Source organism: Myxocyprinus asiaticus, chromosome 38 (assembly GCF_019703515.2).
Source record: "Myxocyprinus asiaticus isolate MX2 ecotype Aquarium Trade chromosome 38, UBuf_Myxa_2, whole genome shotgun sequence".
Classification (NCBI taxonomy): domain Eukaryota; kingdom Metazoa; phylum Chordata; class Actinopteri; order Cypriniformes; family Catostomidae; genus Myxocyprinus; species Myxocyprinus asiaticus.
In genome coordinates this window covers 26078645-26150561 of record NC_059381.1, presented here as the reverse complement: position 1 = coordinate 26150561, position 71917 = coordinate 26078645, and the positions used below count along the sequence as shown (strand labels likewise).

The 71917-nt window shown below is 38.3% G+C and overlaps 4 protein-coding genes, 1 non-coding gene and 1 pseudogene across 6 annotated transcripts in view; 3 read left to right on the top strand and 3 right to left on the bottom strand.

Moving 5' to 3' along the window:
- Positions 1-5496, bottom strand: part of LOC127429229 (choline-phosphate cytidylyltransferase B-like) — a 6287-nt gene extending 791 nt beyond the window's left edge. The window contains exons 1-7 of the mRNA XM_051678118.1: positions 5326-5496; positions 3304-3403; positions 3058-3174; positions 2554-2705; positions 2368-2446; positions 1534-1676; positions 1-179 (exon numbers count right to left, since the gene is read on the bottom strand). The exon at positions 1-179 is cut by the window's left edge and continues 10 nt beyond it. Coding sequence (XP_051534078.1) covers positions 1-179; positions 1534-1676; positions 2368-2446; positions 2554-2705; positions 3058-3174; positions 3304-3403; positions 5326-5427 — 872 coding nt within the window. The 5' untranslated portion in view covers positions 5428-5496. The remainder of the gene's footprint in view (positions 180-1533; positions 1677-2367; positions 2447-2553; positions 2706-3057; positions 3175-3303; positions 3404-5325) is intronic.
- A 35158-nt stretch (positions 5497-40654) lies between these two features.
- Positions 40655-45579, bottom strand: arxb (aristaless related homeobox b). The gene is made up of 5 exons (XM_051677587.1): positions 45411-45579; positions 44771-45272; positions 44201-44246; positions 41882-42177; positions 40655-41395 (listed from the first exon to the last, which is right to left on the bottom strand). Exons 1-5 carry the CDS (start codon positions 45565-45567, stop codon positions 41149-41151), a joined length of 1248 nt encoding a protein of 415 aa, XP_051533547.1. The 5' UTR covers positions 45568-45579; the 3' UTR covers positions 40655-41148.
- A 1387-nt stretch (positions 45580-46966) lies between these two features.
- On the top strand, positions 46967-52625 carry LOC127428587 (sperm-associated antigen 16 protein-like; annotated as a pseudogene).
- A 1206-nt stretch (positions 52626-53831) lies between these two features.
- LOC127428748 (coiled-coil domain-containing protein 82-like) lies at positions 53832-65066 on the top strand. Its single transcript, XM_051677333.1, has 7 exons — positions 53832-54711; positions 61921-62170; positions 62273-62365; positions 62525-62649; positions 62836-63006; positions 63106-63318; positions 64486-65066. Exons 1-7 carry the CDS (start codon positions 54169-54171, stop codon positions 64549-64551), a joined length of 1461 nt encoding a protein of 486 aa, XP_051533293.1. The 5' UTR covers positions 53832-54168; the 3' UTR covers positions 64552-65066.
- Positions 65067-65120: 54 nt separating this feature from the next.
- On the bottom strand, positions 65121-69684 carry LOC127428749 (proteasome maturation protein-like). Of its 2 annotated transcripts, none has more exons than XM_051677335.1 (6): positions 69558-69684; positions 68979-69079; positions 68836-68896; positions 66136-66237; positions 65414-65501; positions 65121-65236 (listed from the first exon to the last, which is right to left on the bottom strand). In XM_051677335.1, exons 1-6 carry the CDS (start codon positions 69558-69560, stop codon positions 65169-65171), a joined length of 423 nt encoding a protein of 140 aa, XP_051533295.1. In that variant the 5' UTR covers positions 69561-69684; the 3' UTR covers positions 65121-65168. The 2 variants fall into 2 exon arrangements, with proteins under 2 accessions (XP_051533295.1, XP_051533294.1); XM_051677334.1 differs by having other exon boundaries at positions 65414-65507; positions 69558-69679.
- Positions 69685-69814: 130 nt separating this feature from the next.
- trnac-gca (transfer RNA cysteine (anticodon GCA)) lies at positions 69815-69886 on the top strand. Its single transcript has one exon. It is a non-coding gene; the product is annotated as a tRNA-Cys (tRNA).
- The last annotated feature ends 2031 nt before the right edge of the window (positions 69887-71917 follow it).

Genomic DNA, 71917 nt, shown 5'->3' with positions numbered 1-71917 from the left:
TCTGGACCAAACAGCTCAAGGAAGTTTCCGATGAACTCGCGAGATTTCTCCTCCCATTTGAGTATGAGGTCATGGCTCTTTTCCTCAACACGGTGCACTAAATGTTTGGACTTCTCCTCCACCGTCCTCACGGTCTCCTTCATTTTATCCACTTGCTGCTGCAGACGGTACTTCTTCTCCTATTAATGCAAAGGAGTTGGGAAAGGTCCATACAATGCAAGTGAATGGGTGCCAAGATTTTGAAGCTCCAAGTCAGTATAAAAGTAATCCATAAGACTCCATTGGTTAAATCAATGTCTTCAAAAGTGATATGATAGGTGTGGCTGAGAAACAGATAAATCAAGGGTCTTCTACAGGGGGTCCGTGGTGGTACCGCAGGGGGTCCGCAAATTATTGTTTGATCCACCATTGGTGGCATTTATAATAATCACTCACTCTTACATGAATGACAGCGAGAGACAGGAGTATGAATTATCGACATGTTATCGACAAGTCCTTCGCAGCTGCATGCCAAATCTTAAAGTATGACTAAACAGCGCTAGTCAGCAGAAGCACGCAGCCAGGACAAACCCTTCACACGACCACCACTTATCACGAGCCGCTCAATGAGCGACACACATCAGGTTTAGCAGCGCTGAAGTGGAGAGTCGCGTGAGTAAACGCAGGTGGATCTCATGAAAAATCGTACATAATTGACGAGTTGGCTATTTCGTATGGTCTTGCATGATGCTGTTTGCATAAACTCGTAAGACTTCATCACGTGCAATTTCCCAGTTGTCTAATGCGGAAGTGCGAGTTCTGCGCACGAGGCGTTAAGGACGCCTTGTGGGAGACCAGCTAAGACCACCCTGACCAGCTAAGTTCAGTATGACCAGCCTGACCAGCTAAGACCTGCTGAGGCCAGCCTGACCAGCTAAAAAAAGGGTTCAAAACCCCTTTAAAACCAGCCTGACCAGCTATGACCAGGCTGGGTGACCAGCTAAAACCAGCCAACCAGCTTATGCTGGTTTTAGCTGGTCTTTTCAGCAGGGCAGCATTTAATGATTATTTCAATGGCTTTCAATAAACATTTTGGCACCCATTTACTTGCACTGTATGGACCTACAGAGCTAAAATAGTCTTCTAAAAATCTTGATTTGTGTTCTGCAGAAGAAAGAAAGTCATATGTATCTGGGATGACATGAGGGTGAGTAAATGATTAGAGAACTTTTATTTTTAGGTGAACCGTTTCTTTAACTGTGTTAAGTGTATGTTCTTAGATTGTAATCTTGACCGACCGTTTTGGAGACCGGTCTTTCCCTATTCAAGTAGATAGGAGCTGTAATTTTATGCCACTTGTTTCCATAGAAAATAATTGCCCGGATGCGTTTCCAGGAAATTAAATAAAAAATTAAAAAATAGATTTTAGTAACTGTACTTAATTTCATCTTTTATCTAAAGCCCAGAATTCTTAACTTTTCTGATGTTTTCTTACATTTCAACAGAGTTATGGTAATGATATTGCAATGTGAAGCAAGTGTGTAACTCTCTTACATTGATGAAACCAACGTTTAGTTCCCGTGCTGTGTAACCTCTCTGCAGGTTGCGTCTGACATAAACATCATAGTCTCGAACAATGCGTGTGATGAGGTCAGAGGTAGAAATTCCTTCCGTTCTTTGAGTGGCCACAAACATTCCTTACAAACATACAAAGAAACACATATTGATGTGTCCTTGTAGTTCCTTAATTGTGCAACTTTGTTGCTATTAAAGGAATATTCCGGGTTTAATACAAGTTAAGCTCTATCGACAGTATTTGTGGCATAATATTGATTACCACAAAAATGTATTTTGACACATCCCTTCTTTTCTTAAAAAAAAAAAAAGCAAAACTCTAGGTACCAGTGAGGCACTTACAATGGAAGTGAATGGGGCCAACGATAAAATAATCACTGTTTCAAAAGTATAGCTACATGACATAATCTCTCTGTGTTAAAAGGATTTAAGTGTGATAAAATTGCTTTCTGACCTTTTCTGTGTAAAGTTATAGCCCATTGTACAAATTCGTTGCCATGATGACAATGTCAACAAACCATAAAACTCTGAAATGACTGTAAAAATTACAATTTAAACAACTTTACAGCTCAAATAATACATGAGTTTTAACAGAAGAATTTAATGTAAGTGCTTTTATAAAATTATAATACATTTCTGCCTTTAAACCCTCCAAAAACTGTCCCCATTCACTTCCATTGTAAGTGCCTCACTGTGACCTCAATTTTTGCTTTTTTTAAATAAATAATTTTTTGTAGTAATCAACATTATGCCACAAATGCTGTCGATTGAGGTTAACTTGTAATGAACCCGAACATTCCTTTAAGCTTTTACCTGCTTCTTTGATATGTTTGTAGACGTCTTCTGATCCAGCAGAGGTATATGGGATATCATCATGTGCCACAAAGTCAATCTGAGAAGACAGCATTAAAATAAACAAACCATGATAGATATGATAGAGTACAGGGTCATACAAAATGGCAAGTTGATCTACGCATAAATGTACATTAGAGAGTTTACCCAATGTTTCTTAAGGAATTCAGGACTAAGGGACCATGGAGCATCACGGATGACCTCATCCACATAGCGACAGTGTATAAGGGCTTCATAACGCTCGTCCTCTGTCATCACCGTGTAGCCTTTATACTTGTGTGTCAGGGCATCACTGCAAACTAAGAGACATATGAAAAAGATCACCCAAAAATGAAAACCATTTACCATTTACTCATGTTGTTCCAAACCTGTATGATTTTGAAGTTAGGTGGAATATTAGTCTCAGTCACCATTCACTTTCATTGTATGAAAAAAAATAAAATGCAATGAAAGTGAATTGAGATTAACAATCGACCTGCATGTCCTTTTTTATTCCACGCATAAAAGTAAGTAATGCAGGTTTGGAACAACATGAGGATGTAAATGATGACAGAATTATAATTTTTGAGTGAACGTTTCCTTTAATGACACGGTGTATGTTGTGAAAACTGAAAACTGGCGAGAGTTCATGTGTGTGCCATTGTGACTTACCGCCAACAATCAGTTGTGTGTTTGGGAACAAATTCTTGGCCTGCATCAAAGCCCGTGCGTGACCGGAGTGGAAGAGGTCAAAGATTCCATCGGCATACACTCGTACAGGCCGATGGGCTACACAAAAAGGAAAATTATTTAATTAAGAGAATTATGATTATGGATTCTCCAAATCAATTTCTAACTCTCATCCTTGGTCATGTACAAATGCACACCCTTATATCTACACTAGCTAGTTGTTCTCACCTGGAGTGCCACGGCGAGCCTGGGCTAAAGTCACTTTGTCGTGTGATGTGTCAGAGGCACTGCCTGATTCTTTAGCAAAGATGGCTGCTTCCCTCAGAGCCTGACAGAGAAATATTGGTTGTTGTGAAGCATTTTAATGAAATTTGTGATGCTTTTTATAAGTGCCAATGAAGCAACATAGGAGCTACATAGCAAAGGTTTGGTGTTTTCTCCTACCTTTAGAATTAGAAAAATGTAGTGTGATGTCTGGGTTGAATTGAACATCTTAATTTTCTTAAAGCGATAGTTCATCCAAAAATGAAAAATAAAATTCTGTCATCAATTACTCACCCTCATGTTGTTCAAAACCCATTTTTCTTTCTTCCATGGAACACAAAAGGAGATGTCAGGTAGTAGAGGTCGACCGATAGTGGATTTTGCCAATACTGATAACTAAGGTGGTGGGAAAGACTGATGACCGACTAATCAGCCGATAGTTTTTAAAAACTGATTTATAGAATGTTAAAAATTGTCTTATTCTTTCCTTACTATGACGGGCACAGACACAGAGGCTACAAGATTCCAAAATGAATAAAATTCCAGGCGCAGGTTATTGTTTAACCAAAATCCCTATAATAACCTGTAAAAAATGAAGATTTGGTTCATAACATGGGACTTTTCACTATAAACAAGCCTTAAACACACCAGGGACTCTTATTTTGAAATGACGGCGAATTTGCCCTGTTACAATGCTCTATATTAAGTATTAACTAAATTAAGATTTTATAGCCTATATATTTCACCAGCTGAGGTTTAATGAGGAATAAGGTTTATTATTATTCACAAAATATGAAGTTAGAGACATTATGTATGTGCTGATGGGGCACATTTCCATATAGTTGCACTTTTCTTTGCATGCTTAAATTTAGAACACTTGATTATCTAATCATAATAACAACCTATCAACAACTATCGGCATAGATTTTTGCAGATAACCGATAGCTCCAAAAAGCAACTATCTGCACTGATTAATTGGAAAACCCGATATTAGGTAGAATGCTTGGGACTGAGTCACCGTTCACTTTCAAAAAAGAGCAGTGTCAGCATTCTTCAAAATTTCTCCTCTTGTGTTCCATGGTAAAAACAAACAGGGATGGATCAACATGAAAGTGAGAAAATGAGAAACTATCCCATTAATGAAACACTTGGTCTTCGAAAGAAATCTATGCCTTCAATTAACACATTTACAAAGTTACTGCTTTTATTGAACAATTGTTGGTAGTACACAAACTTCTACATTTTGTACTCATTGGGTTTGCTTATTTCTTTACCTCCCTTGAAATGTTAAATTTAATGTATACTCAGTTATCTTTTCCTATCTGAATTGTGATAAGGGATGCTGACCATAAGCGCTTTGTACATGCACAGGTGTTAAATAAACATGTGCATGAATGAGTATGTGCATGGACTTCAAATTATCTGTGATGTTGTCATTGCTCTTTGAACCATCAGGTGTTCAGGAGGGAACCCTTTACAGGGCCACTGTCAGACAGATATGGACAGTAATAATCATATGTCACCACTGCTTGGTGGATACAAAGTTTGGATATCAGCTGTGAGTTGTTTTTAAAATAATACTTTCTATGACAGCTGGCTTGGAATCTGGACCATGCACTCAGATAACAAACATTTTAAGTTACATAAGGGTAATGGCAATGATGAAAAGCTATTTGCTGCTCTTTTGGATTTAATGTTATTTCCATCTAAAAGGCTTTATTGTTGCAAGTCCAATTTTAAAGCCTTTATGGGTGAATAAACAACTGTACATCATATTGTTGTAGACCTATGGCAGGCAGCGCTAAAAAGAAAATGATTAAAAAAATGCAATTTGTTTTTATGAAATGGAATCACTTCATGTAGTCCAATAGGGCAGCTACTTAATGGTTAAGAATCTTTAGAATGTATAGAAGCAAAATCCATGTCAAATAGTTGTTATATGGTCAGGTTATGAAAAGTATAGCTTCATATGTTATTCAAACTAACCTTAACAGGTTGCCGCTTGCGTTGCTTCTGTTGCTGTGCTTGAACCCCTCCTTGACCAGCATTTCCATTAGCACGGGATCCATTCCGTCTACTGTTCACCATGGTAGAGATCTTATTTTATCCACCCAGGCTTTCAGCTTTGCACTGGTTCAACCTGCCAGATGTGTGACAAAGTCTTTGCTTTTACTCTGGTACAGATAACTCGCCAGTCACTCTGACCCTTGTGACAATGCAAAAGAGCAAAGGTTAGGTTTTTTTAATGGAGCTTATTGTACATACACTGTTTTGGGTTCACCAAAAAAAAAAAAAAAAAAAAGAATCTTGTTTATTATTAAATAAAAATTGTGCATTTTTTATTAAAAAAACAAAACAAAAACATTATTATTATTATTATTATTATTTTAAGATATTATGTATTTATAATGAGACCACAATTTTAAAAGATTCTATATGGCATTTTGGTCGAAAATGAGTTAAATGATAAAGTTACAACAAGGTTCTCTTTGTTAACATTAGTTCACAACATTAGTTAACATGAACTAACAATGAACAATACTTTTACAGCATTTATTAATTTTGTTAAAATTAATGTTAAAAAGTAACTTTGGTAATGTTAATTTCAAAATATACTAATACATTTTTAAAAATCTAAAGTTTATTTTATTAACATTAACAATGAACGATTGTATTTTTATTAACTAACATTAACAAAGATGAATAAATGCTGTAAAAAATATATTGTTCATGGTTAGGCATGATACCTAATGCATTAACTAATGTTAAACGAATGTAACCTTATTGTAAAGTGTTACTAATGATACTTACCAGTGATACAATTACATTTTTGAACACTTCATTCTCTTTTGTGGTTATTCTTGTTTGTTTGCTTTGTTTTTTGTAATTTTACCAGCCACTGATTTTTACCAGCCACTTTTTTTTTTATGTACTCCGTATAGATCATATGTTGTTCTTCTATATATAATACACATAATAAAAAATTAACACTGTATATATGTATATGCTCACATATACACTGGCGGCCAAAAGTTTGGAATAATGTACAGATTTTGCTGTTTTGGAAGGAAATTGGTACTTTAATTCACCAAAGTGGCATTCAACTGATCACAAAGTATAGTCAGGACATTACTGATGTAAAAAACAGCACCATCACTATTTGAAAAAAAAAGTCATTTTTGATCAAATCTAGACAGGCCCCATTTCCAGCAGCCATCACTCCAACACCTTATCCTTGAGGAATCATGCTAAATTGCTAATTTGGTTCTAGAAAATCACTTGCCATTATATCAAACACAGTTGAAAGCTATTTGGTTAGTTAAATGAAGCTAACATTGTCTTTGTGTTTGTTTTTGAGTTGCCTGGCATGTCTTAAGGTCAATATTAGGTCAAAAATGGCAAAAAAGAAACAGCTTTCTCTAGAAACTCATCAGTCATTGTTTTGAGGAATGAAGGCTATACAATGCTTGAAATTGCCAAAAAACTGAAGATTTCATACAAAGGTGTACACTACAGTCTTCAAAGACAAAGCACAACTGGCTCTAACAAGGACAGAAAGAGAAGTGGAAGGCCAGATGTGCAACTAAACAAGAGGATAAGTACATCAGAGTCTCTAGTTTGAGAAATTGACGCCTCACATGTCCTCAGCTGACAGCTTCATTGAATTCTACCCGCTCAACACCAGTTTCTTATACAAAAGTAAAGAGAAGACTCAGGGGTGCAGGCCTTATGCGAAGAATTGCAAAGAAAAAGCCACTTTTGAAACAGAAAAACAAAAAGAAAAGGTTAAGACTGGGCAAAGAAACACAGACATTGGATAACAGATCATTGGAAAATAGTGTTTTGGATTGTGACGAGGAGGAGGGCGGGGCCGGGCCGTGAGTGTGCACAGCTGGCCCCCAATCGGGCTAATCAGCTGAGGATGGGGATGAAGCCGAATGCGGCAGTTCGGGAGAGAGAGAGCCACATGCAGCTGCTGTGTGTGTTTATGTTTATGTCTTTATAAGTTTTCATCAAACATTATTTTGATGGTTCGTCCGGTTCCCACCTCCTCCTTGCCCATCCTAACCCTGTTACATTGGTTCCGAAACCTGAGGAGGAGGAGGGATGCGCTGTCATGGAGTCCTCGCCACTGCCATCCGCCCAAAGGAGCAGCCGTGGCCGTCCGCCAGGGGATGGAGGAGTCGCTGCCGGCCGCCTGGATGCAGAGGAACGGCCTCCATCCGTGAGGGGAAGAGGGGCTCACTGCTGGCCACCTGGAGCGGTGGAGCCGCTGCCAGAGGCGGAGGGGCTCGCTACCGGCCACCAGAATGTGGAGGGGCGTTCCATCTGCCAGGAGTCGGAGGACTCGCTCCGGTCTGCCCGGGGAGGATTGGCTGTTGTCTGCCAGAGGGTGGAGGAGTGGTCGAGGACCAGGTGACAGCGTGTCTGGGAACTGGCGAGCAATTTTTTTTCTCTCTCTCCTCTCTCTCTCTCACTGTCGCTCCGCCTCACTCTTTCCCTCTCCCTTTTTCCCTCCCCTTGTCTCCCTCCCAGGTCTCGAAAGGCGGGGAAAGCCTACCGGCAGGCATGGTCGGAAGGGCAACGCCCCCCCTCAGAAAGGGGGGGGGAGTAAGTCACGCTGGGGGTTCCCTGGCCTGAGGCAAAGGAGGGAGGAGTGTGACAAGGAGGAGAGCGGGGCTGGGCTGTGAGTGCAAACCAATTGGGCTAATCTGCCGAGGAGGGTGATGAAGCCGAGCCGGATGCGGCAGTTCGGGAGAGAGAGAGCCACACGCAGCTGCTGTGTGTGTTTATGTTTATGTCTTTTAAGTTTTCATTCAACATTATTTTGATGGTTTGTCCGGTTCCCACCTCCTCCTTGCCCATCCTAACCCTGTTACATGGATCTTAACCCCACTGAACTTTTGTGGGATCAGCTAGACTGTAAGGTGCGTGAGAAGTGCCCGACAAGTCAGCCACATCTATGGCAAGTGCTACAGGAAGTGTGGGGTGAAAAGTCACCTGAGTATCTGGACAAACTGACAGGTAGAATGCCAAGGATCTGCAAAGCTGTCATTGCTGCAAGTGGAGGATTTTTTGATGAGAACGCTGAAGTAGTTTAAGAAGTTCTGAACATTTTTTTTCAAATTGTAATAGTAATTTTTCACATTATTAATGTCCTGACTATACATTGTGATCAGTTGAATGCCACTTTGGTGAATAAAAGTACCAAATTCTTTGCATAAGAGCTCATTCTGTACATCATTCCAAACTTCTGGCCGCCAGTGTATACAGTATGTTAATTTTTTACTAACACATAAGAATACCATAATATTATTATTATCATATTAGTAAATTTGCAACATACACATGGAGGCTAAAAAGTAGACAAGCACAGAAGAGAAACTTCTTGTTCAAGCACCATTTCTAAGGCTGTACTGGATTATTATGACTTCACATGAAAATTAACCCAAAGTCTCAGTGTCGCTGCATGCCCTTTGCTTTGTATGGTAATGTAAACAGCAACAAATATCTGGAATTATAATGTCAAAATACAGTGAACATGTTGCATTCACAATACGTGTAAAACACGAACTGCTCCGTGGAACAAAATCACTAAACTCAGAACACCTAATGAGATGGTCGGAGATCATTTGCAGCATCCATATATATACGAAAGTATACTATACTGACAGAGAATAAAAAGTGAAAACTCTTCACACGCACGTTCTCCATGAGAAGCGCTCTTGGTAAAATATGGCGTGCTAATCCAGGGCGTGCTGAGTGACTCCAGCCAGGTCTCCTAAACAACCAAATTGGCCCAGTTGCTTGGGAAGGTAGAGTCACATGGGATAACCTCCTCATGGTTGCTATAATGTAGTTCTCGCTCTCGGTGGGGCGCATGGTGAGTTGTACATGGATGACGCGGAGAATAGCGTGAAGCCTCCACACGCGCTATGTCTCCACGGTAACGTGCTCAACAAGCCACGTGATAAGATGCGTGGATTGATGGTCTCAGACGTGGAGGCAACTGAGATTCGTCCTCCGTCTCCCAGATTGAGGCGAATCACTACGCCACCACTAGGACTAAGAGCGCATTGGGAATTTGGCATTCCAAATTGGGAGAAAAGGGGAGAAAATAAATTATAAAAAAAAATGGTCTGAACAATTCATTTCATGAATCAATTCGAGAATCTGTATGAAATTAACAAGAACCCCGCAAATGCGTGTTGTGTCTCCACTTGGGAATCGAAAGAGAAAAGGTTGTTCATGTCAGTTTTAATCTGGGTTTGAGGCTATAGCCTACTTTAATTTGACATGTTTTTGACTCAGATTATTATAAACATTGTGAAATACTGATGATGTTATGTGCGGATTGTTTAAGCACCACCACTCAACCAGGTTGCAATCAGCTGTGCCATTATTTATGCCATTTACTTGTAATTTAAAAAAAAAAATTCTCCCCAATTTGGAATGCCCAATTCCCAATGCACTCTAAGTCCCCATAGTTGCGTAGCGACTCACCTCAATCCATGTGGCGGAGGAAGAATCTTAGTTGCCTCCGCGTCTGAGACCGTCAATCTGCGCATCTTATCACGTGGCTTGTTGAGCGCGTTAACGTGGAGACATAGCGCGTGTGGAGGCTTCACGCTATTCTCTGCGGCATCCACGCAAAACTCACCACGTGCCCCACCGAGAACGAGAACCACATTATAGTCACATGGGGTAACCTCCTCATGGTTGATCTACTCTCCCTAGCAACCGGGCCAATTTGGTTGCTTAGGAGACCTGGATTCGAACACATTACTCCAGGTGTGGTAGTCAGCGTCAATACTCGCTGAGCAACCCAGGCCCCCATTTACTTGTAATATTGATAATTAAGTACGTTAAATATCAGTTACGTTTATTCTGATGATAGGACACTTTACACAACACTGACCGTCAGTGGAGTAAAAATGTAATCTTGGAGAGAAAATGGCACCTCCCACTCATCATAGACCTTATTCACAGCAGCGCCATTTTAGATTTTTGATGGGAATGACAACAAGGCTGTGAGGGATAGACTTACATTCTCTTAAATGGGTTGTACAGTTGTTTAAAGTGGTTTAGGATTGTTCTGCTGATTAAACATTGAAAAAAAAAACATATTTTCAAGAAATTTCAGTAGACAATAAACTAGACTCAAAAATCAAAGATGCCGCTGCTGAATAAGGTAATTATTTATTTATTTATTTTTTTGTAAGGTCAACTGAGGTCAATTGATTATGTTCATCCATAGTTTTTCCTCATTGTATTATTTACTTGTTCATTGAACTGTTGTATATAAGCAATATCACACTTGCAATCATGCTGTATGGCCCTAAATCAGCATGGTTGAGAATACCTATGGCATTTTTTTAGACTTCTTCACTTACTATTGCAGAATCCACCATCGTGGACTGAAGAAGTAATCCAAAGTATTTAGAATACATTACTGACCTTGAGTAATCTAACGGAATACGTTACAAATTACATTTTAAAGCATGTATTCTGTAATCTGTAGTGGAATACATTTCAAAAGTAACCCTCCCAACCCTGCATACTTGTAACTGAAAATACATTGTGTAGACACTATGAAAGATACTTATACGCAATATACCATCCACATATACTAGAGTAAATAATCTTTGTCCTTTGGATAATGATTTGGGTCGAATTTAATGGAAAACTCTGTGACTTGCGCTCCGTGGCACTTCAGAATGTTGACACTGACTGTTGGCGGTGTGTGCATACTTTGTATCCACCTTTTTTCTGAACATGGAAGTGTTCCACAATTCGCCTCACAGGTCTCCAGTGTTTTCATCCGCAACAGCGTATATTCTTAGCGGGTAAAGTATTACATTTGTAGAAACTGACAAAAAACATGTGGCTCTATAGTGCTGATACTTCAAAGTGTCGAGATGACTGTTTTTTTACAGTGCCTCACCTGAGTATGTGGATGACATGAAGGTGGTGATATCATTAACTACTTTGAGTTGTTATGACAGCCAACAGTTGCACAAGTTGAGCATTCATTTTTTGCTCCAAATAACACTTAAATGGTTGTTGTTTTCCATCTGGATCGCTTGTTTAGGTTAATTTTACATTGCATCTTGAGACCAGAAACAGAAAACAGGCAATTAGAATCATCATGGCGCCGCCCAGTGGTTACTCAGGATTATCGATGCATGAAAAAGACATCAAGCCCAAGCCTAATTTTTACCTAGCCCAAATCCCTGTTATTTTTATTTTAAGCTTACATTTTGTTTTATAAGTTCAACAAAGCAAAATCCAGTTATTTTCACATACCTGGTTGGGAATCTCTATCCTACAGCAAAGCTGTATAGTCTGTTATGCTTTGTCAACACAGTTGTGTCTGTAAAATAGTATTTTACAGTACATCACCCAAAAAAAAAAAAAGAAGACGAAGAAGACAAAAAAAAGTGGTTGATTGTTGTATCTACATGTTAGTTAGATGACCCCTGTCTGTCTAAGTGGGTGGCTCTTGGCCATATTAAGAATGCGCACCGGCCTTTATATAAATAATCAAGAATCCGGCTCCTGCAGAAGTAGCCTAAACCCAGAGAGCAGTCAAAGGACTGGTAGACTTGACAGAAAAACAAAAGTACACTTAGAATTTGGATTAGCAATGCTTTCAAAATAATTTGATTGTGTTTCTTTGAGTGTCTCTGTACAGTCCCTGAGCACATAATGACCAGCAGAGGTCAGTATAGCATTCAAAATGACAAGAGGTAGAATTTAGCATCTCACCTCTTGGTGTCTCCCTCTCCGTAATGTGAGACATTTCTAAAATTCAGCTACCTTCCTTCTACATTTTGTGTAATCTGCTGGATTGCATAAATCTTGCACAGATTGTTTACAGTATAGATTATTGCATTTACTCTGTAGGGGTCACTAAATGAACCTACATGAATGGCAGCTGCTGCAGGTGCTTTGGTCAGCTCTCAGTGACCTCTGTTTCCTGCTCTCAGTGTATGATCAATTTTAGTGAGATGAAGGCTGAAGAATTTCAATTAACTAATCATGCTTTCATGATCATGTAATGCCTTGTCTTCTTAAAAGCCATTCATTTAATAGAATGTTTTGTGATTTTCCCTCTCATACAGGCCCACTTTGAATGTGCACACAAATTTAAATGTTCTGTTCTGCTTGTGTGCTAAAATCTGCAGATTTCTGAAAAAGGGATTTCAATATGGTCAGATATGTTTAACAGAACTGAGAGTACATTTTTCTTATTTGGTAGCTGAAAGCATTATAAAAACAATATTGCACCACAATATTTAATAAACAAACATCTAAGGGGGCAGGGGATGTGTAAAACTTTGTGAAAGATGACTGTTGAAATTCTGTGGATATCCACAAAACTTTCTGTGAAATTCTGTAGGGGCAAATTCCATGCAGACTAACCTATGCTTAATATTGTCTTGTTGTAAGCTTGCAAGCACTGGTATTTATTTGAGACATTACCTTTAAATATTTTCAAAGCATGACACAGGGAGAAGGGAAGGAAACTAATTCAGCCTACATCAAAGGAAGGAACTACTTTAGCCTCACTGATACAGTGGTGTGAAAAAGTGTTTGCCCCCTTCCTGATTATTTATTTTTTTGCATGTTTGTCACACTTAAATGTTTCAGATCATCAAACAAGTTTAAATATTAGTCAAAGATAACACAAGTAAACACAAAATGCAGTTTTTAAATGAAGGTTGTTATTATTAAGGGAAAACAAAATCCAAACCTACATGGCCCTGTGTGAAAAAGTGATTGCCCCCTAAACCTAATAACTGGTTGGGCCACCCTTAGCAGCAACAACTGCAATCAAGCGTTTGCGATAACTTGCAATAAGTCTTTTACAGCGCTGTGGAGGAATTCTGGAATTCTTTGCAGAATTGTTGTAATTCAGCCACATTGGAGGGTTTTCGAGCATGAACTGCCTTTTTAAGGTCATGCCACAGCATCTCAATAGGATTCAGGTCAGGACTTTGACTAGGCCACTCCAAAGTCTTCATTTTGTTTTTCTTCAGCCATTCAGAGGTGGACTTGCTGGTGCGTTTTGGATCATTGTCCTGCTGCAGAACCCAAGTTCGCTTCAGCTTGAGGTCACAAACAGATGGCCGGACATTCTCCTTCAGGATTTTTTGGTAGATGGCAGAATTCATGGTTCCATTTATCACAGCAAGTCTTCCAGGTCCTGAAGCAGCAAAACAGCCCAAGACCATCACACTACCACCACCATATTTTACTGTTGGTATGATGTTCTTTTTCTGAAATGCGGTGTTACTTTTACGCCAGATGTAATGGGACACACACCTTCCAAAAAGTTCAACTTTTGTCTCGTCAGTCCACAGAGTATTTTCCCAAAAGTCTTGGGGATCATCAAGATGTTTTCTGGCAAAAATGAGACGAGCCTTAATGTTCTTTTTGCTCAGCAGTGGTTTTCGTCTTGGAACTCTGCCATGCAGGCCATTTTTGCCCAGTCTCTTTCTTATGGTGGAGTCATGAACACTGACCTTAACTGAGGCAAGTGAGGCCTGCAGTTCTTTGGATGTTGTTGTGGGGTCTTTTGTGACCTCTTGGATGAGTCGTCGCTGCGCTCTTGGGGTAATTTTGGTCGGCCGGCCACTCCTGGGAAGGTTCACCACTGTTCCATGTTTTCGCCATTTGTGGATAATGGCTCTCACTGTGGTTCTCTGGAGTCCCAAAACTTTAGAAATGGCTTTATAACCTTTTCCAGACTGATAGATCTCAATTACTTTCTTTCTCATTTGTTCCTGAATTTCTTTGGATCTCGGCATGATGTCTAGCTTTTGAAGATCTTTTGGTCTACTTCACTTTGTCAGACAGGTCCTATTTAAGTGATTTCTTGATTGAGAACAGGTGTGGCAGTAATCAGGCCTGGGTGTGGATAGAGAAATTGAACTCAGGTGTGATAAACCACAGTTAAGTTATGTTTTAACAGGTGGGGCAAACACTTTTTCACACAGGGCCATGTAGGTTTGGATTTTGTTTCCCTTAATAATAACAACCTTCATTTAAAAACTGCATTTTGTGTTTACTTGTGTTATCTTTGACTAATATTTAAACTTGTTTGATGATCTGAAACATTTAAGTGTGACAAACATGCAAAAAAATAAGAAATCAGGAAGGGGGCAAACACTTTTTCACACTACTGTATATGGTATACGTATGTGCCTCTCCATGAGTGTCCAAAACTTTATAATTGTCTTTGTGTAAACAATCATCTGTGGTGTGTGCATTATACATCTACTTTAAGTATATCTAAAAAAAATAATAATAATTTAAAAAAAAGTCCATAATTATACCATCTAAGAATTTTTATCCTTCAATCTGGGTAGGCACACATACTGTTTGAACATTTGATGCTTTTTTGTTTTAGTAGACTACTTAGAGTGCTATTTAATGCAATTAGATCTGTTTTCAAACAAGAATTAGAAAAATTGCTCATTTTGAATTTGCAATGTGATTAATTTAATCATGTGGCCATTGTTGCCATGTCCTTGAGCAAACAGGTCAACAACTTGCTGATAATGCCTGCCTATATAACTATTGTGCTGATTAAATAAGGTGTTACAGAAATAAATAATTTCACTCACCTGTGGCTTCTCTATAAATACTAGATAAATAGTTGGCCACTCATTTGTCTAAATCAATCTTAGTCAGCACTTCAAGCACATAGTCTATGACAGTGGATCTCAAATTGTTTTGCTTCAATACTCACATTTTACATTCGACAACAAGTGGCGACCCAGCACAAAAAAAAAAAATATATATATATATATATATATATATATATATATATATATATATATATATATAATTATTTAATGTTGGGTTGCATTGTCTCTTATCTTGCATGGCTTTGTTCATGGTTTTCAAGGAAAAGTGTATCAAGTGACACTATTTTTTTGTTGTTGATGTCAACAACAAATGATACATATAGGTTTTTCTCCCCCTTTTAAAAGTTGATGAGCCTATTTATTTATATGAGCCAATTATCATTTTTATCCAGTTTATTTCCTAATATGAATCATCTTTCAAACAGAGTATATATTACACAGGAGGAAAACTTTTGTCCATAATTTGTCCATAAGTCTTGGAGGTCCAGACTTTAAAGCCCTTTATGAACTTGCCCTTATATTTACAGTGCAATGCCATATAAGCACAGTTAAGGCCACCCTTACAAAAATTGAGGGTTTACAGCAAACTTGCCGCAAATTCGCCACTAATCATTTTCGCATGCAAATGAGCTTTGTGGCAAACTTTCGGAAAATTGTCCATTGTTGCCAAAGGTTCGCTGCAGGTTCACCACTACCGGTGAAGAGCTGCAAACTTCTGGCAAACATTTGCGGTGAATCACAAGCTCATTTGCATGTGAAAATAATTTGTGGCAAATTTACTGCAAATTTGTGGCAAGTTTACGGCTAGTTTAGATTTTTTGTAAGGGGGCTCCTCATTACTTGTGGTGTAGTGTGTGTGTGATGATGTGTAATTTGAAAAACCTTTATTCTGGCGCATGTACAGTGTTGTCTCTTTTCCATGTCATCAGTGCTGTTTATATGTCAGGTCTGTCTAGCTGTTTGAGAGGTTTTACTTCCTCCATAGCGCTTTAACTAGAACATTTTCACAGGAATTCAAATGGGATGCATCAGTTTTGTGGTCAGCACTACGATATCGAGGGAAGCCCATACGCCCATGTGCTCCAGAGATACAGTAGGTTAGAGCAGAGCAGATTCTTGGCACAAGTGGTTCTGTGATGGCTTGCGCCACATTCGTGTGAAAACCAGGATTCAATCTCATTTCAGTTTCAGATAAGAAGCATATTTAGTGCATAAAAGTGCCAAACGGGAGATGAATAGCACTAATTTGCCTCCAAACATTTTAATGGAGGAAGAACCCTGGCATTGTTCTTTACCTGCTTACCCAATCTGAACAGACCTTCAGCCCATTTTAGAGTCGTGACCCATCAGTTGAGAAACACTGCTCAATGGCCTTGTGCAGGCTATTGTCCAGAAGCTAAATGGCAGAGCAACCTCACTGTTTGTGAGAGGCATGCCCAAAGCGTTGGGCATTTAAAGACCAGATTTTCCCTGCCAGAGATTACCTGTCAGAGTCAGTCATCAGCTAGATTTAACCTCAGCACTGGGCCAAACAGGGCTGCGTATAGACAGCTTGAGGTACCACCAGTTTCAGGGAACTGATGAATGACTGATGTATGATGAAATCAAAATGAAGGTCTCATGTGCAATATGATGGAATGTCAGTGCCAGTTAGCTAATAATTGAAGTTTACCATATGCAGTCTTACTCAATGTGTTTTTTTTTAAACCTCAAGTATCTTAAAGAGCAGGTGCAGAGTTAAATTAGCCATATTATCTGAACAGTGATAGGGTGTGTGGTGTGAAAATGCTCTCTAGTTTTGGTGTCAGCTGCCATAGACATCAGAGGACTGACAATGCCGCTATGGAAACAAGATGGAGACTGACATTTCTCAACACCTCATAGTGGTGATGATGTGCCCAGAGCTTTCAGGAAAACAAACAGCGTTCTCTGTGCTTCCAGGAAGATAACATGGGGTTCTAGAGGAAAGCAGAATTACGTCATGATGAACAACCTCATATCCTTTGTCAATTATGGACGGTTCTGGGGATAAAAAGGGGGTGTGGCAAGTTCTCCTCGTAACTTTAATTTACATTTTCCTAGAAGTCACACTGCTGATGGAAAAAAAAATAGGCTGTTAAAAATAAAATGTCACTTAAGGTATTATAATTATTTCCTGTAATAAATATATTGAATAAAGTCTATGTGTTTAACAGGCTAAATTGTCATGTCAGTTTGTTTCATAACAGGATGGCTAAATGGAGGTGATGGATAAAAAAATGGTTTGAAAATGGATTTCTTTACAAACAAAATAATGAGTATATGGATGTCTTTTACTTCCACAGTTAAACAGACAATGTTAGCCTTAGTTACTTTAATTTAATCTTTTTACAAACATTAAAAGAGAATGGCGACTGAAGTTGAACGTCCCTAACATCACCTGGATTTGTGATGACATGTGGGTGGTATATGAAGACAGTATTTTCATTTTTTTGGGTGAACTATACATATAATTCAAATCAAATTATGATCTGCATGCATTGAATTTCACACACTGACATGTCTTACGTATTGTGGTGGCATCCCAGTCCTGCTGACATTTGCTCTTTGTGGTGGATGCCAGATCAATGTTGGTGAAAATGGAGGGGGTAGTAAAATATAGAAGCATCTCGATTTATTGAACTGTCAGTATCAGCATATCTCTGCGACTATTGCAGCCATCCCAGGCAGCTGTGTTAAATAAGAGGAATCTTTCTGGGGATTTGTGGAGGCATGGTAGGCTTGGGTTCCATGAGCACACTGCCTGAGCACGTACTTTGCATAATGGGCTTTCATTCCTGGGCAGTTGTGAGGTTTGGGGTGTCTGGTTAAACAGAAACCAGAGAATTCTCTGAGAATTGATGGCAGTGAAGGCAGAGGATGTAGGATCAACGAATGGTGCTTTTTGAGGGGTGGCTGTCATTGACAAAGCTTATTCACATAATGTTTATCAAAGTATAGTATAGTATAGTGGTATAGTACAGTATAGTGTATTACAGTATAGTGCATTACAGTATAGTATGGTAAGTATACTACTACTGTATACTATAGGTATGATACATATACAGTATGGTGCAATAACATGTATGTGCATGTAAAAAACATGTAAATTCATATGTATGCATGCATATGAAACACCTCAGTGAATATTGGGGTGAGACATCCCTCTCAATATACAGTGACAAAAAAAGTATGTGAACCCTTTGGAATTAACTGGTGTTCTGCCTTAATTGGTGATAAAATGTGATCTCATCTTTATCAAAGTCACAAGTACAGACAAACAGCAACATGCTTAAGCTAACAACACACAAACAATTATAATCTTTCATGACTTTATTGAACACTTCTCATTAAACATTCACAGTGCTGTGGAAAAAAAGTAAGTGAACCCTTGGATTTAATAACTAGTCGATCCTCCTTTGGCAGCAATAACTTCAACCAAGTGTTTCCGGTAGCTGCGGATTAGACCTGCACAAGGTTCAGAAGTAATTTTGGACCATTCTTCCTTACAGAACTGCTTCAGCTCAGCCATATTTTTAGGATGTCTGGTGTGAATGGCTCTCTTGAGGTCATTCCATAGCATCTCTATTGGGTTAATGTCTGGGCTCTGGCCACTCCAAAAGTTGGACTTTCTTTCTTTCTTTTTTTTTTTTAACCAATTCTGTAGTGGATTTACTTCAATGTTTAGTGTCAGCTCTTTCTCCCTTGCCAAAGATTTTTCAAGCTACTTGAAAACAAATTGTAACACCACCTTTGTTTTAGCTAATCATCGCCTTTAACCTCTCCACCTCTTTTGGATGGTGGGCCTGCAGCATCCATCAGTAGTTCATGGTCAACTGTCACTCACAGTCTGCACTTAGTTCTCTCTCACTCTTTCATTCTGTTTATTGTTCAATTTGACTGTGGAATGAGCAATGCCCTAACAGAGAGAAGAGGTTGTATAATCTAACTACAATAGTCTTCCAAGGGGGGCAGAAAAAGTGATATAATCAGACATGTAGACAGATAGTAAACCATTTGTTTGTATGTAGTGGCCTATGCAGCAGAGGGATTTGGACAGGTGGGATGAGTTTGGTCAGAAATAATGGTGCTAATCTAGTGTCTGCAAATGGACACATGGACCTCTCAAATCCTGTCAACAGTAATCGGAGTCTCTCTGTCCTTACCCACACATACAGACACTGTCACCTCAAAATATTGATACATAAAGACCCCATGAAATCGCTTGACGAGCACACTTTTCTTTCTGGTTTTCACGCACCCCTTTTGTTTTTAAATAGAGCGCAACAGTGCCCATCCACTTTTTCAGCCGTCTTGGTTCTGTAAGTATTTTTCCCATTTCATAAAATCCTTCATAATAGAGTACCTGCTCTGAGGTAAATTGCTACATAACAAACTTTGTATTTGAAAACGAACAAAAGACAAAGGTAAAAGACTGTGTACTTACAGTATTTCATGAGGGAATTAACTAAAATCCCATGAAGCACTGCAAATGAAAATTTAATTAAAAACAATTAAAAAAAATAAAAACTATTGCTTTAAAGTTGTTGATTATAAGTACAGTATGTAAACATTACATTTCAACTTTATTGCAAGAGGTGGGTAGAGTAGCCAAAAACTTTACTAAAGTAAAAGTAATAATGTTATAAATTACTCGAGTAAGATTAAGAAATATCCAATAAAAAGAATACTCAAGTAGTAACTAGTTACTTTCACATATAACGTAATGGATGTTTACTCTCCTATATTCCATTACATGATACAAATTTAACATGCATTACAGAATAATTAATAATAATAATATTAATTTTATTGTTAATAATTGAAATTGTCATCATTCACCACCATGTTGTTCCAAACCCATATGACTTATTTCTTCCATGCATCAAATTAAACAGATAGTTCACCAAAAAATTAAAATGCTCAAATTTTCTCACCCTCGTGCCGTCCCAGATGTGTATGACTTTCTTTCTTCTGCAGAACACAAATTAAGATTTTTAGAAGAATATCTCAGCTCTGATGGTCCATACAATGCAAGTGAATGGTGAGCAGAACTTTGAAGCTCCAAAAAGCACATAGAGGCAGCCTAAAAGTAATTCATACCACTCCGGTGATTTTCAGAAACAATATGATAGGTGTGGGTTATGATATATAAAGTCATTTTTAAACTATTAATTCTCCTCCCTGCCCAGTAGGTGATGATATGCACATGTGAAAGTGGAGATTTATTGGTAAAAAAGGATTTAAATATTGATCTGTTTCCCACCAAAACCTATCAGATCCCTTCTGAAGACATAGACTGAACCAGTTTCATTTGAATTCCTTTAATACTGCCTTTATGTGCTTTCTGAGCTTCAAAGTTTTGGTACCCATTCACTTGCATTCTAGTATAAACTAACAGAGCTGAGATATTCTTCTAAAAAGAAAAAAAAAAACACATCTGGGATGGCATGAGGGTGAGTAAATCATGCGAGAATTTTCGATTTTGGAAAAATTATTCCTGTAAGGAGATGTTAGATAGAATGCTAGCTTTAAAGGAATAGTTCACCCAAAAATGAAAATTTGCTGATAATTTACTCACCCTCTGGCCATCCAAGATGTATCTGAGTTTCTTTCTTCATCAAAACAGAATTTAAGATTTTTAGGATTTCATTTCAGGCCTCCTCCTTTAAACAATGCAAGTGAATGTACTCCATTTTTTTGACGGTCCAAAATGCATATTTAGGGTGCATCAAAATAATCCACATGACTCCAGTCGACAAACAAAGTTCTTCTGAACCCAAACGATTGATTATTTTTAGAAACAAAACAATACTTATATACTTTTTTAACTACAAATGTTCGCTTCCGTACATCTCTGTGACGTGCACTCACGAGAGGGATTTATGCAGGCAGTGATAAGTGAGTGAATTGAGTGATTGCTTGCTTGCTTATTCCCTTAAGTTCCTCGTGGAACATAATGCCTCTGCAACAGTCCTCCAATGCACTCGGTTCTGGGCGACCTTCTTCAGTTCACCCCACGATAGTCCGCATTTCTTCATTTCTTCCTCGCAAGGTTGTCTCCACGTGGTCTTCGGACGACCAACCCATCTCTTTCCCTGTGGGTTCCATTGTATAGCTTGTCGTGTGATGTCTTCTTTAGGCTTTCTCAAGGTATGTCCAATCCACCTCCATTTACGCCTTGCGAGCTGTTGGTTGATAGGGTCTTGATTTGCTCGCCTCCACAAGTCAACGTTTCTAATTTTATCTATCCATTTGATATTGAGAATACGGCGAAAACAGTTGTTGGTGAAGGTTTGGAGTTTGTTGGTCAAAGTGTCGGTGACTCTCCAGGTCTCTGAACCATAAAGAAGGACAGACTTGACATTGCTGTTGAAGATCCGTAGTTTATTACATGTGGACAGGGCTGTTGAGCTCCATACAGCCTTCAAAGTGATGAAAGCATGTCTTGCTTTCCCAATTCTAGCCTTGATGTCCTCATCTGTCCCACCCGTGACTGAGACAACACTGCCTAGGTATGTGAATGAGTGGACTTCTTTCAAGTTATTGCCTCCCAGGGTGATCGTTTCAGTTTTTTTCTGTGTTGATTCATAGTCCAGTCTTAATTGCTTCTCAGGCCAGTTTATCTGTTTTCTGCTGCATATGTTGATGTTTCTGGGACAGCAGGCATAGATCATCGGCAAAGTCAAGGTCTTCTAGATTCTGTGTCAAAGTCCACCAGATTCCGGTGTTGTCACTTTTGATTGTTTCATGCATGATCCAGTCCACTACCATCAGAAACATCATCAGTGAAAGCAGGAAGCCCTGTCTGAACCCTGTCTTCTCCTCAAAGTCCTCCGACAACTTGCCGATATGGATCATTTGGCATGTGGCACCGTCATACAGTTGCTGGATCAGGTTGATGAAGCTTTGAGGGATTCCATAGTGGTGTAGTAGTTTCCAGATGGTGTCTCTATCCACACTATCAAAAACCTGCTGGAAGTCAATGAAGTTCAGATACAGGGTTGATTGCCACTCCAAGGACTGTTCGATGATAATTTGAAGTGTGGCAATTTGGTCTGTGCAGGATTTGTACTTTCTGAAGCCAGCTTGTTCTGGTCGGAGTCTTTCATCAATGGCATCTTTCAGTCGCTCCAGGATGATGCGGGTCCACACTTTAATTGGTACAGACAATAACATTATGCCTCGCCAATTGTTGCAAAGTCCTAGGTCTCCTTTCTTTGGAAGCTTCACTAAGTGGCCCTTTTTCCAGTCTGATGGTATACTTTACTCTTTTCAAATTCTCTGCAAGAGAGGCAACAGCATTTTTGCTGTAGCTTGCTGTAGTCGCTAAGTCCGTCTTGAGGGCTTCCGGTGGAATTCCATCTGGTCCGGCTGCTTTTCCATTTTTCAAGGTCTTAAGTGTCTTTAGGATTTCTGTTTTCGTAGGGGGTTAGTGTTCACTTTTAACAAGGAGTTAGCTGGTGGTATGTTTGGCCTTTCAGTCGGTGGGGGCCTGTTAAGGAGGTTTTTAAAGTATTCAGCCCAGCGTTTTCTCTGGTCTTTTTTTATCTTTGACAGGTTTGTCATGGTTCGACTTTTTCATGGACAGGGTTCTGACATTATACAAAGTATTACGGTCTCTCTTCTCCGCTGCTTCCTCCGCTTCTGTCACTAGCGCATCATGGAAGAGTCTCTTGTCCTTCCTAGCACTTTTCTTTACTTCTTTATTTAGTGTAGAGTACTTATCTCTAAGCCCTTGTTTCTCTTGTTCATTTCTGCTATTATTTATCTGTTGTTTTATGTTTCTTCTGTCTTGTATCAGTTTCCAGGTGTTGCCAGATAGCCATTCTTTATCTGTCCTCCCTCTCTTCCCAAGTACTTCTTGACAGGTGTCTTTCCACACATCCCTCAGTGAGTTCCACTTCTCTTCCATAGGTGTTTCCTCAGCGACAATATTTAAATTGAATTGAGTGCAGATGTGGTGAATTAGAAATTGGGTGATTAGGAGCGGAGCGCTAAGGGAGGTGCAGAGCCCGAGGGAGGCATGACAATGACAACGTTTTCACACATACCTGAGTTCGCTGGAAAAACAGCACGGGAACAGCCATTGAATTCAGATATCGACCCTTTGTTTCTTTCGATGGTCTGAAATCCTCAGGGGTAAAATGTTCACTGCACACCCTCCAATGTTTGAGAGAATGTAGGAGTGTACTGATATCCAGGTTCAGCGCGATAAGCCAGAGCTTCAATCGCTCATGGTCATGTATAGGCAATTGATGAAAAGTTTACATTTTTCCCGGCGTGCATTTTCTTTGGAGTTTCTGAAGGTTGAAGCATCCAGGATACACACACCAAACGACCATTTTGAATGATACAAACACAAATCTACAGCAAAGACAATTAAACTTTTGTACAGCGCTCCTTCTCTTGTAAACAATGATGCGCTTCCTGCCTCCTCCACGTGACACATGACCTTACCAACGAGCTTAAGTCATCCCTCTCATAAGCGCACATCACAGAGATCAAATCAAATCAAATCACTTTTATTGTCACACAGCCATATACACAAGTGCAATGGTGTGTGAAATTCTTGGGTGCAGTTCCGATCAACATAGCAGTCGTGACATTGATGAGACATATCAATTTACAATAACATCAAATTAACACAGCACAATTAAAAGTCTAATATACACATAATTACACACAACAATATACAAATAATAACATACGCTGTACAGTATACAATACACACAATATAGATACACATTATTCAATAAAAATTAAAAAAAGTATATATAGTAGTATATATAGAATGTACAGTAGTTTGTATTGTACTGTATTGACATTCAGGCTGTCGGTTGATAGTAAGTTGTTAAGAGAGAATATAATATAATAATAATATAATTTATGACAGTCCGGTGTGAGATATAAGAGTAAGAGTAATAAAGTGCAGTGCTGATGTATTTTGATCGTGGGAGATCAAGAGTTCAAAAGTCTGATTGCTTGGGGGAAGAAGCTATCATGGAGTCGGGTGGTGCGGGTCCTGATGCTGCGATACCGCCTGCCTGATGGTAGCAGTGAGAACAGCCCATGGCTCGGGTGGCTGGAGTCTCTGATGATCCTCCGAGCTTTTTTCCCATACCGCCTTGTATATATTTCCTGGAGGAAGGGAAGCTCACCTCTGATGATGTGTCTGGCAATTCGCACCACCCTTTGCAGTGCTTTGCGGTTGTGGGCTGTGCTATTGCCGTACCAGGCGGAGATGCAGCCAGTCAGGATGCTCTCTACAGTGCAGGTGTAGAACCGTGTGAGGATGTGGCGGTTCATTCCAAACTTCCTCAACCGTCTCAGGAAGAAGAGGCGCTGATGAGCTTTCTTCACAACGACTTCAGTGTGGATGGACCATGTGAGTTCCTCAGTGATGTGGACACCCAGGAACTTGAAGCTGCTGACTCTCTCCACTGGTGCTCCATTGATGGTGATGGGACTGTGTTCTCTGTCTTTTCTTCTGAAGTCCACCACAAGCTCCTTTGTCTTACTGACATTGAGGGAGAGGTTGTGCTCCTGACACCAGTGTGTCAGAGTGTGCACCTCCTCTCTGTAGGCTGTTTCATCATTGTTAGTGATCAGACCTACCACCGTCATGTCATCAGCAAACTTAATGATGGCATTGGAGGTATGTGTTGCCACACAGTCATGTGTGTACAAGGAATACAAGAGTGGGCTGAGAACACAGCCCTGTGGGGCTCCAGTGTTGAGGGTCAGTGATGAGGAGATGTTGCTGCCTATTCTAACCACCTGGCATCTGCTTGACAGGAAGTCCAGGATCCAGCTGCACAGCAAGCTGTTTATGCCCAGAGCCCGGAGTTTCTCATCTAGCTTGGAGGGCACTATGGTGTTGAATGCTGAGCTGTAGTCTACAAACAGCATTCTCACATAAGTGTTCTTTTTTTCCAGGTGGGAGAGAGCAGTGTGTAGTGTAGATGCAATGGCATCATCAGTGGAGCGGTTGTTGCAGTAAGCAAACTGCAATGGGTCTAGAGAGAGAGGCAGCACAGAGCAGATGTAATCTCTGATTAGTCTCTCAAAGCATTTGCTGATGATGGGGGTCAGAGCAACAGGACACTGGTCATTTAAGCAAGTTATTTTTGATTGCTTTGGAACAGGCACAATGGTGGATGTTTTAAAGCATGTGGGTATTACAGACAAAGAGAGGGAAAGTTTGAAAATATCTGTAAAAACACCAGCCAGCTGGTTCGCGCACGCTCTGATGACGTGGCCCGGAATGCCGTCTGGGCCCGCGGCTTTGCGGATATTCACCCGTCGGAAGGATCGGGTTACATCCGCTACAGAGACGGAGAGTGAACTAACCTCTGTAGCTTCGGCCGCGAGAGCTCTCTCCGCGAGGGCGGTGTTATTTCCCTCAAAACGAGCATAAAAAGTATTTAGCTCATCCGGGAGAGAGGCAGCGGTGTTCATGGAGTTTTTATTCCCTTTAAAGTCCGTGATGATGTTAATTCCCTGCCACATGCTTCTAGAGTTGGTGGTGTTAAACTGTCCTTCAATCTTGTTCCTGTACTGGCGTTTTGCTGTTCTGATTTTTTCGGAGGGCATAACTGGCTTGTTTATGCTCCTCCGCGTTCCCGGAATTGAAAGCGGAGGTCCGCACATTAAGTGCCACGCAAACATCGCTATTTATCCATGGCTTCTGGTTCGGATAGATCCGTGTTGTTCTGGTCGGAACTACGTCCTCCACACACTTTTTGATGAAACACATTATGCTATCAGCGTAAAGCTCGATGTCGTCATCAGAGGCGGACCGGAACATCTCCCAGTCCGTGTGATCAAAACAGTCCTGTAGCGTAGAGTCTGATTGGTCTGACCAGCACTGGATCGTTCAGTGTGGGTGGGTGGGTGCTTCCTGCTTCAGTTTCTGCCTGTAAGCGGGCAGAAGCAGAATGGAAGAGTGGTCCGATTTGCCAAATGGTGGGCAGGGAAGGGATTTGTAGCCATCCCGGAAGGGAGAGCAGCAATGGTCCAAAACCCGGTCCCCTCGTGTGTTGAAACTAATGTGCTGGTGGTATTTTGGTGTGACTGATTTGAAACTGGCTTTATTCAAGTCCCCGGTCACAATGAACATGGCCTCAGGGTGCGCGGTTTCCTGCTCACTTATACTCCCATACAGTTCCTTGAGTGCCCGGTCTGTGTCGGCTTGTGGGGGAATGTACACAGCTGTGATAATGACCGCTGTGAATTCCCTCGGTAGCCAGAATGGTTGACACAGAAGCATGAGAAATTCCAGATGAGGAGAGCAGAAAGACTTGATAGAATGTATGTTCCTCTGATCACACCAGGATTTGTTGATCATAAAACATACACCACCACCTCTGCTTTTACCTGAGAGGTCTTTTGCTCTGTCCGCTCGGTGCACGGAGAACCCCGCGGGTTCAATGGCTGAGTCTGGAATCTCCGCAGACATCCAAGTTTCTGTTAGGCAGATAATGCAGCAGTCCCTCATCTCTTTGGAATGAGATCCGCGCTTTCAGCTCGCAGAGCTTGTTATCCAGAGACTGGACATTTGCCAGTAGAATACTGGGTAGCGGGGGTCGATTTGCGCGGCGTCTTACTCTGATGAGAACACCGGCTCTGTTTCCCCTTTTCCTCCCGCATTTCCGTGGCCGTGCAGCCCAGACAAAGGGCTCTGCTTGCGTGTTTGTAAACAGCGGGTCGGCTTTGAGGAATTTGAAGTCCGGTTTATGGTGTGAAATTGCTGAACCAATGTCCAAAAGTGTTTGTCTGTCATAGACAATAAGGCAGACAACATCCAAGACAAAAAACATAAGAATTGTGAACAAAACAAACAAAACACTACCATGTTGTGTCGGAGCGCGCAACGCAGCAGCCATACTCGGCGCCATCTTGAGTCCATTTGAGATGTATGGAAGCGAACATTTGTAGTCAAAAAGTATATAAGTATTGTTTTGTTTCTAAAAATAATCAATCATTTGGGTTCAGAAGAACTTTATTTGTCAAACTGGGTCGTGTGGATTATTTTGATGCACCCTAAATATGCATTTTGGAGTACATTCACTTGCATTGCTTAAAGGAGGAGGTCTGAAATGAAATCCTAAAAATTTTAAATTCTGTTTTAATGAAGAAAGAAACTCAGATACATCTTGGATGGCCTGAGGGTGAGTAAATTATCAGCAAATTTTCATTTTTGGGTGAACTATTCCTTTAATCATCATTTACTTTCCCTGCATGTTTTTTCCCCTCCATATTTTGAAAGGGAATGGTGACTGAGACTGTCAGTCCCTAACATTCTGTCTAACATCTTTTGGGTTTGGGTTTTTGGGAAAGTTTCATGGGGTTGGAAGAACATGAGGGCAGGGAAATTATGATATAATATTCATTAAAGGCTGAACTATCACTTTAAGGACGCTTCTCAGATTTGTACGAATCTGTCAATAAGAAGAGAAGTTTGGAAAGATCATACTTTATTCATGCCTTCTGTTGTTATTTCACAGCTTTTTACATCCTGCGTGAATTTAGTTCAGTGTAGTTCCAGCATTTTCAGTGTCGAAAGAATTTAGATAATTAGTTCTGTACACTAAGGGTAAATTGCACCTTATCTCTATGTTTGGAAGCTTGTTGTCCATAAGACAAAGCTGCCCACATCTGTCAAACGCTGTGCACACAGCAACCTTGCACGTGCAGAAATGCTCACAATCGCGATAGGCAGGGCAAAGTATTTGCACTTAACGCAGATGTTTACAAGGATTTATACAGTAGGCACTGATATGTTGCAGCCCACATTATCACAATCACTATAAATTACCTCACCGTGTTTTCTTAAGTTGGAGCTGCAGTTTTAATCTTGAAATATATCCTTGTCTTGGTGTAAAATGGAGGCATTGTGTGGAGTGAAGAAATGTTTGTTTTGCACGCTTGCTGCTGTAGTATTGAACGCGACTCGAGTGACAGCGTGCAGCTGTGAAGTTGTTGTCGTAAGAGTCCCATTCAAAAATCGCAATAAATTACGCATTTATTAACACTTATTATATTAAAAACCAATAATGTAACGACAGAAACGCAACTCATTGTAACGGAGTAAATGTAGAACGTTACTACCCACGTCTGGTAGTATGAGAGTTGATCGATACCAGCTTGATTGCATCATTCACAATACATCATGGTTAGTGTAGTTCTTAACCAGAAATTCCACTATTAAACACAATTTTTTTTTTAAATTTTAAAATAAAGATGAAATAAAGAAGACTGGTGGCTTCAGCAGAAGCATACTATCTATTAACAAGCTCTGAGCTCATGGTAGGTCTGTCTTGAAACTCTGGTGAAAATTAATGGGATTTTTACTTCCCTATAAAGCTTTTAGTTTACAGCACTAAACTAAATTACAGCTGAGAACTATGATTTGCTACCTGTTATTGCTAGTCAGAAGTAGCTGGTAGAGTATTTTGGGAAGAGACATTCTCATTCTAGAAAACATTTTATTGGACAATAATTTTCTGAGTGTAAGATATGTCATTACTGTTTATATGTCATTCCCACAAAACCCCAATTTAGATTTTATGGAGTCTTTTTTTTATTTTTTATTGTCGGGTCACATTTTTGGTGTGTTAAAACAGAGACTATTTAGCCCAAGACAGAGCAAATGGTATTAAAATGAATGGGAGAAATTGTACTGCCCAATATGGTGGATGTAGAAAATGAAGTCTCGCCTTACAAGTAAAAGAGATACTTTTAGATACAGACATCGCCTCTCAGGCCACGTCCACACTAATACTTTTTGAAAATGCATCTTTTTCTCTACATTATGCCGTCCTTCCACACTGAGATGGTGTTTTTGACAGCGAAAACTCTCTCCCAACTTGATAAATGTGAAAACGCCGTCTTGGCATTGTAGTGTGGACAGGGAAAACGGACATTTCTAAAAACAATTATGTATTTGTTGTCATGTGACACAGACAAGTGATCCATTTAACCCAAAACAATCAAGATGGTGGCCCATGATGTAGCGGCCTTGTTGTGCCTGCTATTCACTTTGATAGTTGTTAAAGATAAATGTTACTTTGTGCAACCTTCACATTGCATTCCACCAAAGGAAGTTTACTTGGATTTGCTGTCCGGTGATGGAACATGAGGACAATAGCCTTTTAGACAGTGTGCAGTAAGGGGATTTAAGAATTTTCATTCGTTTCAGTGTGGACGAGAAATTCTGGAAAACGCTTGAAAACGGCAGTGTGGATGGAGAGCGTTTCGAAACAAGAAAACGGCTTTTCAGATGTATCCGAATTTATCTGGACGTAACCTACGATAATATACATGCACATTAGCAGGACCAGCCTGAAAAATAGTTTTTTGCTGTGATCTGAGCTAAAGAAATATGCTGAAATACATTCTTTAATCGTTATGGAGATTTGGGTCCTTACCCATTTAAGTAGAAAGGAGCTGTACTTTTATGCTGCTTGTATCAAAAATGGCCGACGAGTGGACTGACCTTACTTGAAATGGACTTTGATGTGCAATTGAAATTTCCTCAACCAAAATTCTTGTATTTTAACACATCCCCAAAAAACATGGGTTGTGTCCCCGTCTTCTGAATTGCATCACCAGCAGGTGGGTGTATCTTTAAGACCAAGTCTATACAATCTAGAGGGTGTCCAATATAATCAAAGCAAAATCTTAATTTGCATCAGATGCACCCTTGATTCTTTAGATTTAGACTTGATGTTTTTTAGAATCCTAGCCCACACTCCCTCCTCCAATACCAAGTTTAAATCTCTCTCCCATAATCTCTTGAGAGAAGTTGAAGCTCCGTCCCCCAGACTCTGAATTAACAGGGAGTAATACACTGATGCCTCATGGCCTTTTCCAAAAGCAGTAATCACCACTTCTAGAGTGTCTGCCCCTTTAGGTGGGTGTATGCTACTCTCAAAAATTGTACAGAGCAGGTGGCGCAGCTGTAAATACCTAAAGAACTGAGATCTGGGAATCCTGAGATGTTGGACCATATTTTCAAATGATCTCATCACTCCATTCTCATATAGGTCACCGAGTGTAGTAACCTCCCTAGCTGTGTCATATTTGATTTTTGACAGGAATTTAAAAAAGACTGTGAAGGATAGGCAGTTTCTTCAAAGACATGTGTTGTATAAAGCTGTATAAAGCTCCTAGATCAAATTTTCCTTGACTCATGTTCTTTTACTTTTTTTGATGTTTCATCAGAGGAATGATCCAAACACTTTAGATAACAGTACAACCTATTAAAGACACAGTTAAGGGTGTACTCACACTAGGCAATCTGTACCGTGCCGAGCACGTTTGACCCCCAAAATCTAGTTCGATGGACTACTTTGATCGCTGAACCATGCCTTGGCCTGCTTGAAGAGGTGGGTTCAGGCATGGTTCAGTTGGCTCAGGCACGGTACTCATCTAGTGTGATTGCTAACCATGACCGAGCACGGAACTCGAAACATCATGGTAATGATGCGACTGGGCAAAGGGATCACTTTGGTCTATGGCATAGGTGCAGTGTTTACTGGAAATTTGGGCAGACGAGAGTATACAGGAACAACTAGATACAACACAAAAGAACACACAAGAACTATGAGATATTTGGTAAAATTCGCAACAATCTTCGTGCTCGTGGATACCAAAGAACCACTGAGCAATTACGTGACAAGCTGAAAAAACTGCGGGTTCAGTATCTGAAGGTACGGGATGCACTCTGTAAATCTGGCAGCTCATCAGACGAAAAGGATAAATTCCAGTGGTACGATGCTGTCGACAATTAGGCATGTGAGAGGGCCGTGTGTCACCGCACCCCAAACGACTCAAAATAAGTCACAAATTAACGTTACAATGATGGACTCCATTGTGCTGTGCAAGAGTGCTTTTCTTCCTGTTTTCTTCTAAACAAAAATTCACATCGTAATGACCTAAGCATGCTCAGGCCTGGAACTTTAAGTGCAGTGTGAGTGCAGGCCAGCGGGGGAGTGGGGAGGGGGGACAGTCGTGGTTGGGCATGGTACAAAGCAACAGGGCCTAGTGTGAGTACGCCCTAAGTCAGTTCCTCACAGCCTCGTTGTCCTTCCCGTAAAAAATTAATGGCGGTGCGCTACAAGGCATATAGCCCAAATTTCCCATGTTCACCACCAGAGGTCCCGTCTTCACAATATTACTGAAGATGTCAGTTCATTGCACCATTGCACCTGTTCCTTGTTTAGACTGGATGTTAAGATCAGTTTACCCAAGATGATTTCCATCTTTTCAGACATCATAATGTTGTGATACTCTTCATCAGAGTGGGAATTTTCATCTGAAACCTTAAGGTTAAGATCAACTCCAAATCTCAATTCAGCATACTTCAATTTAAAACATGTTGTGTTGCATTCTGTGTCTAAAAGAAAAGTTTAAATATCAAAGCAACATGAAATGGGATTTTGATATCTCTCAACAACTGTCTTAATAACTGTTCTCAGCAACACATTGTTTTGCCAGTTTAAAATTTTTTGCTCACTAAATGCAAAATATAGCCTACCATTTGGCCAATAAGTTCTTGCCAAGGCAACTACAGATTCTTAGTTCAGTAAATTATTAATTTACTCAACATTGTTCAACATGAGGTTGTTCAGACAACTCTGCTGGACTTGTAATTGGGACAACAAGTAAGCCTAGTTATAAGAATCAATTCACATTTCATAATGTCTGTGACTCAAAAAGTAATTTTTATTTTATTTTATTTTTACAGTGTGTGTTGTATAGTATTTTATCAAATAGAGTGCAGTATACAGTGTTGTAAATGTGTTAAACCAGTGTTACCACCCTCTACATGTCACCACTATGGGAATACTGTTTGGTAGTAATGATAGGAGACAAAATGGGCAAAGAGAACCATCCAATCCATAAGACTAAGGAAAGTGGTTTCTCCCTCACCATCACCACTTTTGTTTGAACAGAGAACAAAAGTAATCTTCATAACACTGGTAAAGTTTGCATGGCGACAGTTAGTGCGCTCTTCAAACATACTATCTAAACATAAGACACTCATTAATCAGCACTGGTATTAACAGTACTGGACATCTTATTAGTGGTTCTCTGTCGAAGGACTAAACCAAATTTACATTACATCATGTAAATTCACAAGTGCCAAGCCATGTTTAAACAGACATAACTCTTGCACACTTGGAAACATATATTTACCTCTGGCCTAAATGGAGGTTGCCATAGCGCTTAACAAATTACTGCAATTATGCTTACTGGGCTAATTGCCCATGGGCACCAGCTGGGTAGCATTGGTTAGGAAAGGAGGTACAATTCCATTTGAATGACACAGTCAATGGGAGGACTGCTAGAAAGGATGTGTAGTCTGTCTCTCGAGGAAAATCTCAGTGTTTCAGTCATGTTGCTTGGACAGATTGGTCTAACTTGAATATTTTCAACCCACAAAGTCTTTATTCTGAAAAAGATATTTACATACACCATAGGGCTATTACTCCAACTGTGAATATCTAAATTATATCACCCTAAGTTCCTTTGTTTGGACAGGCAGTTTAAATAGGTTTTTTTACATGACCCAAAATTAATGCTGATTAATACATGCATACCAGTGGACTTAATTAGATTTCTAGAAACCAGAAAATTGGCTTATGGCAATCAGGTTTATGTGTTATATGAATATGACCAAATTTTGATTAACATTGTAATATTCTTGTGCACGTAAACTTAGTCAGTGAAACATAAATGCTACCTACAGAGCTGATGGGGATTGGGGCACTGTGTTCTTTGGCTGCATAAATGTGGTCAGTACAAATTGTGATGCTTAAACACACAGAAACACTTGAAGGAAATATACGGATGTAGGCCACTCCTCACTTTAATTGCTTAAACTGAAAATTAGACATAATTAGAATTGAGCAAACAATAAAAGAGGGAATATTCATTTGGCACAATTTGGTTTGATAATTTTGATAGCACTGCCGGGCTGGCTGTAGTCATCACATCTGCCATTGGGAGGTGTAATTATGCAATAGTAGGCCTCCTATCCTGCCTTTGAGCCTTCACCTAGTGGAACTGATTTTTTCATACTCTTTCATCTCCAATTTTCTCTTTGTCTCCTTCAGTCTCTTTTCCTTGATCTTTTAAAATAAAGGAGTAGTACTGTAACTTTCAAAATATAAAAATTCCTTCCCAATACAAAGAGAATTTTTATTGAAATTAAGCTGCAAAAATATCATCTTACTGACAGTTAATGAAGGAAGGAGCTGTTAAAAATGATATTGGATCTGACAACAAACCCACATTCTGGGTGAGAGACATGTAACAAGAGCTTAAGAGTAGAGCAGCAAAAATCGGATTACGTTTATTTTGGGAAATACACATGAACTAACATTGTAGCTCTAAGATGCCAGTTCATTTACTAATAACATTATACAGAAGTTTTTATTAATATGTGAGATATTATGAAATGCTCAAATTGATTGAAATAACTGGGATACCAGTTGTGTCCAAAATTCTTTAATATTCATTTCTTCATAAATGTGTTCATCAATATTCAATGCCCCCCCCCCACACACACACACATACATTATAATACTAGGGGTACTGGGGGGGGGGGGGGGGGCTCTTCGAAATAATCCTTTAAATGGTTTTCAGTGCTGTTTTCAAATTTGACTATCACAAGTAGGTGCAGTTTTTTTTAATGAAAATAAGGAGGGTTAAATGTGATTTTTAGTGAGTAATGCTTTTTCATTACTGTATGCTTGCATTCAAATAAAGACAACATTTTCATTATCACTAAAAAAAAATGTGCAGGTTGTTCATGATTAAATAAACTAAAGCAACACAATTCTAGAATATTTTGAGTTCACAACTTGATTTCATTGCGTTCTATCATTGTGTTCTATCCAATTAAATTTGTAAAATGTAAGTTTACTTAATCCGTTTGGACTACATAAATGTTTTTAAGCATTTATTAAACTGGATTTCCATTTCCCAGCATGCTTTGCATGGGATTGGATGGGGTGAACAAATGTTATTTTATGCATTATTTGAGCAAGATGAGAATGGGGGAGATTTGTTAATGTTTAATATTCTGTTATATTAGTACTTAAAAAGAGTGTCCGTTATGCTGGAGTTTTGGGGGTTACCATTGTGGTGAAGATTGGCATTTGTGCTCAGGATGACAATGGACTTTTATTTTAAAGTGATATTTGATTTGTTTGCTGTTCAGCTCTAAAAGCAGTTGCTATTAAATTAACAGTGCAACAGTTTCACTGTCCTTACATCTGCTTTCCTGGCATTTACTAATTAATAATACAATAAATTAAATTGGACCAACATAAGAAAATTAAATAAAACATTATTCAGTTGAGTTTGATTAACCTAATGAAGTTGAGTTTAAACTACTATAGTACATTGATTTGACCTAATTTAAATTAATTATGTTGGCTCAATGAAAATGAATCTGAATGAACAAAATTAAATTGCTCAAAAACGTTCTCAAATTTGATTAAGTAAGGGTAATGACTTCATTATAGGTCTGCCCCTTAACCAGCTCCAATGGTGCAAATATTTACCTCAAAAGCCAGAATTTCTTCATGTAATCCAAAGAGAAAATGTATGCACCATCACCATGTGTAATCAAAATTTTACACTCCCTATGATGATTGTCAACAACTAAGCAATGTTGTGCTCTGAATATCCTAAATGAGTGAGCATTTTTCTGTCATTTCTGTCAGTTTCTCATTGACAGACAGAAAAGGCCTCTTTAAGAGACATATTAACTAACCCTGCCAGAGCAGAGAACCCCTAACCCGGTACACTCCACACTCTCAGGTAATCACACTACAGTCCTTTTGAGTGCTGCTGCTGATTGACTTGCTATCACTGATTTTCAAAGGCTAGCAATCACTTTTACAATGACTTCATATCAGAGCTATGGTGTAATTTGTTACAATGGAAACTAACACGGGAAGGAGTGTGATTTGGGAGGAGAGAGCAAGAGAGAGAGAGAGAGGGTGAGAAAGAGACAGAGTTGTTTTCCTTGTGAAACAGTTGCATAAAGGGGATGAGGTAAAGGCCCCTAGCCTGTGAAATGCTAAAATAAGAAGTAGAGTTAACACTAAAACTCTTCAAAAACAAAGTATTTCAGCTTTGAGGACCAGAGTAGTAAAGGAACAAAATAATTTATTAAAAGAATAGTTGAAAAATGAAAAGTTTGTCATCATTTTCTCACCCTCATGTCATTCTAAACCTGTATACTTAAAAATGTGATTAAAATTATTTACATTTATGACTTAAATTTCAGACACAAAGCTATTGAATATTTTGGAAGTCATACGGACCACTTCTATGATACATTTATGTTGCTTTTTGGTCATTTTGGAAGTAAATATAGCAGGTGAAATAAATATAGCTAAAGATATAAAGTACTTTCTACTCTGAATAAGGTAGTTTAAGCGTGAACTTGAAAAAATATTTGACATTTCTACTAAATTCAAATGTAAAAATTAATGATCTATATAAATTTAAGGAAATATTATTTATGATTTATAGTAATCTTTACAATGGATCATCATATACCAATCCTGAAATCTGTTGAAGAAAAAATCTGTTGATTGTTACCGTTATTGTGTTTTGTGCACCATGTTTAGAGGTCTGCATGTGGAGCCCTGTGTATTGTTTCTACTGCCGTTAAAACTAGGTGATGTTGTCCAATACACTACAAAGCATGCATTAAGCTACCCTGTGGAAGTCTTCCATGTGTAATGTGGTACATGACTAAGTATGTTAAATAAGCATTGAAATGCTAGTACACTTTTAAAAGCATTGCTTAATTCAGTGCCACATTGCTTAAAGGTGCACTCAGTAATTTTTCCTAATTTAAAAAGTTTAACTTCAACAGAAATTAATTGTCATTTTGAAACATAAATCTAAATTCATGACTACTTACTTGATGAAGACTCCAGTCATATCAGTAACCTTATAAAATTGGTTATTATTTGTAGCCTTTACTTGAAAATATGGTCTGTTAAATTTACTAGCAATTTCTGGGTGGAAATTGTTCCCTAGGTTGTTGTTTTTTTTTTAAGTAAACCCCACTCCAAATTTTTTCAGTGTTGACAGCCCCAGTCCTCATTCACTTTCATTAAGAAATGAGTTGCCAGGGTATTCTTTTTATATATATATAATCTGATAAACCTTATCAGGTGCAACTTGTTTTCTGAGGAGGAGATTCAACATTTGACAACTTGAGAATCAGATGCAGCCATCCATCTATAATCACCTTGAGAGCAATGTGCCATTATTTGAGCTCAAACAGCAATAGATGGTATGATGAATTTGCTTTGCTCCACTTGCTATCAACTGCCCAGTAGTCTCAAGCCAGCAGGAGTCACATCAGAATTCAAATGACTTGAGAAGCACCGCTGAGAGAATGAGAGACAGCTAGAGAACACAAGTAAATTACCAAATAGTGGAATGATGGAATTGAGAATTCACCTTTAAAGCAATCAGCATTTAAAACAGCAATATGGAAAACCCACAGAGATTTTGACCAATCAAAAACAAATGAATCCAGAATAAAAGAAACCCATTTTCTTTATGGGGGAATAGTACAAGAAGAGCAAAAGAGGAGAATGTAATCAGACTTTAGACATGTCTATCAAAGTGTAAATGCATAAAATTTTGACATGCCAGTTGAAACCAACTCCCTAACACACAATCGTACTTGTGGTTAATAAAAAAAAACAAAAAAGAATTAGTGTAAAAATCTAATTAATTTTAAAAATTATTTAGGTTCATGAGTCCAGAGCTGTTTAGTTTCTTTACAATTTAGCATTTTATTGTTTATGGTACCAATTGCCACCTAGAGCATTTGTCTGAAGAATTTCACTCATCTAGATCCTACCTAGATCTAGATAAAATTAGTAATGTATTTACTTTGACTTTATTTCTTTACTTCTTAAAGTAATCATAAATAAATTTGTAAGCGAATTAATTCTACCATTTGTGACAGACCTTAGCTCAAATGCACTGAACAGGACGTTTATGGCAATAAACCGTGTACCTTTCATAGAGGAAGAGCTGTAATCTGAAGTGATCAAGAGCAAATAATGAAAAAGGGTCTATCCTCCAAGTAAAACTTATGCTATTAGTTGATTGATGTTAATCTTTACAAAGTAAACAGCGTAAGAAACAAAGACATTTAACCGAAGTGCAGGTTGACATCCCCAGGCTGCGTGGTAGATCATTTCACCTCTTTCAAAACATAATAGCCTTCTATTTAGCCATATTCAGGCTCAATTTTCAACAATTAATTACACTGGATTGGCAGCGTAAAAATGTCAGTAGCCATGAAAAGGATTTGATTTCAATTATCTCGGCTCAAAGGGGGTATGATTTCCGAATACACTTAAGCAAAATTATAACAGGACTTTGCTCCCCATAAAATTGGGTGTGTTTAAAGAGTGATTATGTGCTGAATAGACGGGTGTTGAATGGGAGTGAATGTTCCAGGCTCCCTCTGAAAGGCACTCAATTATCCCTGATTGCTCCCCTTCACGGTGGAGCTAGTGGAGATACCTGCTATTGCTGTGATTAGGGAGAAATTTACATGCAGCACTTTCTGCTGAGGGAAACAGGGCTGTGGGGTTAAAGATTTTCAAAAGACAGCCAAGGGGTCAGTTCAGCAGATGTGGTAAAGCAGTAATAGAGGAGTACTACGTCTAACGGGTCATTAAGGGGGTTGGGGAATGAGAAGATAACGGAATCAAAAGCGAAAAGGAAATAAAAGAAACAACAAAGAGCTCTTCAGTCACATTTTAGACATAATATCATAAAATAAAACTAGTAGCCTATGCATGTTCTGGAAGGCAATACCTCATGTTTAGAATTGTGATATTTCAGGTCATTTATTGCAGTCAGATGATGTTCGTTCCATATCTTACATTCTTTACTTGCATATTTATAGTCTGTTCAAGCTGTCAGACCTTCACTCTTACTCTACAATTACATTGTTTTACTTCTCAACAAATATATGGTCTTGCCTGTTAGAATGTTTTGCTATCAGTTGTCTTAGAGTGCTGTTTCTCTCTGTTTTTCTTTTTCAAAGCTGCACTATTATGCATATATTAGCCTTTTTAAAAATATTTACGCATTTCAATTTCGTAACAAATTTCCATCAAATTTAATTGTGTAATCTTTTAACAAAATGAAATTAATGAAACTTCAAATATTTAGTTCACATTTTTAATTTTTAATAAGTTTTTCAAAAATTACTCTTTACTTTTGTCATGAAATTTAAATTCATAAATCTTTCTTTTCTTTTTTTAAGTTGTTTTTAAATTATGATTGGTGTAATCATGAAAAAAAATATTCTTCTAGAATATTTACAGTGGCAAGAAAAAGTATGTGAACCCTTTGGAATTAACTGGTTTTCTGCATTAATTGGTCATAAAATGTTATCTCATCTTCATCAAAGTCACAAGTATAGACAAACACAATGTGCTTAAGTTAACAACACACAAACAATTATAATCTTTCATGTCTTCATTGAACACATCCCATTAAACATTCACAATGCTGTGGAAAAAGTAAGTGAACCTTTGGATTTAATAACCGGTCGATCCTGCTTTGGCAGCAATAACTTCAACCAAGTGTTTCCAGTAGCTGCGGATTAGACCTGCACTTTCCTCATTGAGTATTCCTGTGTGCCCTTTGAGTCATCTTTGCTGGACGGCCACTTCTAGGGAGAGTAGCCATAGTACTAAATCATCTCTGTTTATAGACAATTTGTCTAACTGTGGACAGATGAATATCTAAGCTCTTCGAAATAACTTTGTAGTCCATTCTAACATTGTGCAATGCAACAGTTCTTATCGTAAGTCTTCTGGGATCTCTTTTTTGCGAGGCATGGTCCACATCAACAGATGCTTCTTGTGAATAGCAAACTCAAAATGTTTGTGTTTTTTATAAGTCAAAGTAGCTCTAACTCACACCTCCAATCTCATTTCATTAACTGGATGCCAAGTTTGTCAACTCCTGACTCTAATTAGCTTTTGTTGACATCATTAGCCAAAGGGTTCACATACTATTTCCAACCTACACCGTTTGAATGATGTATTCAATATGTACAAGAACATATTAGTAAAAAAGTTATTAGTAAAAACGGATTGTTTTATTAAAATCTATTACAATAATGAAAGACCTTTTCTGCTATACTTATTATAGATAGATATAGCTATCTAAATTAATTCAAGTAAAAAAATATTCCTTAACATCACTGAATCAACCTGAACACATTGTTACTCAAACAAAACTAAGGGTTAAATCAGGTAGAAATAGCTACTTAAGGGAACAATTACATGATAGATAGATAGATAGATAGATAGATAGAACTCACAACTTTATCAACTATTGGTTGAGCTAGTGCTTATGTTGTTTAAAGGGGCTTATATAGACATTTGATAATAATACTTGCTATAATCTTCCTACTCCTCAACAATTCACCATATAACCACAAAAGCATGCCCTGAAAATGTTCAGTCCCTTTCCGTATAGAAATTCTCTTAATCCGTGGTTGGTAATCAGTGGTTTAAATTGACCATTCAACATTTAACATGTTAAGCCCTGCGTCGTTATGAACAGACCTCTGAACAGGGCTTTCTGAATAGCGTTTAAGATTTTAAGTAGGACATTATTTTGAATATTATTCATTACATTTAGGTCAAAGATGGTACCCATAGTTCATACACTGGTCCAACCGCATGGCACTAATGCTTTTCTTCGCGCGATCAGATGACAAATCCCCGTATGCACCATTGGATGACGGCTGAGTTCGAATGAGTTAAAACAGTTTAAAAAGTAGCATAGATTAACAACTCGATTTTCAGCCTTTGACAAGGAAAAAAAAAAAAAAAAAGCAAAGCAGGAAGCTGAGGTAAGCCTCTTAATTTGGATGAATGGTGAAAACAAGTATTGGGCATTAATGCCAAGATTACATGGACACCTATGGAGATGTTAAAGCTCTACATTTCGCCCTTCTCCACAGCAGTTCCCGTGACTGCAAAAACGACGACTATCTCGTTTAAAATGTGATGAATAAAGTTCGTTCGTTCCCGAAATAAGCTGACATCGTTAAAAATAATACAATTTGACCGTTTAATTTACTATTCTTTCTTTTGTGTATATAATTCGCTTGACCAATTTATGAGGTTCATTTTGTTTATTATGGAAGTCATTTTATGAGAATAATAGCTGATTTTTCAATGCGTAAAGCTTTCAAATAAGATTTACGCATTTCATTTTCATAAATCCTAAAAGTTAATCTAAATATATATATATATATATATATATATATATATATATATATATATATATATATATATATATATATATATACGTTTTATTAATTTAGTTAAAAATCACACAATTGTGTTTGATGGAATTTTCTAATGAAATTGAAATGCATAAAAAAAAAAGTCTACATTTTTTATTTTTTTTATTTTTTTTGAATGTGTAGGCTACAAAGAAAACACATTTCTGAAGCTTTTTCATTTAAGTTTATTTTTCTTTCACATCTTAATATTTTCACTGGCTCATTTATCAAGAAAAGCATACAGTTATTTATTTCCCTGAAGTATGATGGCTCATAGGTTTAATAAAACATAAATAATGCTCATTGAAATGCATGACAAAGATATCACAATTTTTCCCCCAAAAATCTTAATATGTATCATGAGGAAGTATACAACCCTTTAACTGCTCAATACAGAAATCTTGAAAAAAAAAAAAAAAAAAAGCTATATTGTATGTCTATTTGCTCAAATCACCAACAGATGAATATCAACATTACAATGTGCATTGCATTAAGAATAATGACAACTACAACAACAAAGGATGAAGATATCAAAATGGATCATTCAACAACCATTGGGAAAACACATTCAGCACATGATAACAAAAAAATACAATAGAATAATAATAATAATTTTTATGCTACAGTTAAACTTTCAGAGGCTGAAGTCTACATGTGTCTATTAATGCATCTATTAATAATAACTCTTTATATCAGTGCTTCTGCTGGACTTTGGTCTTTTGCCTTCCTCTCAAGTGAGATAAGGAGTGTGACTTAGCACTCATCTTTTCCAGCCATTCCAGCAGCTGTGATGTGAGTCAGCTGAGCAGAATGCTCCTTTGCTTTGAGACGCAGTGCTGCTATGCTGGAAGCACGGAGGTCAACAGTGGGGATGGAAGGTAATGAGGGTGAGGAAGAGGAGGGAAGGCTATTGATGAGGTGGGAGCGTGGTTGAATTGGACCCTCGATGGCAGGAAGGGGTATCCTTTGCAGTGCCATTGGACCTAAGCTTGTAAACAGTCTGGTGAGACATAGAGAAACAGACGATTTTAGCCATGCTTTTAATGACATCAAATTGATATCTTAATAACTTAAAGCGATGGTTCACACAAAAATGAAAATGAAAATACTGTCATTATTTACTCACCTTCATGTTGGTCCAAACACGTTTTTTCTTTCATGTAACACAAAAGGCATTCTGTTAGGTTCTGACAACCTCAGTCACCATTCATTTTCAATGTATGGAACAAAGATGCAGTGAAATTGAATGGTGACTGAGGATAACATCCTGCCTAACATCTATTGTGTTCCATGAAGGAAAGACAGTCATGGTTTGAAATGACATGAGGATGAGTGAATTATGACTACTGTATATTTAATTTTTAAGTGAAATATGCCTTTAAATCTGGTTAATACTAGTTTACAACTGATGCCATTGTCACAAATTATAAGTTTATTGGAATAACACTGTAGAATGACTATTATGCAAAACTCTATAAGGGTTTACCTTCCAAAAGTGTGGTTGATGAAAGCGGGATGTCTAAACATGGCTGCCCCTAAAAGAGCACTGAAGCTGTGAGGGGAGGCTGAGCTTGGGGGTGGTTGAGCCAGTCTTTGTAGGGGGGCAGGCCAAGCAGAATCAATAGCTGGATGTGGGTTGGGGATAAAATGATTCCCACCCAGGTAATGACACAAGGACTGTGCAGCAGGAGGGTTTCCAGGATAGTGAAGGCTAAGAGAGTGTGATGAGACCCCTGACTTTTCCCTTTTCCTCCATTTTGCGCGTCGGTTCTGGAACCAGACCTTTACAGAAAAACAATGCTTTTGTCAGCTTTAAATACAAAATTCCCCTTTTTTGTATTATTGTACATTTGGTTAAGAACAGTGGTGGCTCGTCAGAGGAGGCAAGGGAGGCAGAGCCTCCTCAAATAAAAAAAAAAAATATTCAAAATGATCGCAACAACAAAAGTGATAAAATTAACAGTTGTTTTAATCAATTTACCTACTAACTCAGATACCTTTAATAGAAAAATATGAGAATATATGTATTTTCTTGCATGGTAGTTCGGGTGAGTTTTAATCACTGTATGGATCGGTATGATGAGGCTGACAGCATAAATCTCCATCTCATTAGTGTAACTTGTACAGGTCATCAGGTTTCACCTTTACATTTTTAAATTGCAGAGGCTATTTAGATACAATAGATGCTATTTACCCGGATCAAACCTTTCTCTCAACTCCCCGACCTTCACCGTGACCAAATCACTGTGAGAAAATCAACCTTTATTTATTTATAACCATTTTTTATGTATAGTTATTAGTAGTAGAAAAGAAACAGGTTGGAAAAAAAGTGGGAATAACACCTGGGTCATCCGCACGAAAAAGCACATCCACATCATCGTTACACTCCACCTGCAGGGACACTAGGGGCTCGGTTTGTCTTTAATTTATTAAAGACACTATTGGAGTGCAAATAGCTGTGCTGTGTGGCAGGTGCTATTTACACCTAATGTAAATAGTCTGTTCGGATTTTTACCACTCTGTTACGTTAATAAACTGAATCAAAATGGATATTCAAATGACACAATTTCATCTGCTTCTGTCCGACCAAAAAAGGCAAAACAGATTCATTACCAGTTATTATCAGAGTTAACCTTTCAAGCCAATCAGCTTTCAGTATGATGTTAATGTGTCATCAAGCCTGGCAACATATTGACTAAAAATTTACTGGAGGATCTAAAAGCACATGAAAGACTTGTCAAATCTTGTCACACTTGGAAAGCACTGCATCAAAGGTACAAACTTTATTCACAGTAACGCTATATTTGACAGAAATGAAAACGAGGCTGAAGGGATAGACTTACAGTCTCTTCAATGGCATGCACTGTATAAATCTGTAAGCTCCTATCACTTCTAATTTTCTAAAACTCGTGATTTCTGGAGTTTTTTGTCAATTGAAATTTTTTGGAAATATGTTTTTTCCCCCTTCAATGGCTTGTCAGTGGAACGATCCAAAACATTTTTGACAACAGTATCTACCCCCACAGCCTTTTTTTTTTTTTTTTTTTTTCATTCCCGTCAAAAATTAAAGATGGCGCTGCTCTGAATAAGTTAAACTCTTTGTTTAATAGATAAGGCAGGCATATGGTTATATTATAGGCAATAAAACCATCAACAGATGTTAAATAGACTATGTTACATCTGCAAATGTTAGGGGTTAGGGGTGAATCTCTTATCATTGGTAAAACATGACTGAAATAGTTACAGTAAATGATGACCATATACATTGGCAATAATGTATGAGTGAAAAATGAGTTCTACAATTGTTTAATGTAAGATTGCTTTAAATACAAAAGGGACTTTTTATGTGAGTCTACCAAATTACCTAAAAAAATAAATAAACCGAGTCTATTTGGGCCTCTTCCACAATTTCCTTGAGTTATTACGTAACTTCTTAGGTAATACGGTATTTTCTTGTAATTTAAAGCAATGCGTTGTCAACTCAAAGTCGCCTATAACATTATTACGATCAGTTTATTTTTCATTATGCGTCTTGCAGTATATTTCCGAGGCCGTCTGTTGGTATATTGCAGCCAGCTTAATGTTAATGTTGGCAGGAAATCTGTCAACTATACTGTTATTGCAGCCAATGTATTTGGAGTTGGACAATAAGAGTGACCTTTAAAACAGATTTAAGATTCCATTGCTGTCATTTTGATAATGTTTCTATTCTTGTTGTGGTGTTTTGTTGTCCTCTGTCGTGACGTGCACAGTGAAACAGTGAATGTTGACAAGAGTGTGACCTGAAGAAAGTCACAAGACTTACTTGCACTCGCGCTTCTGTAAGATCTAGTCTCATCGCTAACTCCTCCCTTAAATTAAAAGGAAAAAAGATAGGTACAATCACATTTTTCACTGATTTTGACAAAGATTATATATATATATATATATATATATATATATATATATATATATATATATATATATAAATGCATTTATTCATTCATTTACATTAAAATCTAATGATTGAATATCGAATGGTGAGCAAATATATTTCCACTTAATATATTTCATTTTCGCTTGTATTGCAACGATTAAAAGCAGCGACATGAAGAATTTGTAAATGAAAAATAGTTAAAGCCTAATAAATTCTAAGTATATATGCAAAATGATTTAAGCAAGTTGTATTTAAAAAAGGAAATTGGTTGCGTATTTTGGAAATGACTCATTTAGAGGAGATATTTTTTATCAGTTCTAATAAATTACTTAATTAACACGTGACTGATAATGATGGCGCCATTCCAACCATTGAATGCAATCAAACACATTCATTTAAGCAACACACTGACAAAAGTAAGGCTTTAAACAAATTCTTCTACATTTTAATAATCGTTACCTTGTGAATACATCAGGGTAGTGTGTCTTTTGGAAAGCTCTTTCTAACTCATCAAGCTGGGAACTGCTAAATGTGGTCCTGTATCTCCTCTGTTTTCGTTTAAACATCCCATCTTCGGTGTCACTTCCCGCTGATAAAGTCGTTTCCTCGCTGTTCTTCAAGTATGTTTCCCTGTCCTGCAGCCCAGGAGAACATTTTGCCTCTCTACACAGACTTTCGTTATCTGTATCTTGATGTTCCGGTCTTTGAGTGGGACTCGAGGTGTTTTTGCAGGACTTATGAAACGTATTTTCCTGATAGGGTCTAGTATGACTGCTTATAAGAGGGGCCTCTGTGATTTTTAAGTTTTCACAAGATTTGTGCAGCAGGCGTGATCCCGCTGTCTCACTGTTGTCTGTGTGAATTTCTCTTGAGGAATCAGTCATCCTGCCCAACGGGGCGAAGGGGCGACGGAGCTTGGGCGGCAGGTGCATTTGAAGGGGCCACAAACAGTGTGGAGATGCTATCAGCAAAGAACGTTTTGATAAACGATGGTTAACAGGGTGGCTACATCAATTTACCAAATGAAAACAGTTTCACAACACACACAATAAACTAATTCAGTTAATTAAATCAGTGAATTAACGCTGCAGGAACTTACCCTCAGGTGCCGAGACGCGCTCTCCTTTGAAGGGACTTTTCCTACCTAGAATACTATCAATGCAGTATGAGGACAACAGAGTGGGCGATTTACATTTGCAGTTTGTTTGGTCTGAATTGTGCCCCTCTACTTCTCTGCTCATATCTCTGGTTTTCATGAAGGCTTTAGAAACCAATGCTCCATCGACCGCGCGCCCCAATGATCTCGCTGACTGATCGTGCAGAAGCTCGCGCGCGCTGACCTTTGTACTGATGCTTCAGCTTCCAAAACTCACCTAAAGCATCTGATTGGTTATCCAATGAAAAGCGCTCCCTCAGACGAGGCAGGCTGTGTGTTTCAATTTAAAAACCCTATCACAATGCTTCAGTAGCGCGTGTAGCACAAATAACTTTGGAATATTTCACATTAGAGTTAGAGTATTTTTTAGGCTAAATTACTGCACAATAAGTAATCTATAAGACGAACAACTAGACTTTAGAACTAATAGGTTCATCTTAAGATAGGCTATACACTACAATATGTTATGAGGGTAATTCTAAAAAAAAAAAAAAATCTGACTTTCCAACTTACAAAATATGTTTCGCCCTAAAAGCTGAGGGTAAACATTTTTTAATCTTGACAACATTTGTATTCATAACTTGACTGTTGTTCTTTGTTGTATTATTTAATTGTGTTTCACGAATGAAGGGAGGGTTGTAACACCATGCTGTCAGTAGCATCACAAAGCATACACCACTGATCAGAATAAAATCAATAAATAAGGGCCTACCATTAATTTTTTTTTAAATACAAATATTTCACATTAAAATTAAACAAGGGTAACATCAATTACATATTTCAATGAACCAAGTGAAAAAAAAAATTCCATTACAATATTTTGATAATCACCCATGAATATATACCGTATTTGGTGTAGGGAATGAAAGTTTTTATAATTCTGAAAGAAAGAAAGAAAGAAAGAAAGAATGCCATGATAAGATCAAAAATTTTAAGCACAGTTAAAGCTGTCATAGATTTGTACATTCACAGGATCAGGTCTCAACATACAGTAGGTTTAGTGTGAGCGCCATCTGCTGTGTATGCTGTAGAACACAACACATTTTCCAATATAATAATAATAATAATATGATTTATTATTATTATTATACAATTTTTACATTTCTGGCTTTTGTGATTGGGAGAGCACAGCAAATATTATTTTTTTCAACCAATTTGCCCGAACAGCAAAAAAAAAAAAAAAAAAAAAAAAAACGTTTCCACGACTTTTTTTTTTTTTTTGTAAATAAGTGTTTAATATTTGTTTATTCATTTATTTTGCAACAAATACTTAAAAATAAATCTAAATCTAAATGTTACATCTAAATCTAAATCTTCAATTTAAATCTAAATGTGAAGTGTAAATGTTAAATCTAATCTAAATATAAAACTCAAATATAAATCTTAAATCTAAATGTAAATCTTAAATTTAAAAATTAAATATAAATGTTAAATCTAAATCTTGAGTTAAACATTTAGAGGACAGACAAATTAATAACGGCCCTGTGCTGTCTTGACTGATGACGTAAGCAGTGCGACAGGGCAGCAGACAGCAGTGCCAGATTCTCTTCAAGTGTCTTCATGAGCGATCTAGCAATCACGGTTAAAAGGGTGATGAGATTCTAAGTTAGGATTCAAGATTTACGGAACATGCACAACATTTAGTATTTTTGTTCTTTGTATCACTGAATTATGTGTTTTTTTCTGTCATGCTTCTGCACGTTGGTACCCATGCCTAACGGCATTCAACACATACACAGTTATACCATTTAAACAAGTCTTTGAATATCTAATAAACATTTAATTCTGCGAACCTTGCAAACTTCAAATCCTTGACTTGATTTCAAACCATGAAAACCACCGTTAGGCTATATTCACTGTGTACTGTATGTAAAATTAGCGTTACCTGTGGCCTGATGTATAAAACTCTGCTTAGATTTCTTCCTAAAAGATAAGTTAAATATTTATTACTGGAAACAAAACGAAAATTAATAAAATTATTTGTGCAGCATTGTCTGATATCATCAGACTACTAAGATTTTATGTTTGACTTGTATTTTATATTCAATAAACAGCTGAACGGCAAATGTACTTTTCATAATGTTTGTATTAGTCTAGATCGGGGTTTCATTGCGATGAGGGTCAGGATGAAGTGGAGCAGGCAGCACATTTGATGTGCATTGCTGCATCTGTTTGCAGCTGTACAATACTGTTTCTGATGAGACATGTCTCTCCAATGATCCGTTCGACTACTGAATGTGTCCAGCAGTGCCTGTCTTATACTGTCCGTTTTACCGAGACATTTCACATCAGTCAGAGTCAAGTGCGCATCGCATTACAGATAATCTTTATTCAAAGGCTGCACTTATCTCAGTACATGATTGTAATAGAACAGAAAATATGTCAAATTAAGAAATCTTTGCTGTTATTTTTAGTTAGGCCTACTCTGTATGTTCCTTCTCTAAGATGACACGGGGAAGTTCTCCAAACGCAGCACATCCCAAACCAATATTTCCCTTTTACAGCTTATATTTGAATGCCTTTTCAGTCAGTTACATACAAATAATATAGCCTATCATTGGCTTGATAACGATTACTTCTATTTCAATTGCTTAACTACATACTTTTTTATTCTAAATGTAGATTAAATGAAAATCAGAGTTTATAATCAGTCTGTTCAGTTCATTATTTGTCCAGCTGGAGTCGTCCGTTCACACACACCAGTAAAAGAGTGCGTACGCACAGTCAAGAGTGTCCGGACGGTGCGCAAATATTTACGCTAAGTTTATTTTTTATAAATCCCGGTATGTGCGTGGAAAATTGCGTACGCACATTTCAATGCCAATTTTGTGCGTACGCAACGTTTATACATCTGGCCCCAGGTCTTTATTTGAGAAAATGTGATTCCCACTGTGCAAAGTCTTAATGATTACTGAGGGCACTGTTGGATACAGAGTTTACTTTTTATTCATATGTTTTAACAATTTCTTTATTTGTGAATAAATACTATAATGGGATTACAGAATCAAGAAGTTGCTATTTATTGTATAAATCTGTTTTTTACAGATGTTAAAAAAATTTCAAGTTAATTTTCAAATGATTTAATTCAGGATATTTTAGTAGATAATATGTCAAATAAATATTAATTTTAATGCAGCAATGTTGTGCACGTGCTATTTACTAACTTTTAATTAATTTGCGTGATATATCAGCTTTATAGGCTATCGGTCATCGGCCACCCTTCTCTCTAGATAAGATATCAGCATATGCCATCCAAAAAACCCACTACTTTTGAAGTAAAAAATTTTGGTGAAAAATGAAAATTCTTATTGCATTTACTGCTCTCAGTAGTCTATTGCAAAATTGAGATTTTAACATTATTATTATTATTATTATTTATTTATTTTTATTATTAATATTATTATTTTTGCTAATTGTGTGTATCAGAGGTGTCCAATCCTGTTCCAGGATTGTCACCTTCCAACTTCCAGGCAGGTGTGTAGGTTGGAGATGAACTCTGCAGGAAGGTGGCTCACTGAAGACACTTCACGAGTGAATCTGCCAACATGCGTTCCATGCCGAAGGGCTCATCCTATGCCCTAATCCCTTGAAAGGGTTTGCCCTCCAGAGTGAGCATTTCGGAGGGTTGAAGGGCTTGAAAATATCGGTACTTCGGAACGCACTTCAGCGTCGTCTATCCAAGCCAAAGAATCCGCTGCCGTCGCACAAAGGCTGACGCTATTAAACATCACCTGCAACTCATCAGAAATATTTTACAGGATTTTGCCTCACTAACTGCTTTCAGAATGCAGACTGAAAAGAAATGATTTAAAACTTCATGAAGAAATTTTAGCTTCATGTGTAAAAAGTTTTATACTCGTGCTCGTGCACACACTCCATAGGGACGTGAGCGAGCATTGACCAAAACAGTGACATCACATAAGTACAAAGAGACTGAACGTGATTCACCGACATCATGTTGATTACACAGTTATAATTGTTTTACTACAAACTTTGAGACTGTATATTATATTTGACTCTCCAGTGCTGGAACAGGGCTAAAACAAAGTGTGGATATAGGTCTGGCTATGCGAGACTGTAGTTTGAAGTAATCACTTTTCTTTGCATGATACATTGACTGCATTTATACGATAGCCTATGTCGGCGTTAGCTAGCTGGCCAGCTTTATCAATAGCTGTTAGCTAAATTTGGTGGATGATGACAGTTGCTGTTTATAAAATAGACTGTACATTACAAATATGTTGAAATGTTCCATCACAAGTGTCATTTTGATATATTGATGCGCTATTGTTTTATAATAATAGAATGTATATATTTTCTGTATAACCAAGTTACGTTACACTAATAAATGTGTCTTTTTGCATTATCTTGAACATTGTCTAGCATTCATTTCATGTGTTATTGTAGTTTACCTTGCTGAATAATTACAGATTAGCATTTTTTATGTCAGTTACTGTGAATCACCATACTTGACTTCTAGTATAAAGAGATACAAAGCAAGGTAGCTTGCAATTCGTCCGCTTTAGCAGGCAAGATCAAGTTAGCTAAAATTACACAAATCAATCCTTATGGCAATATATTTCACATGCTCTGCAGCTATGTAAGCTTACCTGTCCAATAAGAAGAACGCCAATTCAGGATCGGTTTTGATCCCCAAAACTGAAAGAAGGTCCCTCCAGGAATCAAATGCCCTGCTGATGTTCAGTCTAGTTTTTACTTGACCACGATCATGTTCACAGCCAGATGGGATTCAGTAGATAAATTTTATTTATTTCTTTTTTTTTTGGCTTACTCGGAGTTTGTGTAGGAGTCGGTGTTGTGCTGGGGGTCGGCTGTTTGCTGGATTCCATCTCTAAGATAAAGTTACCTAGTGTGTAGACAGTTGTCGCTGTTGAATAGCGGAAGAGAAGCACTGTGGCAAGGCTATCGGGAGCGCGCATAAACGTCACATTCTTTGGATTTTCCCGGCAAAAGCAACCCGCTCCTTTCGCATTAAAATCAGTCTACAGGGTTTAACAGGCAACCTAGGAAGTCCGGGAAGGGCTCATTTTTTAAGTTGTGTTACAAGCCATTCACACATTGGCAAAAAAAAAAAAAAAAAGGTGAATATTACATGAAAATTGTTACATATTGCACCTTTAATATCACATTCCTTTGTCATTTAAAAACAACATGACAGTTTTTAAATTCTTACACTACATGGCTGAGTGCATAGTACATTTTGTAAGTGCATAGTGTGTCATTTGGGACACAGCTAGTGTTTATACGTGCAGTTTTCATGGTCATGCTTTCATGCTCACCATGGAAACAGTACACAACTTGCTGTCACGTGCTACAAGGCAACTAAAGTGCTTGCGAAAATAGCAGTCAGATATGAGCTAGCAGAAGAATCCGTTGACGGTCAATATTACCTCGATACAGTTTTTATTCCAGAGGACTCCAAAGATGATTATAAATACGAAGAAGTCTCTGTCGATGATGAATTAACCATAACTGAGGGGGAGGAGGACTTGAAAACTACTGGAAAAGCATTGCGGGATCGCATCGAAAATACAGAGTGCACAACACAAAGGGTTTCTTTGACCAAGCAACCAGTTCCAAAAATACGTGAAGTGATGGATGACTTTCTCTGCAATTATCTGGTAAAAATGGGCATGGCAAGAACATTATATTGCTTCCAAACCGAGTGGTTTGAGATGCTACAGAAAGGCTTACTGAAAACTAGCCAAATGGAGCTCGTCCCAGATGCCTATACACACAACCAGCTCCTGGACAACGAGCTGAAAAGTGTCAAAATAGAACAAGACAGTTACAAACAGGCTGCATTTGAAGCTGGAGAGACCATAGGGAAACTGCAAAGAGAGAGGGACTTCCATAGGATGCAGCACAAGCGTGTTGTTCAAGAGAAGAACAGACTTCTTGAAGACATACAGAAGCTGAAGAAACACTATGCATCATATGAGCCTGCTCTCAGACAACTAAATAAGAAGTACCAGACAGCTCTGAGGCAGAAGATGCTGGTTAGTCTGGAGAGAGACAGAGCTTTCAGCCAGGTTCAGAATGTAGATGACGCTCTTCATAATGCACAATCTTCCTCAGGAACCCGAACAACTCTAAAAGCTGCTAATCATCCACGGGAAAGAAAGAAAATCCAGACTAATCCAGAAAAACAATCGCACCCACCTTGTGACATTGCATCACATGATGCTATTAAAGACCCAAACAAAAGCACAAAACACCCTTAGGACTCGGAATTCCCAGTCACCACCCGTATCAATCACTACTTGCCACAAATCAAAGCTCTGTCCTCCTTCAACACCACATAATACAACTGCCCTCTCTCCAAGTCTTTCAAAGCACACACTATGGCAGTGAGCTGTATCGCTCTCCATCCCCGTAAAATAATAGTAGCCTCCTCGAGTGATGACCAGCTTTGGAATTTATGGGGAATACCAGAAGGGGAGATGATCATGACTGGTGAGGGTCACGCTGATTGGCTATCAGGCTGTAGTTTCCATCCCAGTGGTGGTTACCTAGGTACAATGAGTGGAGACAGCACAGTTAAGATATGGGACTTTTGCTCAGGGTCGATGTGTGCTCAGCTTGGAAGGACACATCCATGGCACCTGGGGCTGTTCGTTCCATTCTTGCGGCAATTTTGTGGCATCTTGCTCTATGGACAACACAACCAAAGTATGGGACCTGAACAGCAAGCGCTGCCGCTGCACTCTGTGTGGGCATGTCAACTCAATGAACAGCTTTTCTTTCCTGCCCTTCTCAAACATTTTACTTAGCTGCTCTGCAGACAAGACTCTCTCTCTCTGGGATGCCCACACTGGATTGTGTGCCCAGACTTTCTATGAGCACAATCATTCATGCAACAACGCAACCTTCAATGCCATGGGGGACACAATTGCTTCATGTGACTCTTTCAGGGTGGTCAAATTATGGGATGTGAGGAACATATCAGCTATGGTGACCATCGACACCGGGCCTCATCCCAGCAATCAAGTGGCCTTTTGTCCAAATGGACAAATGCTAGCAGTTGTGAGTAATGATGGCTTAGTGAAACTAGTGGAAGTGGCATCTTTACATATATCATGTCTAACAGGCCATGATGATGCAGTTCAGAATGTCATTTTAGACCATAAAGGGTGAAATTCTCAGCTGTAAATTTTTGCAATATTTTTTAGAAATGGATTTCAAGTGAAAATATGTTCTGACATCCTTTTTTACTATAATAAATGTTTTCATAAAAAAAAGAAAATATTGTTTCTTGCACAAAATATTTTAAATATATTATGTAAATAATTACATAATAATCAGAGAGAATTTGACAATAATTTAAGCTATTAAGCAATAACTTTGACTTTTTTTAACTTAATTATTTACTTAATTATTAAACTCATTTTATCAGCTTTTTAGTTTTGCATTGGCACTACTGATTATCAATTATTGCATTAAATTGATCATAAGTTTCATTGATTCATGTTATTTGTTTTAAAAATGTCCATTATTTAAAAAGTAATTAAATGAATATTCTGGGTTCAATACAAGTTTAGCTCAGTCAACGGCATTTGTGTCATAATACTGATTACCACAAAAATTCATTTTGACTCATCCCTCCTTTTCTTAAAAAAAAATCTGGGTTACAGTGAGGCACTTACAATGGAAGTGATTGGGGCCAATTCGTAAACATTAAAATACTTACTGTTTCAAATTATAGCCACAAGATATAAACAATATTTATTAACATTATTTTAGTTTGATGAAATCCCTTACTAACCTTTCTTGTGTAAAGTTATAGCCAATTTTACAACTTCGTTGCCATGACAATGTAATGTCAACAAACCCTTTAACGATGATTAAAACAACTTTACAGCTCAAATAATACAGGAGTTTTAACAGAAAAATTAATGTAAGTGCTTTTATAAAATTATAAGCTTCACATTTCTCTGTTTAAACACTCCAAAAATTGGCCCCATTCACTTCCATTGTAAGTGCCTCACTCACTGTAACCTCGAATTTTTGCTTTTTTTTTTTTTTTTTTTTTTTAAAGAAAAGGTGGGATGAGTCGAAATAATTTTTTGTGGTAATCAACATTATGCCACAATTGCTGTCGACTGAACCTGGAATATTCCTTTAAGCCAAAGGGAAATTATATTTACCTTTTCTTTCTTACCAGCACAAATGGCAAATATTGCATTTGACAAAGGTCTAAACATTTAGCGAAAACACCTATTTTTTTATTGGTATTAACACGTAAAGCATGAATACAAATACAAATCTGATAGAAAAGAACTTCTCCTTGTCTTTGGGTGGCGCGTTTGTCTCAGCACATGTGAAGTTGAGGACGGAAGTGCGTACCTAGCAAAACACAAGCACGCCCACTCATGTTATTGGCGCGTGTAGCGGACTGGAGCGAAATTATATACGCTGAAAGTAATATTTATTCAAATCTATCTCTGAATTATTGATTATAGAGAGTTAGACAGGATGCATGCTCAGATTAATACGTCAGTATGAGAAATATAGCTTAATAATCATTCACGAGACTGGACATGGCTCTTACAGCATGCACGCGCAGCGTCCTGTTGCTGATAATGCATGTGTTGATATAGAACACGAATAGGTTACGTTTTAAACAACAACAGTATTTCTCCACGTAGTTCAGTAAAAACATAACTTTATATCCGTAAAAATGATGAAAAGCGTTGGAAAGCTGTTTGGGTTAAGGCGAAAATGCGCGCCCTCAAAGTCTCGCACTGACAGAAAAAAGACTCGCGTGAATCCCATTGATCGCATGTTGGATGACAGCGACGAGGGATCGTTCGGCAGCACGACGAGCGTCAGTTCAGAAAGCGAATATCAGAACTCAGAAGACGAATCGGGAGGCTCCGACAGCTCTTACCGAGCACGGGAGAGTGACGGGGACGACAGCAGCGAGACGGACGAGAAATGCGCCGTGTCTCGGAAACAGAGGAAAAGACCAGCGAGCACGACAGCTCTAGATGACGACTCGAGCGATTCCTCAAGCGACGTCGGTGGAGAGCCGCTCCGAAGAGTGCTGCAGAGAAAACGGCTCAGGCTGCCGGAGGATTCAGAGGACGAGGCTCTGAAAGAGAAGAAAAGAGAGGCTGAAGTTAAAGCTGCTGTTGCAAAGAGACGAGAGAGAAGGAATAAACTTATGGAGTTGTCAAAGAAAAGAAAGTCTGGTGCCCCACGTCGCAGGCGCAGGACGTTGGTAAGTTAAACGGATAGTTCACCCAAAAATAAAAATTCTCTCATCATTTACTCACCCTCATGCCATCCTAGATGTGTATGACTTACTTCTGCTGAACACAAACAAAGAATATGTCAGCTTTGTTGGTCCTCACAATGCAAGTGAATGGTGACCAGAACTTTGAAGTTTCAAAAAGTAAATAAATGCAGCATAAAAGTCATCCATAAGATTCCAGTGGTTTAATCCATGTCTTCTGAAACGTTCCAATCGGGTTTGGGTGAGAACAGAACATTATACAACAAATTGTTTACTGTACATCATGATTTTCAAGTTCGATTAAACTTCCAGTGCGCGCTTGAAATCATGAGGTACAGTGAAAAAGGAGTTATATTTTGGTCGGTTCTCACCCAAAAAAAGATTAAATCGAGCCCATGGATTAAACCACTCAAGTCTTATGGATTACTTTTGTTTGGCCTTTATATGCTTTTTAGAGCTTCAAATTTCTGTGGAGTTCAATGCAAGTGAATGGGCCACCAGAGGACCTACAGAGCTGAAATATTCTTCTAAAAATCTTCATTTGCTTTCTGCAGAAGAAAGTCATACACATCTGGGATGGCATGAGGGTGAGTAAATGATGAGAGAATTTTCATTTTTGAGTGAACTATCCATTTAACAAACAATGAGGAAAATACAGTTGAAGTCAGAAGTTTACATACACTTAGGTTGAAGTCATTAAAACAAATTTTTTAACCACTCCACAGATTTCATATTAGTCATTGTGTCATCTTTTGTGCATGACACAAGTAATGTTTCCAACAATTGTTTACAGACAGATTGTTTCACTTTTAATTGACTATATCACAATTCCAGTGGGTCAGAAGTTTGCTTACACTAAGTTAGCTGTGCCTTTAAGCAGCTTGGAAAATTCCAGAAAATAATGTCAAGCCTAATTTAGCTTCTGATGGGCTAATTGGAGTCAATTGGAGGTGTACCTGTGGATGTATTTTAAGGCCTACCTTCAAACTCGGTGCCTCTTTGCTTGACATCATGGGAAAATCAAAAGAAATCAGCCAAGACCTTAGAAAAAAAAATCGTGGACCTCCACTGGTCTGGTTCATCCTTGGGAGCAATTTGCAAACACCTGAAGGTACCACGTTCATCTGTACAATCAATAGTACGCAAGTATAAACACCATGGGACCACACAGCCATCATATCGCTCAGGAACATGTCTCCTAGAGATTAATGTAGTTTGGTGCAAAAAGTGCAAATCAATCCCAGAACAACAGCAAAAGACCTTGTGAAGATGCTGGAGGAAACGGGTAGACAAGTATCTATATCCACAGTAAAACGAGTCCTATATCGACATCACCTGAAAGGCTGCTTAGCAAGGAAGAAGCCACTGCTCCAAAACTGCCATAAAAAAGTCAGATTACAGTTTGCAAGTGCACATGGGGACAAAGAAACTTGAAAGTTCTGCAGAGGTTCCAGAACCCGTGGGGTTCTCAGTGCTCCGAGCAGACAGAGTGAAAGACCTCTCAGGTAAAAGCAGAGGAGGTGATGTATGTTTTATGATCAACAAATCCTAGTGTGATCGGAGGTACGTACATTCTATCAAGTCTTTCTGCTCTCCTGATCTGGAATTCCTCATGCTTCTGTGTCGGCCATTCTGGCTACCTAGGGAATTCACAGCGATCATTATCACAGCTGTGTATAGAGATGCACCGGTCGACCGGCCATCAATCGGAACCGGATGGTTTTTGCTCCTAACATGTGGTTTTTTTGTTTTACTTCGGCTGATCTGTGTTCCGGAAGTGCACCCATGCACCAAAATGTCATTTGTGTGGAAATATTACGAAGTCTGTGAACAGGACGTTAAGATTGCAATCTGTAATGTCTGCAAAGGAAAAGTTAATTGCGGAGGAACTACAGCGAAGACGTTTGGCATGACAAATTTGATCTGACATTTGAAAGTGCATCACCCGAAAGAACACGATGAGTATCTTAAATGTGTTGTTGATGCTAAACAGGCAAAAGCTTCACCCCTCACTCAACCATCGGTACAAGTCATGTTCCAGAAAACCCAGAGCTATGCCCGAGAAAAAGCACTAGCCATTACAAAGAAAGTAACGGAATTTATTGCATTAGATGACCAGCTGTTTTCAGTTGTAGAAAATCAAGGTTTTCGCAGTCTAATGGCGCACATGGATCCACGATACACGCTGCCTAGCAGACATTACTTTTCGGATGTGGCTTTACCCGAAATGTACAATACTGTGTCATCCCACATTCACAGTCTACTTAAAGCTAATGTCACATCCATAGGTTTTACAACTGATATATGGAGCTCTGATGTGAGCCCGATGTCTATGCTGAATCTGACGGCCCAGTATATTGATCCTGACTTCGAACTACATAAAGTTCTCCTACATGCACAAGAATTCTCTGGCTCACACATAGCATCTGCTCTTGCAATGGCTTTTGATGAAATGCTTAAAACCTGGAACATTCCCAATAGCAAAGTGCACGTAATTCTGCGTGATAATGCCCCAAATATGTCTAAAGCAATGCAGGACGCTCACTTACCTAGCTTGCCTTGTATGGCCCATATGCTTCAGCTGGTGGTAAATGAAGTGTTGCTCTCACAGCGCAGCATAAGTGACACAGTAGCGATTGTAAGAAGAATAGTTGGCCACTTCAAACATTCGCCTCTCGCCTACTCCCGACTTCAGAATGTGCAGACACAACTGGGCCAGTCAAAGAAACAAGATGTTGCAACCCGATGGTCAGCACATATTATATGTTGTTAAGTCTTATGGAGCAGAAGCATGCTTTAGGGGCATATGCTGCAGATTACGAATTACCGGCAACCCTTACTTCGTACCAATGGGTTTTAATCGAGAATATCTTGACTCTTCTTGCACCATTTGAGGAGCTTACAAAAGAGATCAGCTCTTCCACAGCGACTGCGGCAGATGTCATTCCCTCAGTCGTTGCATTAAAACGTCTTCTAAGAAAAAGCGCTGAAACGGATCATGGCGTGAAGACGTTCAAAAACACTCTTTTGGAAGCGGTTGAGAAAAGATTCAGCGATATTGAATTGGAGCCCATGTGCTGCCTGGCTACGATCCTTGATCCAAGGTAACAACAATGACAACAACAAATTTGTTAATAATTGGCTAATAATAATAATAATCAACAACAACAGGCCTAGCAGAGTGATGTATTTAAAATGGCAATTATTATGTACATACGACTATTAAAATAATTTGAGTAGTTCTAATAATGATGAAAAAATTTAGGTTGTCTAGATAATAATGTAATCAATGATGTCATTTTGTTTAATCAAAAAGGTACAAGGATCAATATTTCCCCAACATAGTCAAACATCAGGTAAGAGAAATGCTTCAGAATGTGTGACAAACAGAGACAGGAGACAGGCCAGAGACGGGACACAATAAAGACGGGAGCAAAGAGGAAAGCACAGACGTGCCAGCAGAGAAAATACCACGCAGAGCAAGCTTACTGTTTGCAATGCACGATGAGATATTGGAAGAAAATTCTGAGCAGAATCAGATCATGGGCAGCCCTACAGCATTGCAGATGCAGAGCTACCTGTCAGAGGCGCAGATACTAAGAAGTGATGAGGCGTTGGTCTACTGGAGCACAAATAAGAGCCATTTTCCTGCGCTTCCTGAAGTTGCGCGAGCGTACCTGTCTGCACTGAAATGCTTCTTTTTGTAAAGAAGAACGTACATACACTGTTGAAAGAAAAGCCATAAATAAAGGCAAAATAGCCTAGTTCTGTATTGGATTGTCATTTCATTATATCTTAAAATTACATTGACGTAATTTGATTTAAAAAACAACTGCAGTAGCATCTTTGTTTTACTCATTGCGCTAAACTTGATTTCATATAACATTTTGAAATGTTTTAAATTATTTTATTTATTTGTGTTTTATGTAGTTTTACAAAGCTAAAGTCAGACCATTTTGTTTTCTGCTTTAAATCTTGGAATTAAACAATCTAATTTGAAACAAAAACAACTGCTGATGCTACATGTACGTAGCATCTTTGTTTGGATCATTGTGCTTAATATGCAGTTGTTGCCTCTAATTTCACATAGCTACAGATATTTTTTTCATTTAAGGCCAGTTCGGCCTGTAAAAGAGCAAATAAACATATTTTTGATTAACTCTTTCATTCTTTCTTGTCTGTTGCTTAAAGAAAAAAATCGGCTATCGGAAATAGCCCATTTGTGTGTAAAAAATCGGCAATCGGAATCGGCCATGAAAAATCATGATCGATGCATCCCTAGCTGTGTACGTACCCTACAAGCCGACACGGACTGGGCACTCAAGGAACTGTATGAGAGTATAAGTAAGCAGGAAACCACGCACCCTGAGGCAATGTTCGTTGTGACCGGGGACTTTAACCAAGCCAGGAAGTGCATATATGATGTAGTGCCGACCAAAACATTACGGATCTTCTCCAACCAGAAACCGTGGATTAACGGTGATCTTCTTGCGGCACTTAATGCACGGACCTCCGCTTGTAATTCCGGGAATGCGGAAGAGCATAAACAAGCCAGTTATGCCCTACGCAAAACTATCAGAGCAGCCAAACGCCAGTTCAGGGACAAGATTGAAGGACAGTTCAACACCATCGACTCTAGAAGCATGTGGCAGGGAATTAATATCCAGGGTTGGGGAGTAACGGAATACATGTAACGGGATTATGTATTTAAAATACAAAATATAAGTAACTGTATTCCATTACAGTTACAATTTAAATCATTGGTATTTAGAATACAGTTACATTCAAATAGTATTTTGATTACTGAAGAGATTACTTTGCATTTTATTGTCATTTGTTTCATTTAATATTTATTCCTTTCAGATGGAAAACATTTATACATATAAATGATGCGATCAAAGTGCACTTGAACAGCGGTGAAACACTTTATGATATGTTATAGTCATACGAACAGACAGAGAAGTAAGTTTGAAGTAAGTTTGGAGCAGAAGAAATAGAAATAAACCTTGTGTAAATTGTCAGCTTTACGCTAAGCTAAAATGCTATTTCTAGCCATTTTACATGCACATGTTACCAGGCACGGCCATATGTTTTATCAAGAAAATTCACGTTAGATCATAATTTCTTTTTTTCTAGTAAGACCTTTGATATTAGGGCAAAAACCATATTCTTGATAATTTTTGTATTGTTTTCCTGTAAAAATATCTAAAAATCCTTACAACAAGATCAATTTGATTAATCTTGTTTTAGAAACAACACAGCATAAGATATTTATGTTTTTCAGAGAATGTATTTTTAACATGTGTATTTTGTCTTACTGTACTGGCAGAGTTTTTATAGTCAAAACAAGTGAAAAAATCTACCAGTGCTGAAGAAGTAATCCAAAGTATTTAGAATACGTTACTGACCTTGAGTAATCTAACGGAATATGTTACAAATTACATTTTACAGCATGTAATCTGTAGTGGAATACATTTCAAAAGTAACCCTCCCAACCCTGTTAATCTCATCACGGACTTCAAAGGGAATAAAAACTCAGCCGTGAACACCGCCCTCGCGGAGAGAGCTCTCTCCGTCTCTGTAGCGGATGTAACCCGATCCTTCCGACAGGTGAATATCTGTAAAGCCGCAGGTCCAGACGGCATTCCGGGCTGCATCATCAGAGCGTGCGCGAACCAGCTGGCTGGTGTTTTTACGGATATTTTCAACCTTTCCCTCTCCTTGTCTGAGGTCCCTACATGCTTTAAAACATCCACCATTGTGCCTGTACCGTAGTAATCCAAAATCACTTGCTTAAATGACCGGCGTCCTGTTGCTCTGACCCCCATCATCAGCAAATTCTTTGAGAGGCTAATCAGAGATTACATCTGCTCTGTGCTGGCTGCTTCACTGGACCCACTGCAGTGGGTCCAGTGACCCATTTGCTTACCGCAGCAACCGCTCCACTGATGATGCCATTGCATCTACAATACACACTGCTCTCTCCCACCTGGAAAAAAAAAGTTTGTAGACTACAGCTCAGCATTCAACACCATAGTGCCCTCCAAGCTTGATGTGAAACTCTGGGCTCTGGGCTTAAACAGCTCGCTGTGCAGGTGGATCCTGGACTTCCTGTCAGGCAGACACCAGGTGGTCAGAATGGGCAGTAACATCTTGTGGCAGGGAGGAGGGCAGGGCCGGGTTGTGATGCTGCACACCCGGCCCTTAATCAGGCTAATCAATCCCTCGAGAGGGATAAAGGCGACCGGAGGCAGCAGTTTGAGAGAGAGAGAGAGAGTTACTGGCAGCTGCCCGGCATGTGTTTGTGTTTGTCTTTTTGTTTAAGTTTATTATTCAATTATTATTTTTATTGTCAAGCTGATTCTCGCCGCCTCCTTTCCCTTCTACCTCGTTACACTGCTATTTTCGTCACAACAAAGTCAAGGTATTGGATTGGCCATCACAAAGCCCTGACCTCAATCTGATAGAAAATTTGTGGGCAGAACTGAGAAAGCATGTGTGAGCAAGGAGGCCTACAAACCTGTCTTGGTTACACCAGTTCTGTCTTGAGGAATGGGCCAAAATTCCAGCAACTTATTGTGAGAAGCTTGTGGAAAGCTACCCAAAACATTTTACCCAAGTTCAACAATTTAAAGGCAATGCTACCAAATACTAATAAAGTGTATGTAAACTTCTGATCTACTGGGAATGTGATGAAAGAAATAAAAGCTGAAATAAATAATTCTCTCTACGATTATTCTGACATTTCACATTCATAAAATAGTGATCCTAACTGACCTAAGACAGGGAATGTTTTCACGATTAAATGTAAGGAATTGTGAAAAACTGAGTTTAAATGTATTTGGCTAAGGTGTATGTAAACTTCTGACATCAGCTGTATTATTGCTCGCAGATATTGCTCTTTGAAGTATTAACATTGCCTCAGATAATGTTCTTAGGGGAAATAAAATTAAACACAAATTAGACTATATTATATTAGGCTATATTATAACTGTATAGAGCAATAAAATTAATGTGAATAGTATTGCTTAGAAGACAAATGAGAGATTAATCAAATCTCTCAAAGAACTCAAATATTAAAGAGATGTTATTTGTGATTTTCTGTCCTATGGAAAGGCATGCAAGAAATGACAACCAAAATATATTTTAAAAGCTGGATATCTTGCAAAATGTCTAATTGTTATCATTTTTCAGGGTTCTGAAGAAGAGGAGACAGAGGAGGTTAAGGAGGACAAAATGGAGAAGAAAAGTAAATCGGATGATTCTGAGGATGAATCCAGTTTTGAAGAGAATGGCAGTCCTTTAAATAGCAGCGAGGAGGAAAAGCTTGCTGATAGTGACAGCCTTAAGGATTTTATTGTTGAGGAAGATGAGCAGAAAAAGAATGACAAGCAGGAGGAAGAGGCAAAAGATATGGCCTTTCTCTCTCACCTTCCACGCCAGTGTAAGTCTTGCAAAGCTGTTATTAACAATCTGGAATCTCAAAGGTTTGTACAGCTGTTTTGTTTGACAAATCTTGTGAACACCATATCTCTCTATGTTGCAGTTATCACCGGATCACAGCTCACCCACTTTCAGGTGGTGGTCAAAGCCTTGCTGATCAATGTTCTGGATTCAACCTTCCTTAAATCACTTTACAGTATGTCAATGGAATTAATCCTCTTCCTCTTCACATTAAATTTAGACTTTAGAACTTTATTTGCCAAGTGTGAGGCCTCTCATCCACGATTCATTCTCTATGAGGGCTTGTTCAAAAATGCCTTTATACTGATTTATCACTTCATGTCATTGACTGCAGGTGGGGAGCGAACAAAACGGTACGCCCAGGAGATGAAAACATCATTGCACCATTTTGATGAGCGACTGGTCCTCCCCCGCCTGGAGAACCTGAAGCAGAGGAGTCGCTGGAAAGACCGTTACAAAGTGAGAAATCAAATTTTAGCACAGTTTCTCTTTTTCCATTTGCTTTAAAATATATGTTTCTGTGGGTCAAATATTATCGCTTGCTTTACTTTTAGAAAATTAATTTGTATGGGAAGTATGAAAAATTAATATTTGATTAATGTTTATGTACTTTAATGTCTGTTTATCTTTTTTGCTTTTTAAAAGGAGCGAGTAGAATGTTATCCCAAGCTGCGGATTGTGATGACAAGGGTCCAGACGAAGGGATGTGAAGCTTGCGAGCTTCATAGAACCGGGCGCTTCACTGTGCGGCTCTCTGGACAGTTGTACCACACTAACACCTTGCAAGAGGACCAGTTCATGCCTGATGACTCACAGGTTTTTGTTTCCTGTGCAAACTGGTTATATATTTTGATAATAAATTGTCAAAAGGCAAATTTTGATGGCTTCTTGATTTTCTGTTTGTAAAAATTGTAGAGTTTCTTTGTTGGCTCTGTCTGTGCCAGTCGTACTGAGGTCTACCATGCCTTGAAGCACTTTAAATATCATCTGTTTGAGAGATGCCGTACAGCTTTAGAGGCTCAGAAGGAAAAAGAGGAAGAGGGAAAGGAAGGAGAGGAAGACGAGCCAGTTAAGGACACAATTAACAAGGTGTTTACCAAACTGCAAGAGGAAGGTTGGATCAGTGAGGTATGGATATGAAACCTGCTATTTAACCCTTTAAGCTCTGAGGGTGTTTTTAATGATTTCCTGTTTCAGTGGTATACCCAAAATTTAAGGCTTATAACTCAACAATAAAAACAAGGGTCAAGTGTTTGGTTTCATTTAAAGAAAACTTTTCAAAGTTTTTAATGATATAGATTATGATAAGTTCTGAGACTCAGCCTAAGAAACTGCTGAAAAATCACACCAAAAACTTTTTTATTTTTTTATTTTTCTGATTTGACATTATAAATCTCAGGGTGTAAATAAGGTAGCTCTGAAAAACTGCTTTTGTTTTGTTCCCAATCATGTCACCTGAACTTGAGTTTTGTGTTGTTACGACAGAGCAGTCAAAAGTTATAGCATTACAAAAATTGTTTAACCTAGTGTCCAAAAGCGTATCCAAACAAATAAAACAATTGTACATAAGAACTAATTACACATGCAAATACAACGACTAAAGGTATGCTCACTCTCCAAAGCATGCAGGCATGAGTAACAAGATCTCATTCAGTTCCATTCTGTGTCATTTGAGTCATCATTGAATCTGTCGTGTACTTGACGCCGTCTACTTGTGGCCATATGTAATAGAGTGAATGATCCTCTCTGCCCATATTTGGATGACTTCCACCTCTGGTTGCAGCGATCTGAATCCTAGTATGATTGGTTTAGCATTCCATGATGCTGGAAAACATACTACATCATTTCCGATGAAGTCATCTGATCCAGGAAAGCTAACGTGTATTTGGCCAGATAGTACATTATGTGCAGTGTGCACATTTTGCTTCATGTGGATCATCTAATGATCTATGCATCCAATTACATTGTGTGTTGGATCGTTTTAAAGATAATAACCTCCTCTAAGTAATGGTATGTGATATTTTAAGTTCTGTTCATTTTTTGTGAAGTTATAAGCAAAAATGTGGCACATAAGCAACACCTGTTTACATGTAACGTGGATGTCCGAGCTTAAAGGGTTAAAGCATTCTTTGAAAAATCATTAAAAAAAAAGTTCTATGATCAGTCTTGCATACTACATAACATTACAGAGTTGAAAGTATCCTTGTAAGTTTTAGTTTATTTTTGGTGAAAACTTAGTTACACTTCTCAATTCTGCAATCTCCTTTACTGTTCCATTCATTTCCATTCATACAGCAATACGAGAGGTTTCAGGAACATCTCACTTCTGCTGATTTCTTCCAGGAAGAAAAGCTGGACTGAAAGGATTGAACCTTTATTTTCATGGCATCGATTTGCTCTTGTATTTCTGTGAATATTTTTGGTTATGTCATATAAAGCATGACTAACTTTTGAATTGCGTTCATCTTACATTTTAATTTTTACTCAAGATTACTATGTAAATTATTTCTGCATGATTGTCATTCAGTAGTGAGTTTGCAGTACTCACTTTGCAAACAATATTCTGTTGTAAATGCTTAAGTTGTAACCCAAACTGTAAACACATTTATCTGAACATCAGTATTGGATTGAAAAGTTTCAAGATATACTGTGATACAGTATAATACTCTTGTCAACTCTAAAGAGCTGTCTCTCTAAAGAGCTGTTTTTACACCTTCATACACACATATATACACACACACACTTACATACATTGTGTATCTTTAAAGTAATCTTTTTTTTTTCATATTATTATTTATCATGTAATTGCATCAACATCATTTTAAAATTTTTCAATAATAAAAGATTCATAATCAAGCTCAGTCTTTTAAAACTAATTCTGCTGAATGTTCATTGCTTTTGGCGGCAGAAAAACTTCAATTCTCAACCAATTAGATTTAACATTTTATTAGAAATTAGTCGGTGCAGAAAAGCCATCCTCACAGGAGACCAAGCTTATATTCAGTCATGATGTGAGGCTCACCCATCATCTCATACTGGACAGGATCTGGGGAAAAAATTTAGGAGAAATATGTAGTCTATTATTCAAAAAGTCATATTGTCAAAATCAACTACTGAAACCAGCTTGCTTTATTTGTTTTTAAAGACAATTCCTTTAAACAGATGTTAAATAGGTCATAAATTGGTAGGTAATGTGTGAGTTATGATAGGTGCTTCCTCATACCATTGAGGATGTCCTCGAAGCCAATGGTGTCATCACTTCCTCTGAGGGTATCTAGGGCCAGATTTGAGCTTGGCAAGAAGGGCAAACGCTGAATCTCAAAGAGTTTGGAGAGTTTTAGTAATACACCCAGTCTGATCAATTGTATAGTGTGCACACCAACATGTGCAAAAAACAGCTTTTAAAGGAATGTTCCAGGTTTAATTTAGCTAAATCGACAGCAATTCTGGCATTATATTGATTACCACAAAAAATAATAGACTAAAATTAAGGTTACAGTAAAGCACGTTCAATGGAAGTGAAAGTATAGCCACAAGATGTAAACATTGTGTTAGCATAGTTTTAGTGTGATAAAATCAGGGATATACCACCATTACGTTGACATGACACAATATTGGACATAACTCTATACAGATATGGTTAGTAAGCAGTTTTATCACACTATGTAAACACTTTAATGTTTATGGACTGGCCCCATTCACAATCTTTTTTTAATTTTTTTATAATAAACTATACATTTTCACTTGTTTTTGTAGTAATCAACTTTATGCCACAAATGCTGTATTGAACCAGGAACATTCAGTCTTGTAGTGTGTGCTTGGCTTAATGTGGATTTTTAAATACTCAAAGAAATATGATCACATTATTTCTCATGCTCTTCCATAATGCTTACAGGGTGTTTTCCAGAAGAAGTTATGCATGAGAAAGTGCAATAAACAAAATACCTGTCTAGCTGCTCTGTACTCCATCTGTAATTTGAGAGGTGCATGGAGTCCCTGGATGTTCCTAAGAGTGTTGAAGTTCATCTTATCCTGGTTAATCTGAAACTGATTTCACACAATTTGAACCAATTATAAATCTCCACAATAAAAAATGTTAAAGGGGTCATGTCATGAGGAATCAAATTTTCCTTGATATTTTAACATAAGAGGCCTTTCTACTATAAAAACATACTGTATATTTCAGAACTCAAAACGTAATCCCCAATGCAATAAAAGTATTTATTGAAACCAAGCTGCAAAAATGCCCCATTCTTTATTTCTGTGGTTACTAGAGCCCGACCGATATGGGATTTTTGAGACCGATACCGATTACCGATATGGTGGCCGATATAGTTAATTTTTGAGCTGGAATGAAAACAGACCTTTTCTATGTGGATTGTGCACCGATTTTGCACCGATATGACTATGCAAAGGTACTCATAAGGCTACTTTCTTAAATATTTTTATCAAAGAATATTTGACATTATTATTATAATACATTGTCAACAAATTCTAGAAATGAACACTGAGAAAATAAAGAATAAATAAAAATACAATAAATAGCTTAATAAACATCAGTACTGTTAGTATCAGTCAATTGCTGACCATTTAAATAAGGAATAAATAAAAATAAAACAAATAGCTAAATAAACATCAGTAGCATGGTTTAATATCAGTCAAATGCTGACTATTTTAATACTTCCAGTCAATTATTGGCAGGTTGTAAAACAAGAAGCATTTACACCTGCCGAGTCAAGCGATGTTACACCGTATTCTGCTGTACAAGTTCAGGGGAAACTTTCAACGGTGGAAAACCAGACTTTTAAATATTACAATTTATAAATGCAGCGACAGGAATTGTTCGGTTGAAGGGGTACCAAACTGTGAATCCTGAACAAAACAGTTTGGTGAATACATGTTTACACATTAGCTTCCACTCAGCTGACAAGGGATGAAAGTAGCTGCATGGTTAGCTAGTTAGCTATAAGTTCATTGTCACGGGGAGTAAAAGATGGACCAGCATTGCGTCTCACCAACTAGCTAACAGCATAGCGTGAAATCAACACTCAACAGACGCAATCCACCACCGCACCGTTGTCTGCTGAGCTGCAAAAAGATGCTCTGCTTACCTCTCAATCTGCTGCATTACTGACTGCACTGATAAACTAACTCTGCACCGCTAAACTACGCCCTGTCTGCAGAACCACCGTCAGCTCAGAGTCAGCTCTGTAAACAATGGAGTCGGAGTGCGCTCTGTTGGAAATACTATGCTATGACACCGCATTATATGCATTATATGTTCTGAAAAAAAGTTTTCATATCTGCGCATATCGGTAAACATATACACCAATACAGATATATCGGAGAGAGGCTAATATCGGCCAATAATGTCAGCCAACCGATATATTGGTCGGGCACTAGTGGTTACCCTACGTCACTAGGAGTACATTAATTCATGACCGCCTCTACAGCTCAAAAACATTAATGCCTACTTAAAATCACTGCATCCTTGGCCCCGCCCACTCACACTCCGTTCCATCAGAGTGAGATCAGGACAAACAATTGTGTGGCCTAACTATTTTCCTAAACACCAAAGGGGACCTATCTGTACTATTTTAAATTATTTTTGTATTTAAACATGCACAGACAGACGTCTTTTACCAGTTGATACATATCTCGGGCCGCTTTTAAAATACGCGGTGTCAAGTTACAACTCTGAAAAGGAGAAGCTCTCCGTCATTCAGCTGCTGCCTCTTGCCGTTTTGAGCACAAACGCATCATGAACACGTTCTTTTGCCCATCTGCACTATTTTTAGTTGTTGGTATATGAAAACATGATGGAATGATTCTGGAAACTGGATATGGATGTATCTTCAGCGTGGACTGTATGTGTGGTTCATATCATACCAGTCATAATACCATTCAAGCTTCGTAAAGGAACTATTATTGAAGGACGGGGCAGTTAAAAACACTTGGACCCGATCAATAACGTAAGTAAAATGTTTCATTCATGAATATTTCAAATGTCTTGACTGTTTGAGAGTTTATTGTGCTGACACGCTGTTTACACAGGGCGCGTCGACACAAACTTTCTAAACCTTTAATTGTGTTGTTGGCAGTAGAAGCACCAGTGCATGCAGTGCAAAATGGAATGGGACATCAATTTACTGTCGACGCGACGGGCCTCTACAGATGCTTCCATGGTAGACAGCATCATTGATTATAATGGGTTTTATTGCTTTGGATGTGACTCTCGCGTCTGGTGTAGACAGAGTGTGAGTGTTAACAGCTGTGCTTGAGATGAACAGTTTAATATACTCGGATGCAAAGTGTTGCATGTGCGTTGTGTGTAAACCCTGAAATGTAGATTTATAATGTTTTGGTGCTTATTAATTTTCTTCAAATTGAGTTTCAAATATGGCAGAATTTGAGGGGACAATGTTAGCCAATCATAACAGTGGGCCTTTACATTGAAGTTTTAAGGAGGAGCTTATGCCAAAACTGAGCGTTTCAGGCAGAGGGCCAGAAACAGAGTGGGAAATGATCATAAATTACTAAATTATGACTGTTTTAATGCAATAAATAAATAAATAAATAAATAAACGGTACTGACATTATCAGTGGAACTCAGGGAAGATAATAAAACTATAAAAATCAACTTACATTTTTCTCAGAGAGCTCCAAAGGATGACTCGGAAGCAGTTCATTCTTTACACTAGAGAACCTGATATCACAACAATATGTAAGCATTAGGACATGTATGAAGCCGAAACAAAGATTTCTAGGGTTATCTGCCCAGAACTTACCCTCGGCGCAGTGTGTCTTGAACCCCATAAGAACCTGCCTGTGGACACAGACCTGTCACAGGAACACTGTCCTTCAGCTGTGAGCGCAGGCCACGAGTATTCTGCAAACGATACATAGCATTATACAAACACGCAAAGAGTAAGCTTTTATAAAATGTTCATAAGTTAGACAGGGCTGAAATTATCAGTTATCATGCTGCATTCATGTTTTAAATCTTCACAGATAAATGCAAACAGAAAGTAAGGCCATGACGCATCACAATTTATTTAGAAGCGAACATCTAAGTGGCAAAATAATTTCTGAGATTTAAACATTTCTAACGTGGCAAATAAACATAAATGGAAACAAAATCGAAGAGCAGATTTTAATTAATCTGCCCTTAATTACGAATAAAAACAAACTCACATGCTACGCTAAGTTAGCTAGCCAACAGCACAGCACAAATAAGCCTTCTCTGAAGGGTAAAAACAAAGCTTCCATACTGTAAGGATTGCAAGAAAATTAACCCACACTACCAACTTGTAAAATAAAACTGGAATAAATAAAAGAAATAATATTACATTGGAGGTCTACATTACCATCTTGTAGCAAGTTTCGTCTCTACACTCAGGTCAATCTCCGGAAGTGTCGTTATCATGTGATCATGACGTGTGAAATACTAACATTTTGTTCGCTTTTAAATGCTAGATAATTAAAAATACAAATAGTTTATGGTATAACGGAGAAGATCTAGTAAAAAATATACCGGAAACAGACATATAAGTTGTAGAAATAGTTTGAGAATTATCAATTATCATTATCAAATATCACCAAACATTTATACTTATGCGTGAAAGGGGGTATAGCTCAGTGGTAGAGCATTTGACTGCAGATCAAGAGGTCCCCGGTTCAAATCCGGGTGCCCCCTCCTTTTTATGTTTCTTTTATTTGTTTACTTTATGATACAATACAGTCATGAATAACATGGATTATATATGTATGTATATAATATAATATTGCACATCTGTTGAAGTATTCATTAAGCAGAAAATACAATACAGAGAAACTATACCGCCATCAAAGCAGCTGATTCTTCGGACAATTCACGTGACACTAAAAAAACTGGATGAGTGTCATGATTGAAGGGTAGTGCATTTCATACATTTAAAAACTGTTTCAGAACCAGGTTCCTGTGTATGCAATTGTTTCTTTTCTCAAATTGTTTACATCATCAATTTTAGATATAAAACAACCAAAAGTATCACAACAGCACTAAAAACAAGTTAAATTAATTATATTTTATTTGAACTAAACAGGTCAAGTCCACATTACTTAAATCAAATGGTTTTGTTGATTGTTTGATCTGTTGTTTCAACAAGACTTCTTACATTGAAAACATTTATATTTATACACTGATCAGCCACAACATTAAAACCACCTGCCTAATATTGTGTAGGTCCCCCTCGTACCGCCAGAACAGCGCCAACCCGCACCTTAGAATAGCATTCTGAGATGCTATTCTTCTCACGACAATTGTACAGAGCAGTTATCTGAGTTCCCGTAGACTTTGTCAGTTCGAGCCAATCTGGCCATTCTTTCTTGACCTCTCTCATCAACAAGGCATTTCCATTCACAGAACTGCCGCTCACTGGATGTTTTTTGTTTTTGCCACCATTCGGAGTAAATTCTAGACTGTTGTGTGTGAAAATCCCAGGAGATCAGCAGTTACAGAAATACTCAAACCAGCCCGTCTGGCACCAACAATCATCCATGTGATTATCTAATCAGCCAATCGTGTGGCAGCAGTGCAGTGCATAAAATCATTCAGATATGGGCCAGGAGCTTCAGTTAATGTTCAAATCAACCATCAGAATGGGGGGAAAATGTGATCTCAGTGTTTTGGACCGTGGCATGATTGTTGGTGCAATTTCTCAGAATAATCTGACTGAGGGACAAAGAGCGCATCGCTCAAACCTCAAAGAACTCTGAGTCTTGTAATGCGGCTAGCATTCGCAATGTCTCATTCCCTTTGTCTCATGAAACCAAGGTTACTTACGCAACTGAGACGTTCCCTTACGACTCAGTACACTTGACATTGCGTTCTGCTAATGCATATGGGGAACAGAATCCCATCATGTCATACAACACAACATAAACTTCGAAGAGAGGAAACATGATGCCGCAGCCTCGCAGGACGGCAACCAACATGAGTATGCCGCAAGTGAATGACCCTCATGGTCAGCCAAGAGGGGAACATGTTTGGCAAACAAAATAGCAAGTGCTCTAAACAGAGAGGACTTGTGAAGAGAGAGACATTACGTCTAGGTTGTAAAACCTAGCAAATGTGTTTTGAGAAGACCATCCTGCAGCAAAACATATGTTTTGTAAAGACACACCATTCGTCCATGCCCATGAGGAGTCCATGCTTCTAGTTGAGTGTGCTTTAACACCAATTGGGCAAATCTTCCCATGTGACTCGTAAGCCAAGGCAATCGCATAAACGATTCAGTGAGAAAGTCTTTGCATGGAGACTGACATTCCTTTCATGTGTCCTCCATAGCACACAAAGAGATGATCAGACAGTCTGAACTGGCGAGTGCGCTTAACGTATGCGTGTAGCGCCCGCACAGGGCATATCAAATGCAAGGATTGTTCCTCATCCAAATTAAATGGAGGAGGGAAGAAGACTTGAAGGTGAACCACCTGCGCCCTGAAGGGCGTGATTAGAACCTTAGGCACATAGCCTTCTCTGGGTTTGACAGTGGCTTTTGTAAGGCCAGGACCAAACTCCAGACATTAATTGTCAATTGATAGTGCATGTAAGTCGCCGACCCATTTTACTGAGGCCAGAGCCAGCAGTAGTGCAGTCTTATTAGAGAGCATGCGCAAATCAACAGAGTCCAAAGGTTCGAAGGGGGGCCCTGTGAGCGCTTTTAGGACCAAAGTTAGGTCCCAAGTC

What these genes read in the sequence shown, in the direction of transcription:
- arxb (XM_051677587.1), bottom strand. Translation starts at nt 45,567, where the DNA reads ATGAAAACCAGAGATATGAGCAGAGAAGTAGAGGGGCACAATTCAGAC. An exon ending in GCGCGTCTCGGCACCTGAGG is followed by an intron (nt 45,273 to 45,410) that starts GTAAGTTCCTGC and finishes CTTTGCTGATAG; the next exon opens with CATCTCCACACTGTTTGTGG. An exon ending in ATCAACCACACTTTTGGAAG is followed by an intron (nt 41,396 to 41,881) that starts GTAAACCCTTAT and finishes ATGTCTCACCAG; the next exon opens with ACTGTTTACAAGCTTAGGTC.
- LOC127428748 (XM_051677333.1), top strand. Translation starts at nt 54,169, where the DNA reads ATGATGAAAAGCGTTGGAAAGCTGTTTGGGTTAAGGCGAAAATGCGCG. An exon ending in TCATGCCTGATGACTCACAG is followed by an intron (nt 63,007 to 63,105) that starts GTTTTTGTTTCC and finishes TAAAAATTGTAG; the next exon opens with AGTTTCTTTGTTGGCTCTGT. An exon ending in AGGAAGGTTGGATCAGTGAG is followed by an intron (nt 63,319 to 64,485) that starts GTATGGATATGA and finishes CCATTCATACAG; the next exon opens with CAATACGAGAGGTTTCAGGA.
- LOC127428749 (XM_051677334.1), bottom strand. An exon ending in AGTACAGAGCAGCTAGACAG is followed by an intron (nt 65,508 to 66,135) that starts GTATTTTGTTTA and finishes AAACTCTTTGAG; the next exon opens with ATTCAGCGTTTGCCCTTCTT. An exon ending in CTTCGAGGACATCCTCAATG is followed by an intron (nt 65,237 to 65,413) that starts GTATGAGGAAGC and finishes TTTTTTCCCCAG; the next exon opens with ATCCTGTCCAGTATGAGATG.